Here is a 72,089-nt window from a genome sequence, read left to right as displayed (position 1 = left end):
AGCCGTGTCAACTTCGTTCTTGGGCAGAAGCGGCCGAATCTTCCGCCGAAGCCGTGGAGAGTAGTGGAAGACCGTACGCGGAATGGGCAAGAGAACAGAAGGCCGCGCTCGATAAGTTCACGGAGACCGCCGCCACGACAGCAGAGACACCGTTCGTCGACGCCAAGCTCGCGCACATGTGGGCGGCTCGACACTCGCTGACTCGGAGGTGGAAACGGCAGAGAAGGAACACAAAGCTGCCCAAGCGCATAGCCTCGCTGAACAAGCAAATCTCCGAGTACGCCGCCAAGCTCTGCCGGGAGAACTGGATGAGCACGTGCGACGGCCTGCAGGGTATGCTGTCCGCGCGCAAGACCTGGTGCCTCCTGCGTCACTTGGTCGACCCGCTAAATGGTAGGGCGGCCACGAACCGAAACCTCACCAAGGTCCTCAACGCCTACGGCGGGGACGGCAAGAGGCTCATCGAAGACCTGAAGGCGAAGTATCTTAAGACGGAGCGCGGGCAGTTCCCGCTGCCGGAGGAATACGGGGGACCCGAAAATCCGGAGCTGGACGAGCCCTTTACCACCACAGAACTACTGACGGCCATCGACGAGAGTAACAAAAAGAGCGCACCCGGCACGGACGCCATTACCTACCGACTCCTGAACAACATGAGCGACGCGGCGACGGCCGAGCTCCTGGACATAAATCAACCTGGCCTGGGAACGCTAGGAACTACCCGCGGAATGGAAGGAAGCAGAAGTGAGATTCATTCCCAAGCCGGGCAAACCGCTGACAATCGAGAACATGCGCCCGATATCGCTCACGTCTTGCGTGGGCAAGGTCATGGAACGCATGGTTCTTCGAAGACTCCAAGGGTTCCTGGACGAGAGGAACCAGATTCCGGCTACTATGTACGGGTTCCGCCAGCACCTGTGCACCCAAGACGTCCTCCTCCAGCTAAACGAACTGGTGTTCAAGAAGGCCACGAGACACTCGCCCCGCGGGATACTTGCGTTGGACCTCAAGGGGGCTTCGACAACGTGTCCCACGGAAGCATGCTCGAGAACCTCCGCAAGACGGGCTGCGGCCGTAGGACGTACGGCTACGTCGAGAACTTTCTGACCAAGCGTACGGCGACCATAAGGATGGGAGAGGAACGGTCCGACCCGATCGAGCTCGGAGACAGGGGCACTCCGCAAGAGTCGGTATTGTCGCCGCTGCTTTTCAACCTGGCCCTGCTGCCCCTGCCTAGGTTACTCCAAGACATCGAAGGCGTGGACCACGCGTTCTATGCCGATGACATTACGGTGTGGACGTCCCGAGCGGGTTCCGAAGCCTGGGTGGAAGAAACCTTGCAGAGGGCGGCGACCACCGTCCATGAGTACGCCACGACCTATGGGCTGAGCTGTGCCCCGCAGAAGTCGGAGCTGTTGATGGTGCAGCCAGGTAGACCCAAGAAGGAACCGCCACCGAACGTGATCGTCACGATCGACGGCACGAAGATCGAGCCCACACAGCAAGTCCGCATCCTGGGCCTGTTGCTGCGTGACGACGGCAAGGCCACCGCGGCAACACACAAGATCAAGACCCTCTCCGAGCAGATCTCGAGCATGATCAGAAGAGTCACCAACAGGAACCGAGGAATCAAGGAAGACGACGCCCTGAAATTGGTGCAGGCGTTCATCGTGTCCCGCATCACTTACTCTGCCCCGTACCTCCAGCTGACGAGGGCGGACCGTGAGGCCCTGGACACGGTGGTCAGAAAGGCGACCAAGCTCGCCCTGGGAGTGCCCGTCCATTCGTCCACGCAGAAACTTCTGGGCATAAGTAGGCACAACACGGTGGACGAAATGGTGGATGTCCACCTCTCTAACCAAAGGATCAGACTAAGTCAGACCGAACACGGACGGGCCGTCCTGCGCAAGGTGGGATGGAGCATCGAACCACAACCAGACACCGAGACATTACCTACCGAGTGGTGGGACGTCGTAAAGACCAAGCCCCTTCCCAGGAACATGCAGCCCGGGAAAAACGAAAGGAGGCGATCCGCAAGGGCCAGGGCGCTGTCCCGCCAGCTCGAAGAGGACCCCGACGTCCTCTACGCGGACGCGGCGCTTCCCAAGTACGGAACCAAGACTACGGCGGCGGTCACCACCATAGACACCCTGGTGACCTGCGCATCGGTCCCCACGACCCAATCGATCGAAGCAGAGGAAGTTGCCGTGGCCCTCGCGCTAACACATCCGACGGCCGGCACTATAGTAACGGACTTTAAGAAGGCGTACCCCAGCTTCCGAAAAGGGAGGGTGTCCCCCGCGGCACATGCGATATTGTCCAAGCGAAGGCCCCCGAGGCGAGCCTTAGAGCTCGTGTGGGTGCCGGCTCACTCGAAGGTGGAAGGAAACGAACTCGCCGACCATCACGCCCGAGAGTTATCCGTCCGGGCGGAGGACGAGCCGGCGCAGCTGCGCCCCGTCACGAGCTATAGAGAAATTACTGAAATGTACAGAGAGCGTAGATGCAGATTTCCCAGGCCTCACCCGCAACTGAGCCGAAAACAGCAGACCGTAATCCGAAGAATACAGGCGGGGTCGCTAGCGCATCCCACACTTCTAAACAAGATGTACCCGGACAGGTACGAGAGTACTTGCCCGTTCTGCAAGGAGAGACAAGGCACTCTGGCACACGTCCTAGCCGAGTGCGAGTCTCTTGAAATCCGCCCGCCCCCCACCCCTATTCCCACACCCGATCCCCGAGAGCGATGGTAGACCTTGTTGTCTAGCCCCGACCTGACGATCCAGCTCGCGCTGGCAGCCAGGGGCCAGGAGCTGCTAGACGCATATGGGACCCGAGAAGAGGGTTCCACTCCATCCGGTGCCTGCGTGCACTAGCCAATACCTCATTGGGCTCAATAAAAGTTGATTCTCTCTCTCTCTTGGCACGAGCTACGTGCGCTACAAACTGTCATTGTGCCCGCGGCAAGAGGTTCTATATTGTTATTTCCCGTCCTGTTCTTCTGTGGGTCGCTTGAGAAGAGCATGTGCATTCCTATAAAAAAAAATTTCATAGATTGATTAAAAAAAACATTCACCCACGGGATTCGAACCCACACCGCTGCAGCGGTCCTGTTGCGACACTCCAGACCGCTCTTAATTTCTTTATTACATGGGAAACTACCCCTTCAAAATATAACAAAATATAAAAGCACAGGCTTTCTTCAATAGCAGAACAATCACCGACATACTTTAAAAGGCAACAGTAGGTTGCCTTTTAAGTAGAGAAGGGTATTCGACCGTGAGCACAGACAAGGACCATTGTAGGTACACACCTAAGCACCGCTGCCAGGCCCCACGCTCAGTGACTATAGCCCTGAAAGGGCACTCAGTCTTGTGCGTTTTTGCCGTGAAAAATGGGGTGAGGGTCAGGGTCGTATAGGGCAGACGAGGCGTTACATCAACGATCACCTACATGAGCATGCTAATTCGCTCACGACGTTCCAGGGGAGCAACCTCGCTACTCATTGCGGAAAACATGGCTGCTCGCCTAAGCTTGACCACGCTCGATTGTGACCAGATGCCCGGATCAACGCACACGGGAAGTTGCGAAGGCGTTTACAATCTATAAAATGCAGGACTCGTGTGTAAGCATGCCGTCAATCTCGCTGTATGCAAAACAGATAAGTTATTTGGGCGGCGTGGCTGCGGTGGGTGACACAACTCTGTTTATAATCTTATTGTAACGTTTGTTTGCCTTTCTTGTTTTGCTTGTGCTCTTGCTTTTTCGTATATATTTCGTTGTTTCTTTCAATAAAATTTAGTCGTCAGTCATCGCCCGTCCTTGTCAGCTTTTCTCGTCCTGTCCCTTGCGCTGTTATAATCAAAGAAAAGAAACCGAGGCAGTATCTGATGAGGGGAGTTGGAGGAATGAAGCCGTGCCTCTTGACTTTGAGGGGATGTTGCTGGCGTCAGTAAAGTAAACGACGGAACCGCGAGAAAGTATAAAATGAAGTCTTTTGGAGAGGGCGTGAACGCGCAGTGCACGACTGGCAGGGTGTAGATCGGGGTTCATGTCGCTGAGCAATGACTCGACCCGTAAATGATCGAAAGTGGCCCGGGGAGGGAATTCCCGTGGTATGGGGGGGGGCAATAATGCAGAAGTGGGGTAGTTAAGTGCTTCAAGAATAGCGTCACCTTGGGCAGAAGTCTGCAGGCGCTCGAGTTGGGCCTGCCGATGGCACGCGACTCGTTCTTCACGGGTATTGTATATACCGATTTCGAGAAGGGTGCCGCTTGGGGCGTGGGGGGGAGGGGGGAGGGGGCTACTTCCACAGCGATGCGGTAAAGTGTACGAAGTGAGGCCACCAGGGACGAGAGCTGAGAAGGCGAGGGTTGCAAGTACGGTATTGTGTACAGTATCCGGGACGTAACGAAAGCAACGATTATGCGGGGCAGGTGATGTTCGTGCAGTCCAGTTCTTCGGTTAGAAACTCGGCGGAGGAGATGCAAGAGCTGGGTGATCTGTTTGTGGAGCGCCCGCAGAGTCGGTACCGAGCTGCCCGCATAATGTAAGGTGAGACTGAGGCTCCTGAGGGTATCAACATGTGGTATGCGTGTGCCAGAAATTTGTACCTGAGGAAGAAAGCGGTCCGGTGCCACCCCAAGCTTGTTACTGGCTACGAGGAGAGCATATTTTAGGGCAAAATAGAGAGGCCGACAGAAGTGACGTAACCTTGGATGACATCACACGCTTGGTGGAGTGTCCTCCAGTTGGCCTGGGCTGCCCTTGATTGACCAGAGTGTGATGCCATCCGCGTATATAGAGTAGGAGAGAAGGGGGATGGCATCTAATAGTGGTGGAAGCAAGGCTAAAGCAATGTTAAAAAGGGTGGGTGACAAGATGGAGCCTTGAGGCGTACCAACTGCTAGATAGAATGGGGGAGAAATAGAGCCAGGGTTAGAGAAAGAAGCGGTACGGTTAGAGAGAAAGGAGCGAATGCAGGTCTACAAAAATGTGGCGTGGGTAACACTCGAAGAATCTTCCACACATGGCAGCCCTGGCAACAGCGCCGAAATGGGAGGCAGGCAAGAGGCAAGGACAACGGGCGGTAATCCTCAGGGGTGGTTTATTATAAAAACCACCCTCGCGCTCCCGTCTTGTGCGTCGTCGACGGGTCCTGCGTTGCTTGAGCGGCCGAGTCGTTTGACTCCGGCGCTACCGGTGAACGATGTTGGTCGACGCTAGCTGCGAATGAAGTTCCTTCATCGCTTTTAGCTGAGAAGAGCCAGTTTAGCTGAGAAGAGCCTCCCCCGCGACCTTCCTGCGCGCCTCTTGTCGCCTCCCGAATGACGTCACGTCAGCCGCCCTGCCGTCCCATTGGACGGCCGGGTTTCCGCGTGACCCATGGCGTGCTTTGGCTGCTGAGCGAGGGGTACAGCGCCTTTTCTCCGGCCGCTCGAGGGTTTCCGCATTCCCCCTCTCCACAACATACATACAGTGTGCTGCACATTTATCAAATGCTTTATTAATGTCGACAGCAAGGATGCCCCAGAGCTGAGAAGAGCTACGAAAGCCGTAAACGTCGCGGGAAATACGAAGGAGGGTATCCTGAGTGGATATGTTGTGGCGGAATCCCGTTTGGGTAAAGGGGAGGTCAATGCCATACGTTCAAGCAATTTACCAGCACAAGACGTAAGCGAGATAGGGCGAAGATTTGGTTTTCCTGGTTTTGTGATCAAAATAATTTTAGAATGTTTCCAAGACCCGGCAGTTCGCCACCAAGCCAGATGTGGTTAGAGAGAGCCAGAAGGTCTGAAAGTGCGCCGTCGGGAAGGTCGCGGAGTAGTTTATAAGTTATCCGGTCTTCCACAGGTGTTGTATTGCGACGAAGGGTGTTAAGCACTCGGTGCAGTTCTATTATTGTAAATGGCTGGTCGAGGGGTGGCGGGAGGAAATCTAGGGATGGAAGCGCGGAAGCAGGGATGGGTGTACTATGTGGTATGTGGGGTACAGGAGTAAGCACAGGTCCTCAGCTAGTGCGTTAGGATGTTGCTTTGTCGACAGGAGGATGCGGGAACAGGGTGGACCGGTGAGGAAGGTTGAATGAGCGAAAGGAGGAGGGACCAAGCCCGTTGGGTGTTCATTGTGGGATTAAGAGAGTCCCCGAGATCTCACCAGTTTGAACACACTAATTGATCCGCGTAGGTCTGAGCTTCTTGTTTGAGAAGGTTTAATCGACGGCGCAGGCGACGGTTGGCTTTGTTTCGGCGCCAGCGGCGAATGAGTGAGCGGTGCGCGCGTCCCAAAGGTGCACCATATGCGAGTCGAGGAACGGGGCATCGGCTGTCGGAACGACATTTTAGTGCGTCGATCGCGATTGCTGAGAGAGAGAGAAACATCTTTAATGAACAAGTGAGGTCAGCCAGGCGGGGCGCCCGACTTGCTACACCAAATGGGGGTGAATGTGTGATGAAGATTAATGAAAACTCTCACTTACACATGAATACTCAAACACACAAACTCACACAAAAAGCACACACACAATCAGGCGATATAATCATTTGTCGGAGAGTTCATAGCTCACTGATAAGTCCAGTGCTCCAGAGGAACGTTAGGAGCACTGTTGTTGCGCGACTTGCCATGCCGGTTGTAAGCCAGGGCCCAAGGAGGTGACTCGAAGATATCTGGGCGGACGCGGGAAGGCCCAGAGAAAGCTTTGCCGTGGTACGCTCAAGTTCGTAGCGAGGACATGCGCAGAGAACGTGTTTCAGGTCAGGAGGGCACGAAGCCAAGCGTCGGGATTAGTTGGGTCAAGGGTGGGGAGCTCCTACAGTCGGAAACGATGCCAGTCGGTGAGGGCCTCGCGGGATCCTGGACGGGAGCCCGCATAAACGGTAGACGGATTTTAATAATAGAATGGACGTCGCTTCCAAGGTTTTCGTGGAGGTACGACCACGAAGGATTGCCTGTGTGGAAGAAAGGAGTCCGAAGCCACAGAAAAAGAAAGAATAACTCTATTTACATTAAACCGCTATGAGTGTACATCGTTTCCGATCATCATCGTCACTTCTCTTTCTTTCTGTCGACCCCTGCATCGTCCTCTTTATTCTGATTATTGCCCCAATGTACCGCGCAAAAAATGCAACCTCCTCCCGGCACCCCACAAAAAAAGAAGGTAGCCAACCTCCAATACCGCAAATCACAGGTCCTCCGAACGTTGGTCCACCAGGGAATAGACTATACAGGTTTTTACCCCAAAGCGCAATAACTCCGTTCCTGTCGATACCGCTAAGCCAGTCAGATGTCCAAGCTGCCAGTAGGGCTCATCTGGCACACGCCGAGAGCACCGCTGCCGTCGACGTATCCAGGATGAAATTCGCAGCCCATCTTCCACGGTCTTAAATTCTGATGAAAATTCTTCAGCGGCCTGAAAAGAGTTCTTTAGCGCCTTCCGCTCCTTCCTCGAGCTTAGTGATTTGGCAATCCTCTACTTCATGTCTGATGCATTATTGCTCCGCCAAAAACGCCCGCTGTGAACTGTTTCCGTCCACCTGGGACGTCCATTATGGGTAATGGCAGTCTCGGCATCTTTGGAGAATCTTTCGCCGTTCACTACAAATGTCCCATCTTTCCGTTTTACTTCCGCAGAACAATCACTTGTGTTTACATCCTCTGGACATTTGCTATATGGGGCTTGTAAAGATGTTACCGGGCTTGACGAGACGAATATGTTGCTTCAGGTCATCTCCGAGGACTTTTCAGGTGAAGTTGAAAGCATCTTCAGTTTGGATGTTCAGTGTGGCAAGGGAATGTGACATAGTCCCCCATTTTGCTTGTAATCGAAAATAGGGTGGGAGAGAAGTTTCTGGTGAGTTAACTCCTTCAGCAGCGTCCTGAACATCGGTTTGTTTGTAGCTCCCCTTAGTTACTGGAAAAAACTCCTTAAAGTTTGCCGATACATTCAATGTCTTCATGACCTTGCAGTGTTCACTGGTGTCAGCCTTGTTCTTTTAATCGGGGGTACAATCGGCTCAAAATGTCAATTATCTGGTCTTCGAATTCAGTGTTGGTAGTGACTTCCTCCTTGAAGTAGTCCACGTCTATAAACGGTTCCATTTTCTCATTTAACCACCTTAACGAAACTTCAGTTTTTCGTTACTGGCGCATGAACTTCCTCATCATAACACACCGACCACTGGAATTTACATTCAAGCCTAATGTCGCTTTTGCGTTGCTGCACATGCAGTTCTCGAGCTATTATCATTTCTTTGTCCCTTTTTGCCTTTAGTTTTTCAGCAGTATATTAGGCCGTGTGAAACTTCGCTCGCGGTGTCGAGGTACTGTCTCTTTCGTTGTGTGGTAAGTTGTGACACTCACCTCACCATTCGTGGAATCATTCTCTGGACCCACCGAGGGCAATCGTGAGAGGTGAGGATGCATAGTCGCGCTCTCGTCTGTCCATCCCGTCTGTCGCCTTTGGGCTGCAACACCGTGGCTCTGCCGATTGTAGCCGTCCGCCGTCCGCATCGCTCGTGTCCTTCAAGAGACCGATTGTCCGATGACTTCGAATCTTTACCGAGATCTCATTCTCCTTATGGATACCGACGCCGCCGCTTTCACTTTGTTGATACCCGTTCCGTCAGCTTGGTGGCCCCGACCTCTTCCTTCCCGGGTTTCGGCACCATAAGATGTGGAAGAAAGGAGTCCGAAGCCACAGAAAAAGAAAGAATAACTCGGCCGCTATGAATGTGCATCGTTTCCGATCATCCTCGTCTTCTTTCTCTTTCTGTCGACCCCTGCATCGTCCTCTTTATTCTGATTATTGCCCCAATGTCCCGCGCAAAAAATGCAACAGCCTGTGCCCTGGAAGAACGACAGGTCTGGGGAGGTGTGACGTTCGACCGAGTTGCCGAGGCGGGTTGGAAAGGCAGGATCATTCAGGAGACAAAAACGGCCCTGACTGATTGCAGTGGACAGGGTTTGTCCCGTTGGGCTGGCCTTACTATGCCCCCAAGGGGGATGGGGGCAATTGAAGTCCCCCAACACAAGCGTAACCTGATCCTTGGGTGGAGAGCGTGCAAAATAGGGTGAAAGAGAGGGTAGCGGTTTGTTTGGGTGATGATAGAAGTTGATTATTTTTACGATATGCCCAGAATTCGGCTCAAGTCTAATGAGGATTCCATGGGCATGGAAATGTGGGGTAGCGTAGGAAGTGAGGTCTACGGGGGTATAGAGAGGCGTTTTGCGATAAGCGTGATGACATTGAGGGTGGTTGGGTCGCCAGCAACGCATGTGTGATAGGTGTCATAGCCGGGAATTTTGGGGAGATGAAAAGCTTCTTGAAGAAGAATCAAGTCCGGCTGAGGCATTTGTGATGAAAGGAGAGCTTTGAGCGAGGAGAGTTTGCTACGGAGGCCTCAGCAGTTCCACTGCCATATAAGTGGAGGATGAAACAGCATTATAATTGATCTTCGACGTCCTAAGTGAAACTAACGTCTCGGGAGCAGGGTGGAGGGGACTGTTCTTGCTGGTTGGGGGGCGTTTACGACGGGGCCGATGGTCAAGAGGCTCCTCGATAGTGGCGAGGCGGCGATCGAAATGTGAGAAAAGGTTGACCATGAAGGCATAGAGCTAAGGGATTGTCTGTGGGGCAGTGGGTGGGAGCGGTAGGGTAGGAGAGGTGGAAGGACCATGCGGGGCGAGAGCGTTACAATAGTGGAGGGATGACGTAATTGACATGGCAAGGGGGGATGTCCAGGGTTGGTAGGGGCCTCGACGGAAGGTTGCTGGCTCACCTCCCCATGTTGTGCTGGAGTATCGCCTGTCAGGCGAACTCGAACATGCTGGGATGAACTTACCTGGCGATGAGAAGACGGAAATCGGTTGTGGCGGTGGGACCGGCCGCGGGACCCGTGTCGCTGCTGGGACTGGGGCCGTTGTCGATGTCAGGACTGGGAGCGTTGTCGTTTTCGGGACGAGGATCGGTGTCGCTAGTCTTGACGATGTGAGCATGCCGCTACCCCTGACCCTCTATAGTCGTGTCGAGGGCAGGTCGCTGGGAGCGGCGGTTAGCTAAGCATCGGTGGTAGGCGCGACGTGCCGATCCTGCGTCGGCCTCCATGCGTGTAGGGCACTTTGGCGAAGTGCTGGCGTGAGCACCTCGGCAGAGGTGGCACTTTGGAACGCAGTCATGTTCCTGATCTGCTGCCAGGCCGGTGATATCCCGGGAGCAGGTTGGGCAGAGCACGGTTGATGGAGTCAAGGGACAGACGTCCACTCGATGGCCGATGTTGTGGCAGCGGGAGCAGAATTGGGCTTTTCGTTTTTGAGGGTAGCACCTGAGGGTAACGCAGCGGTGGCGTAGAGGTAGAGCATCCGCCTCGCGTGCAGAAGGACCGTGGTTCGAATCCCGGTGCCGGACAATTCCCACCGGATTAAAAAAAAGACAAAAAGAAACGCGTATTGATGTAATTGCAGACTGGGCCTTGGGGTGCGGCCTGACCCCGGCGACCATTGCCGGTAACGCACTCCCTCACCAGAGGCCACCCTCGTGTAGTAACGGCCACAACCTCCCAAGAATACGCCAATTAACCCACGGCCCTCAGACTCCAGTGGCTGCGAAGCAACTGACCACGGCGGCGGTCAGACCTGTGACGCAGCAGAGGGTGCTAAGAATCCCTGGACCCGGACAGGCCGCCATTGGAATCTCAACCTGGTAACGTTTAACACGAGAAGCGAAGCCAGTCTAGAGTTGTTGTTCGAGGAATTAAAGGGCATTAAATGGGATATCATAGGGCTTAATGAGGTTAGGAGGACAGGTGAAGCTTTTACGGTGCTGAAAAATGGACACGTCCTATGTTACCGTGGTCTAGTGGACAGAAGAGTACTGGGAGTGGGATTTCTAGTCAATAAAAGCATAGCTGGCAACATAGAATGCATTTCGGCTGGCGTACCCGCAAATTTTCCCGCCATTTTTTCGCGGGGCTACCATGGTTGCCAGACCAGGACTGCCCTCTGTTAATTAGCTCGCATTGTCCGTAAAGGCCGCGGATCTGTCAGCCCGCTCTGGTTACAAACCCCTGCGCGTCGCGCCGCGGGCTCGGGCTCGAGCCCGGGTTTTTTTTTTCCGCTTCGTCCCCATGGTTGCCAGACCAGGACTGCCCTCCCCTTTACGGACTGCCTTTACGGGCCCCATACGTTTGTAGTACCTCCCTTGGGGACGAAGCGAAAAAAAAACAGGCCCGAGCCCGCGCGGCGAGCGCGCAGGGGTTTGTAACCAGAGCGGGCTGACAGATCCGCGGCTTTTATACGGACGATGCGAGCTAATCAACAGAGGGCAGTCCTGGTCTGGCCACCATGGTAGCCCCGCGAGAAAATGGCGGGAAAATTTGCGGGTACGCCAGCCGAAATGCTACCGCATTAACGAAAGGGCAGTAGGTCTTATAATTAGGCTCAATAGGAGGTACAAACTCAAGGTGGTACAGGGCTACGCGCCCACATCCAGCCACGACGACCAGGTAGTGGAACTCTTCTATGAAGATGTGGAATCTGCAGTATACCGTAGCTATGGGAGACTTCAATGCTAAAGTAGGCAAGAATCATGCTGGAAACAAGGCAGTTGGGAACTATGGTCTGGGCTGTAGAAATAGCAGGGGGGACCTACTAGTCGAGTTCGCAGAACGGAATAACCTATGCATCATGAATACCTTCTTCTGTAAACGGGAGAGCCGGAAGTGGACGTGGAGGAGCCCGAATGGGGAGCATAAAAATGAAATAGACCTCATATTATGCGATAACCCTGGCGTCGTGCGGGATGTGGAAGTGCTCAGGAGGGTAAGGTGTAGTGACCATCGTATGGTAAGATCTCGAATTAGGTTAGGTTTGAGGAGGAACCGCAACAAGCTAGTACGAAAGAAGCCGATTAATGAGCTAAGAGTAAGACGTAAAGTAGCAGAATTCAGGATCGCGCTTCAGAACCGATATTCAGCTCTTACCGAAGAAGCAGAGTTTATGACACAGGAAGCCAGCGACAACCTTACACGCATTATCACGGAGTGTGCAGTAGAAGTTGGGGGCGCGATGGCTAGACAGGATACTGGTAAACCTTCCCAGGAGACGAAAGATCTAATTAGGAAACGGCAAACCATGACAATCTCCACCCCAGCTGATAGAATAAAACTATCGGAACTTTCGAAGTTAATCAATAAGCGTAAGACAGCTGAAATACGGAAGTATAATATGGAGAGGGTCGAATACGCTGTAAAGAACGGAGGCAGCCTGAAAGCAGTGAAGAGGTGTCTTGGCGTGGGGAAAAATCAGATGTATACACTTAAAGACAAGCGAGGCAATGTCATCACAAATAGGGATAAAATAGTCACAATAGCCGAGGAGTTCTATAGGGATCTGTACAGTAGCCGGGACATCCAGGATAATGCCGAACGAGAAAATAGTTCAGAGGAGATAGAGATCCCACCAGTAACGACTGAAGAAGTAAGGAAGGCTATGAAAGAAATGAAAGGGGGCAAAGCACCTGGTGAGGATCAGATATCAGCAGACCTCTTCAAGGATCGCGGAGAAATTGTACTTGAAAAACTGGCAAACCTGTATACGCAATGCCTAATGACCGCAAGTGTACCGGAATCTTGGAAGAACGCGAACATCATCCTAATCCATGGTGACATGAAGGACTTGAACAATTACAGGCCGATCAGCTTACTGTCAGTTGTCTACAAGGTACTTACCAAGGTAATCGCTAACAGAATTTCTGCAACCTTAGATTTCAGTCAACCTAAACAATCAGGGTTCCGTAAAGGCTATTCAACAATGGGCCATATTCACACGATCAATCAGGTGATAGAGAAGTGTGCTGAGTATACTTAACCCCTACATATAGCCTTCATAGATTATGAGGAAGCATTTGACTCGGCCGAAACCTCGGCAGTCATTCAGGCATTACGGAACCAGGGGGTAGACGAGCATTATGTAAGAATACTAGAAGATATCTACAATGGGTCCACAGCTACCATCATCCTCCATAAGGAGAGCAGTAAAATACCTATAAGGAAGGGCGTCAGACAAGGAGACACAATCTCTCCAATGTTATTCACAGCATGTTTACAAGAAGTATTCAGAACAAGTGGGAACAGGTGGGGGTAAGGGTTAATGGAGAATACCTCAGTAACCTCAGATTTGCTGATGACGTTGTCTTGCTAAGTAACTCGGGGGACGAATTGCAAAGCATGCTTTCCGCACTGCACAAACAGAGCAGAACCGTGGGCCTGAAAATTAATATGCAGAAAGCCAAAGTAATGATCAATAACCTCGGGACAGCACAGCGGTTTGAGATAGGTGGCGAGGCAGTGGAAGTGGTAAGCGAATATATCTACTTAGGCTAAGTTGCGACCCCGGATCCCAACCATGAGGCAGAGATAATTAGAAGGATAAGAATGGGGTGGAGTAATTACGGCAGACATTCTCAGATAATGAATAGCAGCCTACCATTGTGCCTGGAGATGAATGTGTATAACAGCTGCATCTTACCGGCACTCACCTACGGGGCAGAAACTTGGAGGCTCACTAAGAGGGTTCAACTTAAATTGAGGACGACTCAGCGAGCAATGGAACGGAAGATGATAGGTGTAACATTAAGGGACAAGAAGAGAGCGGAGTGGGTCAGGGAACAAACGCGTGTTAAGGACATATTAGTAGAAACTAAGAAGAAGAAATGGACGTGGGCAGGGCATGTAATGCGAAGGCAAGATAACCGTTGGTCAATAAGGGTAACAGAGTGGATCCCTAGAGAAGGCAAGTGTGGCAGGGGGCGGCAGAAAGTTAGATGGGTAGATGAGATCAAGAAGTTTGCAGGGATAAATTGGTCGCAGTTAGCGCAGGACCGGGGTAGTTGGAGATTATTGGGAGAGGCTTTTGCCCTGCAGTGGGCGTAGATAGGCTGTTGATGATAATGATGACCTGAATTCAGTTGGATGGCAAATCACGTATCGTGGTATGGTGGAGCCCTCAAATGTAATGAGGACAGTTTCGGTACGGCCTATCATGCATGCTGAGATGATGGAAGCGCCTGTAAATGAGGTTAGCTGCGAGTTCTTCAGGCGGGGTGTTCGCTTCCGCGCCATGGATCACTCCACGGCAAGTCTGCGGGAGCAGCAATTAGGTGCCCGCGGACGGGGATGTCGGTGTCTTGAATGCGTAGTAACTGGAGTCCACGAAGCTTGACAAGCGCTGACATTCGAGAATGCATGCGGAGACAGATATGATGTTTTTGTCCGATTGCGGTTGCAGAAGGGTACCTTGAAGCTCGCTAGATGTTAGGTGGGCGGCCGCTGCGATGGCCTGGCTTACTGCGATTGGTTTGCATGCTTTCAGGGATAGATTTGAGGGTCTGAACACAACAGTCTGTAGATCGGCGCTGCGTCGACGAGATCGATAAACCGTTCTCCACCGCTCGGTATCATCTGAGGTAGGCATTGTCATCGTAGGATCGGCGGCGGGCGGGCAAAGCCGGTGCAGAGACCGTGTTAGGCCTAGCTCCGGCAAGCACTGTGACCATGGTGACGAAACGTGGGCTTTCCGAGTGTTGATGCTGGTTCAGGTGGTGACCAAGTGCTTCTAATGATGACGGAACACGAAGTCGAGTCGTGGTAGGTTCGATGCAGCACGTGTGAGATGGTTGCAGACCGAGCGATGATGATGATGATCCTTGGTTAATAGCACATACCCAAACAGGGGATCGGCCAAACATCAGGAGTATAAAAAAAGATCTTATTTATTTACATGCTCCTGAAACAAGAAATTTAGAGAGGTTGAAAATACTTTTTGAAAGACGGATCGTCGTCGTCGTCGTCTTCCGCACTTGGAGATGCAACCAGTCCGGAGACTGTGGTAGTAGACACTATATGCGACTATGCACTAGCGCATTGTTCATGCCCCGAGGTTCCTCACAATTGCGGTCACTCACGAAGCACTTCCAGAGGCTGAATATTCCAATACAAACACAAAAAGATCATAGAGCACAGAATAGTTTTTGGTCATTGGCAAGAAATGAATGCTATATGGGGTGACATCTATATGAGCTCTGTTAAAGGGACACTAAAGGGTGGCAACAAATTGGCCTGTATCAATAGATTAAGATGCCAGGAATCCAAATATGCCATTCTCGCAACTAGCAGTAGTTTAATAAGGCAGAAAATGCCAGAAACGTGAAAACGGGTACCAACGCTCTGCACGCTTTCGGGTACGTACTACGGTTTGTGACGTCACAATATTTGTGCACGGTGAGAGCTCATTGGAGAAGCATATATAAATGTTCTTCCTAAAATAAACAGTTCCGAAGTGGTTGAGCACGTGAAATAAATGTAAATCAAAGCTTTCCGTGAGCTGACACAATGGCTGCTTCCCTCACGCGTGCTCTTCACCCATCATGCTTTGTTTCGTTTTGGAAAAGAATTGGTGTGCAAATAGCGGTTCGACCCTTATCGCCTGTGAAAGGTTAGGGTACTTACTGCAGGGGGTTATCCAACCGATCCGAACTTGTGCTCCTTGCTCGCTGTGAGCCACCGTTGATAAATAATCCTTACATCGTGCGCGCATAGCTCTACCCTTGTTATGTTTGGGCCGAGCGGAGCCGCTCCATTCGGCCACGAAGACTACTCGAGACAGCTCTGTCACAGCTGCGGGAAGCGAGTGTTTTTTATGCCAGGTTGGCGCGTCGCGTGAGAGAAAAGAATATGAGATGGGCGTGATCGCCGGACGGGCTGAGTTGAAGGCTACCGCTCGAACTACGCCTAGCTGGGAGGCCACTCTTGCGCGATATTTGAAACTACGCCTGTCGCTGCTTTGTTCGCAGCCGGCGTGAAGTCTGGGTGTTCGGTGTACGCAGTCACAACGGCCGCTGGAGCGGTGAAAAGCATTTTTCGTTCAGTCGCTGACAAATAATAAAAGTGAAAGACAGCACGCCTCCAGGGTCAAAGAATCGTTCTCGGTGGTCGGCCATGGCTTGGTGACATAAAAGCTACTGTTGCCAGACCGCACCGGTGCCACGTCACCAAAAAATGAATATGTGAGCTTGGTGGTTGGAGAGGCTGTGGTGTGGGGGAGGGTATGTTCTTCTGGTGTGCGTGTAGTTATAGTGTACTAGAATTGGGTTTCTAGTACACTATAGTGTAGTGTGCGAGGAATGAGCTGCAAGTACAGCCGGTAAAAGGCTTGTCTATAACACAGCGTTCGTACTCTCAGCCCTATCCTGCCCCGCCGGAGCGGGATTTGAATAAAACTACTGCGGAATTCTGAAGTATTAGCCCTTCGCTTTTGCCTCCGACATGTTTGGAACGAGTACGTTTCGGCAGTTTTCGGATGTAGCTGGTTGAAGTTGAAATCGCTGTTATAGACAAGCGTTTTACCGGCTGTACAATCCAGCGGAGTTAGAACTGGATGGTCAGAGATCAGGCGCCGGTCCTTGCGGATGGGAGTGCCCAGGTGAGGAGATCACGGGCTGCGGCATGGGCCGCCTCATTCTCTGCAAGGCCAGCATGGCCTGGGGTCCAGATGATTGACACTTCAATGTCCTCGGGAAGGTGTTGCAGCACACGGGGAGGGCCTGGGGTGGTGCAAGGCCAGCGACACAGATGACAGGCTTGTTGGGAGTCCGTAATGATGGTCAAGTATGGTTGATGCTGGTGTGTGGTAGTGGCATGGGCTATGGCAAGCGCTCCGGCTGAGGCAACGGGCAGATTTCGATAGGTCACGGCTGTGGCGACATTCAAGTTCACGGTAACTAGGGTGGTGCGCGTGCGCTCGGGAGTTTGAGCAATGTCCGTATATCGTGTTTGGGAATCGGCGCCATAGCGTTTGTCGAGCATCTTCACCCAGGCTTCGCGATGTCCCCGATTGAAGGAAGGGTGCATGTGCTTATGTACCGAGATAATCTTCAGGCGTTGCTGAATGGACAAGGGGATGCATTGGAGTTCATGTTGAGGGGAGGGGGTGGGCCAGCCAATGTTTTGGAGAAGGCCGAGAGTGTGAGGGCTAGGCGATGGAGGTTGGACGTGTGCTGTGCTCTTAGCAGCTCACTGAGCATGTTGTGCAGGCCGAGGCGAAGCAGACGCTCAATGGAAGTGCCCCTTGGGAGTCCAAGGGCAGTTTTGCAAGTTTTCCGGATTAGAGCATCGAGCTTGTTGGATTCCTGGGGTTTTAGGTTGACAAAAGGAGTTCCATAGGTTATATGGCTGACCAGCAGCGCTTGGACCAGGCAGCAGGTGTCTTGTTCTTTGAGGCCGTGAGTGGATTCACGTATCCGTCGTATTAAGTCAATTTTTTTTTAGTTGGCCTTGCGTTGAATGTAACTTTAATTTCCATTTTGGTAGAGTGAACAAGTTGACTAATTTTGGGTTCCACCGGACATGACTAATTTTTTAACTGTGGAATACGTCAAATGTAAAGCCCCTCGACTGCTCTCGTCCACCGCCTATGCAAGTAAAAAATAACTTCAAAATTTACATTACGTCAGACGTAATTTTAATTTTTAACTTTGGGTTCCACCGGACGTAACTCAATGTCATTTTAGGCTACGTTGGATGTTCACTCCAAATGCTGGGCTGAAGTTCTGTCGGACGTAGCTTTAATTTTCATTTTGGGTTCCATCGGATGTAGCTCAAGACACCGAGACTAAAAAAAGGGTCTACTAGGGAATGCATGCAACACAGCATGCAATAGTCTACTCGTGTGATGAGATGGTGCTACTGTATTCAGTGCCTGCCATCATGACCACCACACAGAAAGGATTTTCTCTTCAAAATAAAGGATGTAATCGATCATCTTAATGAGCCCCGGTGTAAAAAAACAAAAGCTTTGCACTACCTAATAAGGGTGAGTATTATGTAAATACTTACAACACTGCCGCTCACGGTTACATTAAATCTTTGTCACATAGTAAAGCATACAGTTACTCAGCTTGTGTCTGCGTCGGCTTCACTTGTAACCCATAGCAACCTTTAGGCATTCAGTTCACGCTACCCAAGAGACCACGATACACTTGAATCTATACGAGTCTAGTGACTTAAGCAGTTAAGCAACGCGCTTCATGTGGACATATGGAATATGAACACATGGGCATTGATGCCTCCACAACCATTGTTCACACCTTGGATTGCATGTGTGGCAGTACAACAGACGACCAAAATCGGTACGCATTACCCATTAAGGGTTGAATTTGATTCGATAGTTTGAGCTGCAGGTGGACTGGGTATGATGAATTTATTTTAAAAAATGAGCTATGCTGCAAATCAAAGTTCATTCTCCCAAAAATGTCAGTGGCAAATTATTGAAGCTCAGCAGCAGTTTGCATCTGCTTTTCACAGAGCAATGCATGGGTGTGTAAATGAAACAAACGCATGTAAGGTTTAACATGTATTTACAGCACAGCACTACAGTACACCAGAGGCCAGATACATCCCTGATGAGGAAGTGCTATGTACAGTTCAATGCCCAAATGCATTGCAGTATCAAATGAGGGTTCACGTCCAGCATGACCTGCGGAGCCCTTTGCATCAGCCGTCTTGTTCTTCCATCACAGTTGCCCAGATACAAAGGCAAAGAAAACAATGACAGTGTGGCAACTGCAGAAAACACTAATATAGCGAGTGTGCACACTGGTCCAGAGACTGCACGCCAAGAACACGTTCAGACCACAGCTTCATGCATGGCAATGACTTTTGCAGAGCATGTAAAAAATAAATACTCGATTTTTATAAGCCTGCAAGAACTTTTTGCCGAAAAATTTTCTCCAGCAAGGACCACCACATGTTCACAAGTCGTGCACCTCCTCTCTGGAGCAGTGTGCAGCAACACATCCCCTAGAGCATGCACATAAAAAAAAAAGCACATGCAAAGGTGCAACACTAATGCACTTAAAACTGAAAAAAAAAATAAAGCAAAAACATAGCTCATCAGTCGCAACATTGTGAGCACACACTACAACTCGTGCACTTGTATTACGCATCAGTTTCAAATTGCATTTCCAGTGCATCCATTCTGGATGGTATCGGAAAATTCAAACCATAAAAAGAAAGAAATGGAGAAAAACAAGGCCTCGCACAAAAGACAACTTTCAACCATTGTAAACTTGAAGCATTTAAGCTTGTGAACAGACAAATGACCCGCCCAAAAGCTCCAAGTCAAAATTTCGTAGAGGCCTGTCACCACTCTCGACTCCATCAGCCATGAGAAGAGAAATAGTGCAAGGCATGTGGCACGATCAATCTAGTTGCACGAGACAACAGCCAGTACTTAGCTACCTGGAAAGGCAGACACCACACCACAAAAGACCACGCAGACGACTATGTGTTTAGGACGGCCCTGATGCAGCTTCAGCCAATGCCCGACTGCAAGGGCAAACCCAGCTGCGTTTTGTGCATCCTGAACACATAGGCTGTTCACCTTACTGGCACCCACCTCCAAAAGGCCTTGATCATGTACAGCGCAGACACATCTTTGGGGAATACAGGACACAAAAAGATGGATGAAATTACACATGCATGCATCTAAAGGAGGGCGCAAGTAGGAAGCATGAGCAGCATAAGGTTACCCTCCCAACCTGGTGTGTGTTTATGTACTACCAATTGATCAAAACTTCCGTCACAACCATGGCTGGAAGTTGTGCTTGGCCTCGTGAAGCTCACCCTAGGAAGTTTGCAAGGTGCCCCAATTAAAACAAGTTTTCAGGCACAAAACCAGGTGGTCCAAGCCCCGACGCGTACAAGAGAACTTGCAAATATACAAGAACTATCCTAACTGGTGCCGCTAAGTGGCTACACACACCCTGGTAATATTCAATGAAATTCTACAACTTCATTAGCACGCCGATTGTGTGTGGACAGCCTTCAAGACAACTGCGTCATTTGGCGGCACTTGGCCTCGCAGACATGGTGAGGGACAAATGAAACACAAACATGAAGATATAAACCACGATTCTTGCTTTTGGATTGAAATGAAATGATGGCACAGTATAGGTAGATTCAAAGTTCTATTAGAGCACTTCCCTATGGAAACACATTCGGCTTTATATATTACTGCTCAAATTTATTTTGCCCTCGACTATAGACACACTGCCTGGCTCCATGCACTGCTAGGTAGCGAGTGCTGCACGTACAGCCACAAGAGATTATGCTTGCACATGCAGTTGTGCCAGCAGTCATACTCATCTGACCTACAACCCTGGTCCTTTCATCTGAATTACCACACTCACATCTGCTTAAACAATAAACATTGCATCTAGTGATGGTTGCTATTCCAAGTAAAGCGCGATAGAGACTGGGGAAGGCAATTCTTAGGGCACAAAAAACGATGTAGTCGCCCCAGGAAGATATTTTGGCCAAAAATGGCTCCCATGTACCAAGAGCAGCAGCATGGGCTAAAACAAATTTGTATGGTTATGAAGCCAATACAATTACCAATGCCTGATAACTAGACATCCAAGACTGGACTTTAACTGTTGTGCACAATTGAAGTGGAAACATTTTGTGATTTTAAAAACATACAAATTACAAGCATTCAGCAGTCAAGTTTCATAAAATGTAGCCACATGAAATCTGCGGCAGTAATGTGCATTGCAGCATCTTTCTCTTGGCCAGCACAAGGAGGGACATAATGCTGCAAGGCACATAACTTGCATTGGCTTAAAAAAAAAAAAAAAGGCTTTCACGGCATACACACAAAGTAAAAGCCACAAGATTTAAATACCCACAGCAAACCAGGGTCGTCTTTAGGAAGAAACTGTGATAAAATGATCCTTTAAAGGGGCCATAAGCACAAAGTACAAGCTTGCTTCATTAAAGAGACTGCTTTGTCCTGATAACAATAATACCAATTCTATCGCGAACTTCAAACAAGTAATGAAGAAATTAAGGAAAACAGCAGTGGTGACCCACCAACCATGCTTTGCAATTTCTCTGCGACGTCGCAATCGTTTGTACAATTGGCGGCTGCCGACATCTGCCACTGCCAAGAGACATGACTGGGCGATTGTAGTGGGGCCTCTAGTTCCGTTTGCTCGCATCACTTGAATGCTAAGGTGCAGTTAACGCACTGATAACAATGTTTTTAGTGCTGAATTTGATAGCTCCTCAATGTTTCTTGCTTTTTTTTTGTATTAAAAAAACATCTTGAGCTGAGTGAGTTACCAAAGGCTAGTTCTTTCAAATTCAAAACAAAGCTGTACTTTGTCTTCATGCCCCCTTAGAGTATCCCCCCCCCCCTCACTAAAGAAAAGGAACAGCAAGGAAAAGGACAAGAAATATGGTGAGGCAACAGGCAACTTGAGTGACATAAGTTAATTGCTATGCTCAGCTTGCAGCGAGCAATGAGGCCTTCGTCCTGCAGTGAACATAATTAGGCTGATGAGTGAATGAATGCTTAGATTGGCCATATTGCCCGCTGAAATTTCAGTGACTGCACTCTTTTAATGTCAAATGCCTTTATTTGGGAATGGGCCAGGCCGGCCGACAAGTTTTACCGAAATTCAGGGATTCCCCGCTACAACAGCAACAGCACTAACAATGGTCTTAACAAGCTTGAATCTGGCATTTAAGAAACTGTGCTTGACATTACAAGCTTCAAGAACTTTGTAAGCACCCAAACAAACATGTGGATTGATTCAAGTAGCGGTAAGAACATTGTATTCTTACAGCTGACATTTAATGCCCCATGGGCAGTGGCCCCATTCCAGAGCGCTGCGTTACACAGCACAATGAAATGGGGCCTCTGCGGCTAAAAAGAAAATTTACTCCATTGGTATAGGATTTTTTTAAAACCATTGGCCGATAGTGTTGTGCATCCTGGTACGAGCAAGTGCTACTTTAAACGGCATAGACTGGAACACGACTACCCTATGCTGTTTAAGTCACATGCATTCACCAAACAAGGCCATCGCGTCGTAGTGTCGACCCTCGAAAGTATTGAATAAATAGGCAATGCACAAGGCCTTCATGAAATAAAAAAGCAGCAACTGCTCTTGCACAGCACTGCTGGCATAACTTATACAGCACATCTGAGAAAGTTTTTCACAAACATTCAACGTGCATTCATAAGTGATCAATGAGTAGCACTGGTAGACATCTTTTGAAACTCACAAGCTTGATTAGTCATAGAAAATATACTCTCATCCAGTAAGATTTATGCAGGCATTTCAAAATTGTTTATTACAATTAAGGTGCTGCAAATGGGGTGTAGCTTTACATGTGGGGCATAATATATCAGGGTTCCGCATTTCATATACCTTTCCATCGGCTCCTCACTGCAAACAAACTGCATACAAAGCACCAACCTTTGTTTATAATATTGTCTGCTGCATTTGTCAAACTGAAAAACAAACAGCGCAAAAACCAGAAATTAAATTAGAACTAGCCCCTAAAGGATATTGCATTTTCACAAAATGAATTCAGAATACAGTCATCACAATAGTCGCTTGAAACCATAACGAACAAATATGAGTGCTTTCGGCAATACTGAGCAATTGAGTACAAAGGCAATGCAATCAACATGAAGCCTAGCCGCGATACCCAAACACATGCAAACCCCTTTATTTTCAAACCGATACAATTCACAACTGCATCAGTCTTTCTTGAATTTTCACAGTACCTGTCATTGACAGGACCAGCTAGAAACATTTTTGTTCTGGCCTTGGTCATCTGTCCTTTCCCACAGATTTTGCAGCTATTCACGCAAGGCTCCAGATCACAGCTGCAGTAGCTTCCCAAAAAATAGCTGATGCACACCACACACACTCCCACACACACACATGCAAAAAAAAAAAAAAAAAAAAGAGGAGAGAACAACATCAAGCTTAGCAGCGATACCCGAAGACATGCAAACCCCTTTACTTTCAAACCGACACAATTCACAACTGCATCAGGCTCCTTTGAAAATTCTTAGTAGCCATCAGACAGGACCAGCTAGAGGTATTTTTGTTCTGGCCTTGGCCATCTGTCCTTTCCCACAGATTCTGAAGCTACTCATGCAAGGCTCCAGATCACAGCTGCAAAAAACAGCTGATGCATGCACAAACAAAAAGAAGAAAAGAACAACATCAAGCCTAGCAGCGATATCCAAACACATGCAAACCCCTTTATTTTCAAAACAACACAATTCACAACTGCGTCAGCCTTCCTTGAATTTTCACAGTACCCGTCAGACAGGACCAGCTAGAAGTATTTTTGTTCTGGCCTTGGTTGTCTATCCTTTCCCACTGATTCTGAAGCTACTCATGCAAGGCTCCAGATCACAGCTGCAGTAGCTTCCCAAAAAAACAGCTGATGCACACCACACACTCCCACACACACACATACACCCACACAAAAAAAAAAAAAAAAAAAAGAAAAGAAGACCCAGAGGAGAAGATGCCAAAAAAAAAGGTGAACAAGGACTGCAGGCTCGCTCGCAGAGGGTGCTTGCTGATGTGGTGACTAGGCTGGCCAGTGCCCTGCCTGGCCCTCTGGCAGAAACGTCATGCTTGTGGAATCACAGCCAGCCACTCTGCGCACGCCAACGCTGCTGGCTGGGAAACATTCGTCTGGGGACCCCCGCGGCTGGTCGCACGAGGCCTCCGAGCACTGCGTAGGGCAGAAGGCATGCACACTGATCACAAAGCTGGGCCAGCACAGAAAGCTAAACGCTGGAGACGAGAGAGCACATACTAATCATCCAATAAAGTGCGGCATCGAGCTTTCCCCGTACAGATTTCCATTGTCCCTCACAGGCAAGTCCTACTAGATACTGGCTAATATTTTGTGCACAGCACAAGGACAACAGAAGCTGCCAGGTACAACCTCGATGGAGACCGATAGAAAGAAGATACACTACATCAAATTCCAACTGCCCCTAGTCTGCTATAAGCGTGTATTTCTTGCCCTCCCCCATTTCCTCAGTAGCCAAAGAAACAACCCTACCACACTATTGAATTCTATAATGTTTAAACTCAACCCATGTTGCTTGCTACACACCACCTCATGGCTGTTTCCAATTAACATTTAGTGTTGACTACGGGGCATATATTGGACTCGTTTAAAGTCATCTTTTATCACAGAGGCATGCACAATTATTTGGGCAGATTACAATTCTTGGCTGAAGTGAAAACACAATACTCTTTTGCCCATCTGTGTTACTGTGTGACCACGGAGCAAGAACAAGACAGGAAGGGAAACGGCATTTCTTAGTGCGGCCAGATAACGTTACAAGTGCTTGACCAAGGTTAAGCTAGTGGTACCTATCCCGGGAGAAGACATTGCACAGGTGCCGCGATCGGCCTTTCACTGCGCAGCCATGGAATAAATCCGCCTCTTCCACAAAGCTACTGCTCATGCACGTGGCCCTGGCGGAGGATGCCAGAAACAGTCTGGCAGGGTTTGGCCGGTCTGCTCCACGGTGACCAGCGGTGACCCCACTGTTGTCTGCTGCTGTACAGCCCGTGTAGTGAAAGCATGCGACTGGGTTCGGCTCCCTTCGAGAAAACAAAATTTAGCACGCTTTACAAATGCAACTGTCGGGCAAACCGTAACAAGAAGGGTGAACTTTTTGTTTCTGTCGACGCACGCCAACCCCTGAACGCGAGTGAACAAATCACGGCACCGTGCATAATAAACACCCTGTTCTGCAACCCATCGCATTCACACCAGGCATTCGCACCGGCGACGACAACCTGCTGGTATGCCAAATTCCGAGATCTCTTTGTCATATTCCACTGACGACCATACGAATGCACCCAAAACCGAAAGTTGCCGTAGTACGACAGGCTCGCAAACAAAGGCAACCAATCGGACCCAACAAGATTCGGGCCGCAATGAATGTGCCTCTATTTTGTTAGTTCGTAGAGTGTGATAAGCCTCAGAAGGTCAACGAGGCTAAAGTGCCTTCGGACTATGTATGCAATTCGTATTTTGCCTAGCGTTTGATTCCGTACTCACCACAGCCGTTTTAGAAGCACTAAACAACCAGGGAATACAGGAAACCTATATAAGAATTCTAGAAGACATGTATAAGGGATGCATGGGCAGGATAACCCTCCACAAGCAAAGTGATAAGTAAGACAGGGAGATACCATCTAGCCAAAACTATTCACAGCATGTCTGGAGGGGATATTTAGAAAGCTTGACTGGGGAAAACATAGGATTAAGGATAAATGGGAAACACCCAAGCCATTTGAGGTTTGCAGACAACATAGGCTTGCTGAGTGAGACTGCAGAACACATGCAAACGATGCTTGAGAAACTAAAATCAGCAAGCTTGGCCGTGGGGGCTAAAAATAAATATAAATACGTACATCTAAAGTTATGAGGAATAAGCATGCCAAGAACGTCTTCTTCAGCTTAGGAAACGAAACGCTAGAAGAAGTAACAGAATATAACTACCTCGGACAGATGGTCAGTGCTGACCCCAACCATGAGAGAGAAATCCGGCGCAGAATAGAGATGGGCTGGGGAGCACTTGGCAAGCACTCCCAAATAATGAAAAGTAAGCTACCTCCGTCACTCAAAAGAAAAATCTGCAACCATTGCATACTGCCGGTGATGACAATGGAGCTGAGACTTAAACAACTAGAAAGCAAACTTAGGTCGGCTCAACAGGCCATGGAACAAGGAACGAGCTACCTGGATCAGTAAACGATATGATATGATATGATATGATATCATATGATGACGATGATGATGATATCATATGATATGATATGATGACGATATGACAGTTCAAATAAGGAAAAAGAAATGGACTTGGGCCGGCCATGTAGTGAGATGAACCAACAACCGGTGGACAATTAGGGTAACAGAGTGGATGTCAAGAGATGGGTCTAGGAGGGGAAGGCCATAACACAATGGAGGGATAAAATATGGAACTTTGGGGGTAAACTGTGGGCTCGAGTGGCACAGGACAGGAGCTGTTGGACAATGAGAGAGGCCTTCATCCTGCAGTGGACCTGAGCAGGCTGATTATGATGATGATTTTGGCTAGCAACACTTCGCTGACTTCGCTCAGTCGAAGCTGCATATGTGTACACTGCTAGCATACTTGTGGAAAATGTAAGGCATGTTAAAGGGACACTGAAGTGAATTTGTCAAGCTCCCGTTTTTGCTTGCACTGCGTAGACTGGCTCAAATTAGCACACTTTTCATAGTTTATCCGGTTGACGAATCAGTAATTATTTTACAAAGCCCGAAGGAAGAAAAACTACCATGCGTGGTTTGCGGCGGCCGCACCAACTAAGGCTGTGACGTTTGGAGGAGGGGGCACCGTGATTGGACGATACCCAAAGTTAGCAATCAAACAAGTTTCGGTTTCGGTTTCGGTTTTGTAAAACACAACTGATGGCGTTGTTGGATGGGCATTCTCAATATCTCAGTAATCGTCATACCGCGCTTCTGCCATGTTGTCGGCTGTAAAATGCCTAAGATAAGCCTCCCAGGACGGCTTGGAATCGTAGCAATCACTAGCCGAGGCCTACGCAGTGGATGAACGCCCTCCGCGTCCAAGCAGACGCTCAAATGCCATGCGCTTTTCCCCCATATTTGGAGCTTGCCTCACTCATGCCTGTATCGTAAGAAGCGTGTTTGCACCAGGCCAAGGGTCTGTTGATTCTGGCCTGTGCTCACTGCCCGCAAGCAGTCGGTGCTTATGGCAACAGCACGCCAACGAGAACTCGCTAGCGCGTCAGTGCCAGCCTGCACGCGTTCTGTGAACTAGTTCGTGGAGCAATGAACGTTGCGGCCCAAAAAAAGGTGAACTCAGTATAGAAAACATCGGCGGAAAATGAAAAAGTTAACTTATAAAAAAAAAGCACGTACCCGCGGGGATTCGAACTTGTGACTTGCAAAAAACTTGCGATGACATACCTAGCGCTCCAAACCACTCGGCCACAGGCGAGCGCTGCCGACATTGGAAATATAAGGCATATAATGTATAACCAGTTTACACTTTTATTTAGTTTTAGCATTCCAAGCAGCTTAGGTGACTATTTGTTGTTTTGCGCTCGTGCAGTAAGCATCCCCCAAGTTTCCACAATATCTCACGTCTAGCAATTGCATTTCTTAGACGGAAAAGTGTTCGCAGATGCGTAGTCGTGCTGCTGGCCGCTGTGCTTGTTCGCCCAGCGCAAAAAAAGTGCTTCCCGCACCCTAGTTTTACGCTGTACGGTAAAAATATCAGATGATTCTATTTCCTTAGTACCTATATTGACTTCGCTGACTCTTCTCCCGCCTTCAAGAGTCCTTATATTTTCCTACTGGCGTACCAGCCGGCGAAGCGTCGCATGTGCGCTTGTGCAGCGCTTGTGTGAAGCGACCTTGACTTGGAGCTAGATACAGTGTACAAACTAACCAAAGGCACATTCTTCCATTCACAAACGTGTCCTGGCTTCGTTTCAACTGAGCGAACGAATTGCGACGACCCGTCGGCGGCCGGCGGACGATACGCTGGGCCGACTGACTCTGTCTGAAGGCTGGGGAGCCGTGCAGTAGCGCAGCCAATTGCGAGCTCGGCTCCTCCCGACGTCACACGAAAACGACACAGAAAATGGGCGAGCGTAAAGAGAGGAGGACAGCATTTTCTAATTAATTTTTCTACTAAATAAAATCGCGTAAACGCGCCCAGAGTGGTCGAAACATGGCCTGGGGACTCCGGACTACAATTTGCGCTAGTAATCCTGCAATGTTTACATATCACTTCAGTGTCCCTTTAAGTCCAGATGAAGAGTTACTTAAGTTAATCTAGGAAACAAGGAATCAATATCAACCTAAATTTCTATCTTAAGCACAAAAAAAAGGTACCCATCTGTCCCCTCCCTTTAAGGGGGCAGATGGGTCTTTAGGGCCGAAAAACGGTAAAAAAATCGTTTTCTGGAAAATGGCATTTGCAGCATCCACGGCCATTTTTCTATCAGCCTGCAAATTTCCTCATCATAAGGCACTATATTTTACTGTAATTAGCGTTTTAAAGTGCACTCTACAGCTCAGTTCGTGCAGAATTCGATGGTGAAACGGCACTTTTCTTGCAACGCTAAGCTAGCATTTCACCCTCGGATATCTCGGCACCCAGAGCAGGTACAACTGTGATTTGTTTTGCTTTTGATACCTAAATGTGTGGAGAATACAATGTTGAAAACAAATTTTTCGAATGGAGGCTTTCGAAAATTATTACTGTGTTTAACTGACATCACCTCTGAGCCATTTCTGGCATAGCGCGGGAGGAGGGAAGTTCAGTGTGTTGTAAAATGACCAAAAATTGCTAAATAAAAAAAATTCTTCAAATTTTGTATTCTTTAGTGATTTGTCGGACCAGCCACGAGGTAATACTGTTACGTCCTGTATGGAGTGGTTATTTTGTAATTGTGACCCAAAATAATGGCAATTAACCAGTAATTATCTCAAAATATAATCAACCTGCAGAAAATCTAAATGCAGATTTGAAATCAGCACAAAAAAAACCATAATGCTGTGCAGTTTCATTAAAATTGGTTAGTAAATAAAAAACAGCTTTAAAACCAGTCTGCCCTCTAAACGAGCTAGAACATAAAAATAAGAAATGGCGTAACGACATCATTTCCACAACCTCAGATAGCCGCCCTTCGGTACTGACACTTGGGGATCTGCTGCAAAAAGAAACAAGCATTGCACGCTTGTTCAGACGTTTCTCACGTTGAAAAGGTACGTCTTCAAGCATAGTTATTCATTTCACAGCTTTGGGCTGGTTATACCATTCACATAAAAAAAAAAAATAATAAACACCAGCAACACAGCGCTGATTCCCCTTCCGCTGCAGTGGCAGCCCACTTGCACCCCTGCCATATTGCTTCTCGCTGGTGCCACCAGAGGGTGCACAGTGCAATGAAAAAGGCGGATTGTGGCCATCTTTCATCCATCACGTGCCGTTACCCTCTCCTTCGCAGCCACAGCTGCGAAGCTTAGTAAACACAGCACTGGTTTTCATTGTGACGTTATCTGGTCGTTCGCCCATGCTTGCCACAATGGGCCGTTTCCCCTCCTATATAATGTCTTGCTTTGTGCGCGTGCCACAGATTGATTTTTCGGAAATTTCACTTTGTGCCAATTTGAACCTTTTTTCTGTGTTTTTTAACTGAACATGCCCCCTGGGATAAATGTAGGATTTATGTCAGATGATGCTTCGAATATATCCAGTTGCAAGTGGGCACTTGTCCCATCATCTTAACCTCTTGTAGTGTTCTTTGCGCCTTAACTTTTAGAAGAGAATGCACCAACTTGGTCAACAATGTGTTTTAATGTAAACTAGCTGGCAGCTGCAGCTAGCCATAGCTCGTTGTTACATACTGCGGCCGTAAGATAGAAATGTAGAACAAGCGTTGGGTAAACTTTACAATTACCCCTGACATGGGCCTATATCAGGAGTAAAAATACTTGAAGGACAGTATAGTGGGCCCTGAAAACAAAAGTGGAAATAATGTCACACTGCAGGGTGTACAAGTTGTTTAGCAAGTAGGGAAAAAATGCACGTCAGACACCTTTTTCTGAAATTCAATTAAACAAGGCATCTATTGAGGGCTACACATCTGGCCCACTAAGTTTCCAACTCTAATCCCATTTCAAAAGTATGAATTATCCAGTGCTGCAAAATATGGAATGATAGGAGTGATGACATCTCCACTGAGTGAAAATTTTCTACCGCTGAGTCTCCAAAAAAGACGAAATCAGACGGGATAAAATCCAAAGTAGTGTATGGGGGATGAGAAGGCAGTAAAATTCCGAATCCGTGCAATTTTGCTGTTGCAATGGTTGATTCATGGGAAGGTGTGTCGTCTTGGGGAAAGAAAACTTTCTTGCACACCAGTCTCGGCAGCTTTCTTCTTCAGTTCTTTCAAGAAATCAACGTAACACATAATACCTGTCAGTTACTGTTATGACGTTCTGGAGTAGTCGATAAAGATTAGTTCTTCGCTGTCCCCTCCGAAAAGTAGCCACCACCTTCCTGGCCAACAAAATGGTCTTTGCTTTATTGGAACACTTTTTCCTGGTGTTGTCCACTGCTTTGACTGCTGCTTCAACGGGGGGGTGTAGTAGTGAATTCATGATTCATCCAGTCATGAATCAACAAAAAAAGTGCTGCAGCTGGCAATTAAGCATCGCCAGACACTGTCCGGAAACATCCTTTCACGTGTGCTTTCAGTCCAAAGTCAACAATCGTGGCACCCATCTGCTATTTTTACACCTCCGAACCCTCATTCACATTTTAAAAATCAACATAACAAAAATCAGGAAGGGTTGCGAGGGCGAGAGCACCTTTAGCACCCTTTGCCGACACCTGCCAGAAGTTCAGCTTTTCTTAAAAGTGCATTTACTGGAACTCCATATAAGCGAGCATCCCACAACCATAAAAATAGACAACAACTGACTGAACCGCTTCGCGCAGTTCAAAGTGCTTCTCTTGGATTTCACCAGCAGTGGACTTTTCGGTGATGCCCTTGTTGTTCCCCATACTGTTGATGGTCTGTGTAGACAGGTCCATCACTCTAGTGATCACTGACTTCTCTTTACCTTCAGTTGCGCTAATCATTAGCTTTAGCTTTTTGCAAAAACAAGTCTGCATCTTTTTCATGAAGTCACTTCACACGAGTACACTAATGCAGTTGTGCAAACTTATGCAAACAAAGGAGATGTCCTCTTTCAACTGTTATCGGCTTGGCTTGTCAAGCTAGTGAGTTACCAAAGTTGCCAGTCATACTAGTGCAATGGAAGGCATCACGGCATGTAGCGATACAGAAGTCTCATTAACGGCTTGGTCAAAACAGTATCTGTTGCACCCAATAGGCCTAGAGCCTCATGACTGATGTGCCGCCTGTTTGTGATGGTGTTGCATTCCGGAAAACTGGACTTCAATTTCCAGGCTCAAATTTACCAAATTTTATTCTCAGATCAATTGCTTTGTTTATAGAGCTTGCCTGAGAAATTTGGTGTCACTCTGAGCATTTTTTCACCTGCATTCTTTTCAGTCATTGTGCTGTTGGCCATTTTGTGAGTTATCTGTAGTCCACAATGCTGGATTTTTACCTATTGAGGTTAACTAGTGCTCTCAAATTAAAAAAAAAAAAAAAAGAAAACCTGTGCAGCGTCATAAATTACAATTCACTTTCCTCGGGCACAGCTCATCAGACCAAATAGACGTGCATGCCACGGTTAATTGAGAGCACAGCCGTAGTGCTAAATCACTGCTCTGTCCAAATGCAGGGAAAAATCACAAAATAAGCATCTTTGGAGGCACCTTCAGACACTGTGCTCCTGCTCCTCTTTTTTACATCACCAAACAGATGATCCCACAAAATAACCAATATCACCGCCAGTTTGTGCGGTACAATATATACGTGCATAAAACGGGGAAAGGCTTTGCTGGAAGTTTGCTTTCTGCTACGACAGGAAGCCCCTTTATCAATGCAAAAGCACGAAATGTCCCATTATGCAAAAATCCGGCATTGGTGTGACCGAGCGATGGTTCCAAAATGGTGGGCAACACAAACAGAATAAAATCGAAAAGAAAATTGTGTACACTGAGATCTGGGATTCAAACCCGGGGCCTACGGAATGCAAGCTGAGCACCCATCCCCTACACCACGACCAATCCTTGGTTCTAGCTAACTAAAGGTGGACCTATGCTATTTGACCAGATTTAGGGGTAATCCCCAAAGTGGAGCCAGTTTCTGCAAAGGAGATTATGCCCCGATAGGCAGTGGTCCCGGGTTCGAATCCTGGACCAGCACAATTTTTTTTGAACTGCGAAGTTTCTGAGAAAGCTGTATAGCTTTCCTCTGTGACCATATGGCTGCATTACAGGTGGAGGTCTAATTTTCCTTTGCAGGTGGACCTAGTGAATGCGTCGTGTCCTTCGACTTAAGGGGGGACGTGGCTTTCAAAATCAACTTTTTTATTTCTTTGTGGATTTTGATGAAAATTGGCACAGCAACTGGAAATGCTTCCGTGATAACACCATAAAAATTTCAAACTAATATTTTGAAAACTTTTTTATGTATTAAATTTTCTTTCTGTTCCACTTGTACCGAGCTTGAGCGGCTTATAAAACACGATAGAAAACTTGTTCGAAGTGCTTTGTATTCCCAAATGAATGGACGAGGTCGTGACAGTTTTAGAATTTTTTTTTTACAACACAATGTTTTTTGGTTTTCATTTTTTTAGAGGTTAATGTGCAATAGGCATGTTGACTGTGAACGATTATTCGAATAAAAAAATCACAAAAAACAAATCTGGAAAACCAAGAGTGTCACGACCTGAACTGTTTATCAAGGAATGTAATGCAAGAAACGAAATCAAAATAGACCCAGCGGTCACAAAAAAATCCCTGGTACAAGCGACGGAGGTGGCAAAAAAAACTGTTTTGAGAAAACGGCTTCCGAAGTTGCAACATAGGTTTCACTTATCAAAAGTCGTCATGGTTGTAGCCTTTCATGTCCTTTTGAACATGGGGCTTCTGGAATGCCTTGCCTTGAAATTGGAGTGCCTTTTACAGCCTTTTTCTTTCCAGAAAACATCATTTTCAGCTCCTCCGTGAAGAGTACATACCCCACTTTGCAGACCAAACGAAGGGGGAGATGGGTTTCAATGGGCTTTCAATGCAAAGTAGGTTAGCTGGTTGGCTGTATCGCACTGAACAGCCTCCTTTTGCAGTGTTGTCACCATGGCAACAAGTTGAGCATTTTTTTTACTTAAATTTGAACATTTTTGGCTTTTTTTTATGTTTTATCATCTTGCCTGGCACAGCAACTTAGTACTCATACGTGCAGAGGTGTTCATTGCCAAAAGTTTGCATACCACAAGGATGAAAATGAGCTACTTTGAAGCTTGGTAGAGTATTCTGCATAACTCCCAACTTCAATGCAAGAGCATATTTTTTTAACTTTTGACATTCAAGGCATCCAATATTTCTAGCAGCAAAGCCAGTATGCCCTAAGCAATGGTATCAATAATTTCCCTAAAAAATCACTGTTAAATGCTGCGACAGTAACGTACATTTTTAATGCAGAGAACATATTTTTATTCCTATATTACTAACTCAAACCTGTTTGCATGAAAATTACAAGTGCACGGGAAACGTTGCGCAATACGGGCGATATGGCTCGCGCGCATCGCAGCGCACGCTTACCGCGACATATCGAACTTTAATTGTACCTGATATGGCTGGTCAGGTCGCTTTTAAGATTAAATCTAACGTCGCAGGCATTAATTACAACTACTGGCGTTCAATCGTAACCGGTTGCCCAGTCATGTGCTGCTCCAATGCGCGTCGGCTATGCCGTGCGCGCCAGCGCGTTTGACGCGTCGACCGTTTCTTTTTCAAGGCTAGCGAGTCCACAGTCAAAACACAGCAATAACTAAGCGTGTAAACATCGCAAACCCGACTAAAAGTTCACTTCACGAACCGCTATCGCAAGCGCGCACACCGCGTCACCCTCCGGGGTCTGGCGACGGTAGAGTCACGCGCACCACGAAGCGTTCGATGACCTCCTCCTTTCGAGCCACACAACTTCCCGTAATCTGGCTCGCGATCTCAGGCATTCCCATCGCGATAACGTGCGTGTTGAATACCACAGATTGAACAGAAACTCGGCCGAGCGAAGCGGCGAAAATGAACTCAATGCGCTCGTTACGCAGCTCAGGCGGCCGCCATCTTGCGTTGCGCCCGTGACATCCAATCAGGAGGGTCGTTGTTCTGAGCCCCGACCGGAGGACCAACAGCGCTTCAGCATCTATTTCTAGCTTCGTTTGTGCGTCGCTTCTTTTCTGCCGTTTGTGCGTTTGTGAATGAACGAAGATAAAAGAGACGAGCGGAACCGGAAAGACGATCGCTCGGCCGATCTAACCATATCAAAATGGCCGCGCCCGGTGGCACCGTTGCGGAGATAGAGCGCTCCGAAAATTGCCGTTTTTTCGGCCTTTTGCGCTGATAGTTTGTCACCGCGCCTGACAAAAGTATTTTTTTATGCCACTTTGCGACGCTTTTCAGCGTAAAAACTTTGCAGACGCATAGAATAGGAAACATAGAAGCCGAATATGCGGGTTTCAAAAAAACGATGTTTTGGTCATTTTTCCGAAGTTGAAAGCCGCGTCCCCCCTTAAAGGGACACTTCAGGAATTTGCCGAGCTCCACTAGTAAGCTCTCAGAGGCACCCTTACAGGCAGCACTCATGGCCTATACTCATGAAAAGTGCAAGAGGTTGTGAGGGCAGGTGGTTTCTGGTGTTTGACACAGCACTCTTGCAATACAAGCCCATGAGAATTCCCCAAACACTGCAAACGTGAGGCGCAGCAGTACGCACTTGTTAGCCGCTCTCCAGGGCGTGGCCATGAGGGTCACCTGGCTCCCCATACATGGCGTAGCGAACCGTCCAAAGCCTGGCCGTGCGCTCAAATGCTTGGCGATCGTCGAGGTACAGCCGCCCTATCTCTGGCTCCATGCAGACAAGGCAGTAGGGGTCCGTAAGCAGAGACTGGATGCTGATCAGCACCTGCATACGCACACAGCGACCAAGGCTGCTCAAAGCAAAGCTGCATTCCACAAGTTCTGACTACATCACACCGAAAGGAAGGAGAGGTCACACGAGGCAGAGAACACATTTGAACTCGGGGTGTGCAAATACAGTAGACTACCATCACACTAAACTCGAGGGGGCTACAGAAATCTGTTCAACTTGTCAAATCAATCTAATTAAAAGTGACAATTTAGCAATTGCGAAAGTGAAGCAGTACTTTTCAGAATGACCACACTTTTTTTTGACAGATTTTACTGGTGCCAGTATCTTTGTTCTAGATGAGAGAGAAGGACTAGCAGGTGAATGGAGCACCTTGAGACAAGCCAGTGGCACAGTTGCCACCAGCACAGCTGGGCCACCAGCTGCCACCAGCACCAACTGCCACCAGCCCAGCTGGGTCCAGTGGGATGGCTCATCGGCCTTTATTAGTGCCCCAGCAAGAGATGAACGGCTCTCAGCAGATAGTGTTAGATGGTGCCGTGGGTACAGGTTTTAAAGGTTGAAAAATTTTTTTTTTACATATATGCATAGATACAGACGAGGGTCCCAAAGCCATTAGGCTGAAACGGGACCCTCGGTAGTTTATTACTAAGGTAGAATGTAATCGCAGTGATAACAAAATTGTTATTCTCAAATAATTACGGAAATAAATGCAACACTTCAAACATTAGCAATTTCAACAATTCAATTTCACAAGTCTATCAAGTGAATTTGCAATAAGTACTACCACCGTAACTACAACAAAACTACTACAGCCGAGATTCAATCCATGCACCCTGCAGTCTTCTTCTTTGTTATTTCACCACCTTCATTTTTATTTCCCTCGAGACAAAATAATTGGGAGGAAGGCATCATTGCCCCATGCAACAAACTTATGTTTGTGCCAAGATGGTTCAGGCCAAATAAATTTCTTGCATCCCCTCCATGGGGACCCAGATGACTCTGTAAGCATTGCTTGTCAAACCAAGATTTGGCCTAACTCTTTCGTTATTGTGGGAAATCACACAGTTTTGATGAGTCTAACAAAAAATTTCTCTGAGCTATACATATTGGTTAGGCACACATTGCAGTGACATAAAATGCAGGTGATTCCACGCGCTTTCCAACGACACCAGTTTTAATAATGTTTTCAGAAATAATAATTGCGAAAAAAATTATCGAATTTGACATTTTTGCCCAGGTGTCGAAGAACATAAAAAAAAACAAGTTGTGATAATAAACCACCAGTAGTAGAAAAAATTTAGAGTATACATTTTGTAGGTAAGCATTTCAAAAACCTATTCTAGAAAAAAAAAATTGAGTTGCGTGATACATATTGTCTGATATAAAAGAAAATGTAAGCCAGCGTGGTGCCTGTGCCTTGTGGTGAAGCCAAACCACTATTTCAAATTTTGCTATTTTGGATGGTTCTCTAGAAGAAATCTGATGGTCTGACATTATTAAAGGCCCCAATTAGCCTCCACGTGATGTAAAAACACCTTGTGAATAATTATGACCAGCACAATATTGAAGGCAATCAAGCAATGCGAAAAAATCTGCTTGGAGTTGAAAACAAACTCTTTGGTGGATGCTTGTTGACGTTCTGATGATCACTTCTCAGTCAGAACTTTCATTTGCGGTTTATTATCATGTTCTGACTCGCTATGGCAGCCCTACTTGCAGGAATAAGGTACGATGCGCTAGAATCATGCCCAGCAAGCTTTCACCAAGCCGCCGTCGTGCTATGAAGCGAGTTCAGCACTACGAGCCTACTACATTGCAGCGCCACCTAACAATTTCAAAAAGAAACAACTACAAGGCTGTTGGAGACTTTGTCAGAATAGATAGTTCTACTAAGCAGCGACACTAGACCTCCGGAAATACCCTCGTATGAAACCGAAACTGGCCGGTGAACAGCTGGCGCTGTTCAAGGCCAATTGGAAGCATTCTCCTCGTCTGAACTGATACCCGACGACTTGGTGTGATCTTTTGACCTTCAGCGGAAGCTGTTATCGCAGAAGTAAGGCGTAGATAAAGTGGAAGCACGAGTGGTATGCTTGCTTCGAGGAACAGTAGCGGGCAATGGAGGCGCCATGGCAAATGAGCTTGTAGTTGGGTAACTGCGTATTTGCACCAAATATGAATTTCGCAACTCAAAAACGAAACCGAAACTGCTGGGAACAGGTTGAAAACGCCAGGCACACTTGCTAGACATGCGGGGGACCATCAGAAATAAGCTTTGGCAGAATAAAGCTGCCCTTTCTCCGAACTAAAGATCACTAGTGAATAGCTGGTGCCATTTTCAAGTAATTATCACCTCTCAACGCTGTCGGATTACAAAGCTGACAACATTATTTGGTACTTGACTTGCGAGGAGCCTTTTGACAAAAAAATATTATGGTAATGCAGCCTAACCACGATCTGCAATCTTTTTTATCAAGTGCAGCAGCCACACCCCTTTCTCAAAAGCACACGCACCTCAGCTCACAAAAAACGCTATCAAAAATCTCAGTGTCGCCGGAGCGGGAAAATTTAAACTGATTTTAAAAGTGCAGTGCCTATACTAACCACTGGGCTCATTTGGTGTATGAGAAACGACTACAACATGTCGAAATACGCAATATAAATCATCGATCACCGGTGATCGATTTGAATAGGCGGGGTAACGAAAGAGTTAAGGTAAGTGCACTGTATAAATTGGAGTGGACATGTTCAAGTAGAAGTGATTTTGGCTTAGTGGTGCATACAAACCTTTTAGACCGGACACACACGCACACCCAGAAAGTGGCGGCCAATACAGCCACCCAGGTAAGCCTAATCCAAAAGTGTGGATTCAGATTCCACCTTGAGCATTGTACTCCACTTTTTTTAACATTTCAAAAGCTATAGAACATCTGCAAAAGGATGCAAACTAGAAATGCAAATTTGTAACCCTGGCTACACGATACTGATAACCTAGACAACTTTACAAGAAAAGGTAATTACTTAGAATGGGATTCAAATCGGACCTCACACTTTATTAAGGCAAGCGGAACTGCTTGTGGAAAAATGCCAGGGAGAAGCTGAATAGCAACCGTGGTATTCCAGCAAAAGAAATAGAATGCAGACAAGTACACATCACAAACTGGGCCAAATTCAGAAAACAAATGAGGAAGAGCCCCTGAGGATATGAATGCATGCATAAGGATGCACGAGACAGTGTGACGGCTCGTGCTCGCCGAAAAGACTTCGGCAAGTGGTCGGCCCCAACAAACTGTGCATGGCGCCATACTGGTACGGTGTCATCCGGCAGCACCACCCATCCCGGGAACCGGCGCTAAAAGAGACTATGGCTGGTTCTAATCTTGTACAGGGCCGTGTATGTGTGCGCACGTGTGTGCATTGAACTTCTAAGGATCGGTGACGGGACCCTTCCGAAAAACGGTCGAGTGTGCCACACGGGGGCGGTGTCACCAGGCCAGAAATGGGTCACAGTGTAAAGGGCACCTTGGTACCGTCTTGGAGACTTTGCTTGAACACCCCGATAAGAACTCCTTTTGTGACAACCTAAGTGGCTCATTATGCACCCGCCGGACACGAGGGGACAGCGGTCATTGGCGGCGTGGGAGAAGGAGTGGAAGAACGACGAAAAGTATTAAAAGAGAAGGCCGACCGGAGGGTGAGAGGGGTCGGATCCAGGCAGTCAGATCGAGGGACAGCGATCCGGGGGCGGACGAGACGAGTTACGAGATGCGTTAGGCCGAAGACGGGGGGGGGGGGGGGGGGGGGAGGCTTTGGGCCCCGGAGTCTAGCCATCACTCGAGTGCGACGTCTGACCACCCGTCTCCACACTTCGGTAAATTAAGGGGGCACCTGGGTCTTTGGGACCAAAAAATTGCTCAAAAAAGCATTTTTTAGGTATCGCTTTTCTCTTGATTTGCACAGTTTTTCAGTTTTTCCTCCAAAAATTCCGTACATGGAACTGTACTAGGAACTTAAAGCCATAGAGGCCAGATTTCAAAAAAGAAATAATTATTTTCCCATAATTCCCCACTTTTTCACCATGAGTGGTATGGCAGTGATACAAAATTCTCGAGAGGTACATCCCAGCATGTAGTGCAGCTAGGAAGATCATTTCTTTTGCACTGTGAAGCTGAATGTTTAAACCATGCGATATGGGAAGCAGATATTGCATTTTGTGTTTCAGTAGTTGTTTAATGGCATTATTTTTAATTGGTTAGCAGGAGTAGTTCAAACTTAGAAGTTAGAATTGATGTAAATGTAGTTGTTTAATGGCATTATTTTTAATTGGTTAGCAGGAGTAGTTCAAACTTAGAAGTTAGAATTGATGTAAATGGGTATGTGATTGCAAAACAAAAAAACTGCTTCCCATATTTCCTTCTCCACAACTTCTGGTGTCTATTCATGTCTTGCTGGCAATCTTTTGTTGAATAGTTTTTTCCCTATTGTTCTCAAGACAATCAAGGAATTTTTTTTAATTAACTCAGAAACTAGTTATCTCACATCAAAACTAGTCAGATATTTGAAATCTGCTAAAAAAAACTGAACAAGCCCATAAAGTTTCATAAAAATTGGTGGGAAAGCAAAAAAAAAAATAGTTTCTAAGACCAGGGTGCCCCCTTAAGCCAACCGACGTCCAGCCATCGTACGAGACTGAGTCATCGCGGCGGGCCCTTCCTTCGAGCCAGTGCCGGAGAAGCCTCATCGCTGCAAGCGCCACCTCTTCGTTCGAGCCCGAGCCACCGCGGCGTGACCGCGGCGAACGTCAGGCCCTTCATACAAGCCCGTGCCGCATCACACCGAAGCAGCCCAGCAACGCCGAGCCGTAAGCGAGATCGAGCCAGTTGATTTTATTAAATTCCATGTAATAACTTCCATGTGTCTGTGCCTCCATCTCCTCATGCCCAGTGTGGACCCAGGGTCACGTTAAGAATCCCGACCATCACAACAGCTGAAACAGATTCGGGGGCAGTTTTTGGAGCCCAAGAAGCTTGATTTGGAGCAGTTACCAATATTTAATGCGTCGTCTTAGGAGCTTAAAAAAAAAAAACAAGTTTGCAGCAAGTTTGGTGGACGAGACCACTTTTGAATCAATTTGAAATACACACAATGCTGAAACAGCCTTTAGATAAAGTTATTTTTAGCAGAGTATCACTACAAGTCGAAAGCTTTTTCGCAATCCATAAACGCCATGTACAAAGGTTTATTTTACTCTGAACATTTCTCGATTACCTGGTTAATATCATGAATATGATCTAAAGTTTAAAAACTCTTACTAAATCTGGCCTGTTCCCTTGTCTGTTGACAGTCTAAGGATGCACTTCTGTGATTGAAAATTACTTTTATGAGAATTACTCACAAAGCACAACCTGCACTACATTCTTACAAACTTCTTAATTGTACTGAGGCGGTGTGCATAGATAACATAAAGTACCGTTAAAAAAATCAATTAAAAAAAACGCTGCAATTGTGAGGAGGTTTTTATTTTTTTTTTTTGCCATTTCAATGCCGAAATTATTATTTTTGTAACTCCAAACAGCATTGTAAACCCGAGTGTAGAGCCGCGGCAAAAGTTGCGCAAAGCACGGAGACATTCACGATGCACATTCACCACCACCGTAAATTGAATAACGTTGTTATGTTTAGCCACCCCACTTTTAGCATTAAATTTCACATCAGATGCAAACTTATCATTTGCTGCGTGCAATAGTAACCAGTCCTGCTATTGGGCGAAGCCCGAACATGTCGTGGCGATGCAGCATGGGCCGCAACATGCGTTCAACCGTTCTATTCCCGAGGCTTGCGAGAGCGTTGTCAAGCACAGCTATATTAACTCGGCATTTTATAACATCGCAATGAGCGCGCACGCATGCACGCTGCACGCATGCACACACACAACCGAAACAAGGCAAAAAGTTTAGCCTGGGAAATCTCAGACCCACCTTCCTGACCTCCTTCCTGTATGGGAGAACTAATAACAAATTTTGCTCTGATGCAGCTGCCCAAATTTCTTGAAGTGAGGAAGCAGATTGTATCCTGGCATCAACTACTGACGCAAACATTTCCTACTCTAGTGACGTACAGTTACTACTACCCCAGGCAGTACACAGCTGATTGCAAACTATTTACGGGAAGGACAGATCACCACATCATACGGTCATGCCCCCTTGAACACACTACATGTACAAGATGAGATCATACCTCCATTCCTCTTCCTCTAAATATAACTATTTGCAAGCAGTGGAAGACTGCACTGCTCACTTTAGACCCGGGCATCCAGGTCTGTCCAGATGGCCACGAACACTGCTGAGACCCAAAGGCTCCTGGACACTATCCAAGGAGGCAGCAGTCTAAACACTCCTGCTCCTACCCCTCCTACCCCATCTGGGCATCATTATTAGTTTACTACTACTACTACTTCATTCAAAAACTCAAACTACTTCCCCATGCTTTCCTGTCCATGTACAGTCATTCCCTGTCCATGTACAGTCATGATACAAGTGAACAGATGAGATGCAAAATTTGTTATTTAAATGGAAATTTCATTGTGGTTTTTGAAAACTGTCCCAAAACACTTGAAAAGCAGCGCAAACCCCTACTTAGTACCTGCACCACTGACAGCATAACATAAACCTCTCAACCTTCATTTAAAAAAAAAAAAAAAAGAGTGCTACACAATTCCATCGCATTTAATTATATACCGAACCTACCAAGGTTGTACTTTTTTTTTTTCACCAGCACATAAAGAGTGCATTAGAGGGGGAGAAATGAAGCCAAAGAAACCATATCAGCTGCTGTGAAGGAGCCATCATGAGTAAATGATGGCTCCTTCACTTCATTCATTTAGACTGAATACGGATTAACTGTGGCCTGACGAAGCGGGCCTCACCTTGTCGAAAGGCTACCAGCCACATCATTAATACCACCAAACAATGGCACCCATCTACAATTTTGTTTACAGCTATACGAGGTGCAGTGGGGTCACATATTCGGTGAAGCTATAGGGTGTGGATTCATAAAAAGTTTCAGATAGCTGGCATTATGCTAACCTCCTCATAAATAAATTTTCAAGCCCAGCTAAACTGAGAAAAAGTTTTATTGAAGAGAAAGAAAGCCCGAAAAATGGTTCGTTATAACAAAAACATTGTTTTATTAACTTCTGTGGCTAGCTGACGAGGAATTGGAAATATTTCGCTGAAGTGAGTTTCGTTGAACCGGCATTTGTTGTAGAGGGATTCAGCTGCATATATGTGTAATCTTTTGTTGGTTTGGAGAAGGGGAACCTTTTTAAACACCTGGGTTTTCAGTGTTCACAGCTTGTGCTGGACTAAAAAAAAATTGAGAAAGGAGTATTGCAACAATAAAAAAACTTGACCAACATTGTCATGCTGAAATGCAAGTTCCTTTGCATGCTTTCAGTGCAGATAGGCTCTTTATTTAGTCGAAATACCTCCAAGCATCAAAAAAAAAAAAAAAAAAAGGGACCGGCTAGACCAATTTATGGCTGGTATGATCAGGTTCGTCGCTCACAACACGATCAGCTGTGTGTGTAACTTTTTTCGCACCTGTGCCATGACTGATGAAAGTTCATAATTGCTCTATGCAAACAGCTTCCCATTTCAGCTTAAACATGAGGTACAGAACAGCGCTGATTATGAACAAGGTTGTTGCAGTTTGGCAGTAAACTGATAGGAGAGGAACCTGGACTGTCGAAGCTGAGGTATCCTCTGCATTGTTCCATGCCTCAAGTTCCTTTGTGTTTATGAATATGTTGCTTATTCAAAGTTTCGAATGTTCACCCACCTTCTAGTCCAAGCCCGACAGTAAACCATAGGCAAAAGGATGGATCCCAACGCCCGCAGTAATTCAGATGCACTGTTTGAGAAGTAAAAAAGTAAAAAGTAGAAGCGAACCTTTGATATGGTGAGGGCTAAACTCCAATTATGGTGAATGGAGTCTATTCCAATATCTCCATGACGGCTTATATTAGGATGGAAGATTTTGGTCAGGAACTTCACAATGGGAGGCTTCATGGGATACCTGCAAGCAAATAATGACACGTGTAAGAAATAAACACCATTTTTGCTCGACTTCACTACAGATTCCCTTTTGAAATAAACAAAAACTAAAACCTGCTTAGCTTCACGACACATGCCTTTTTAGAACAGGAAAAAAAAAAGCATACTACTGTGAATCGCAGCTTATTTTCACAGAAGGCATGCAATGCTGCAATGCACACTTTGTGAAGGCTGATTCCTTACTATGCTGGTTCCTTTTGAAAAGAGGAAAAGCAATTTTCTTAAGAATCAGGTTTCATGCTCCTTCTTCAAGGAGTCATGAACGGCCCAGGAGTTGTATTAAAAAAAATTGTGGCATTTCAGAAAAACCACTTTCCCGGTGCGTGTGACCAAAAAAAGAAAAAAAAAAAGATGAAAGCAAAGCCACTCGCATTAGGCAAGACGTGTCTGATGAGTGGAGCTGGTAATGCTGCTGTGCAGTGCAGCCTTTATGAGCCTTTCCTGCCCGTTTCCTGAGTGTAGGTGGCACGAACAGCTCCACTGCAAACAATGTTCTTTATTCTATTGGTTTTATTTAGATCTTAACTGCTAAGCTGGGTAGAACAAAAGAATTTTGAGACGTAATGCTTCTCACAAACCTCAAGGAAACTTCTTTCAATCCATAGGAACTGGACTTTGATGCGTGGCCTCAGACAATGCAAAGTTACCACTTTTTTTTTTTTCCCTTAGATAAAATAAAGATTAGCTACCTTTTGAGACTTTGCAAAGTAATCTGTCTGTTTCATTTGGTGACATTCTCAGAAGTTGCACACAGGAGCCAAATCGGATTTTGGATTTTGTCTTTCAAACATTCCAGGTTTCCTTCCAAGAAAATATTACTTGGCAGCGCTGAAGGGGTCCCCACTTCACTTACACTGTGAAGAAAGCTGTCGCGGAAGCGACGCAGAGCGAGAGCCAGAGAGCCAATGGCCAGATTGCTGCGCTGATCAGCACCAGTTGCACAAACCCACAGGGCGACCTAGCTCATGCCCGCATGTCCGTGCGAGCCGCTTCTTTCAGTAATCATCCCCAACGCAACCCCCCCCCCCTTCCCTTCCCATCACCAAGGTGTGTAGGCCCAGCTCAAAGAAAAATGGGATGCTGTGGTCGATCAAAGTAAATGCACCCATGCAGGATAAACAACATAGGGGGTCAGAGGCAGCAATTCTACTGCGACGTTCCCGCAAAGCACGTGTAGGGCATCAGCCGAAGTAAAAAAGTACTTGTGGAGCTGACACCACTGCGACTATCTCGTCACGCACCTTGAGTCCGCCCACAGAATTAAGGATACAGGAAGCAGGATACAATGTTTATCACAATGCCAAATAAAATTATTTTGAGCAACGAGACATATTGAACCTCAAAGATGATGTTTTGTGTGCCTGACAATTGCATCATGTAGTTGATAGACACTGACAGCATCAGGCTCATAAGGTGGATATCCGTCCACTGGCCCACATTTCAAGCAATGTAGTAGAGCTCTGCCAGTCACTCTCTCACTGTGGTGACCTCACAAGAGTTCAAAGTCACAAAAAGAAAGAAAGGTTCCACCCAGACTGTGTTGGCCATAGCCGATTCGACCGCACTCCCACAGTGCGTACGAGATGGCGATGTTCCCAGACATGAGAAAGATGACTCCCCAGGGCATCTCGCTGTATACTTCATTTGACTAGAAGATGCAGTTATTAGGCTGAAGTTGTTGAAGAGATGCAAGGGGGAGAGAACTTGAGAGCCGATTGCCTGATCACTACGCTGATCAGAGAACCAACTGCAAAAGCCTTCAAACAAGCTGTGTCCATGGAAGCTGCTGCTTTCATTTATCATCCACAACACAAGCAGGGTCCAGCCCAATGTAGTTCAAGTAATATCCTATACCAAGAACCACAAGAGGGTTCGTAGCAGTCTCGAAGGAAAAAATTCAAGGGTTCTCAAGGACTTTCCAGGCTCAACATGGTAGTTTCAAGGGCCTCAAGCAATGTGTTTAGTAGCGTGGACAGAAAATAGCCTCTTCAACAACAATATCACTCATATTATCGTAAACAAAAACAAGAAATTTGTGCAAAATGACTTGAAACCCTTTTAATTTACCTTCAATCACACATAACCAGAATCACACACACACCAGGAAGTATCTCAAGAAAGTGTTTTTTCAGCAAGAAAGTTTTTCATCAATACCACAAACAATTGCTTGAACTTCCTGCATCTTTTCTTTTGCAGCTTTTCAAAGACTGATTTTGCAATGCATGTGACATAATTAGCTGCCTAAGCATTTTTAGCATAACTGTCCGCAGCTGCCACCTGGTCAGCAACTGCTTTTTCTAGTTTCCTTCTCTGGTATCTGTTGCTCTCAACTTCCTCTTAGAAAAAAGCTTCTCTTCGAATGCTTTTACTGTTGAGCTTCCGGCTTTGCCATTTAACAATGCCACACATTCAGTAAAATAAGCTAAGTGTAGCCTAGCATACAAATTTAAGAACATTTTAGGGCCCTTAAAAATTTAAATGTATTCACGGCCTTAAACATAGCATTTCCGAAATTAAGCATTTTCAAGAACCACCACGAACACTGCTTATTAATAACATTAGTACTAACGGATTTCAAAAGAGTGCGGTATTTCTAGCTTTTCCCAGGCTCTCTGTAATTCTGTGGAATGTAGCACTGTGCTGGCTCAGGGCAGTGACAGGAGTGATCCTGCGTAGTTCTAGGTAAGCGCATTGATGAAAAATATGGTGGTGACACCGGTGGTGCATGCGACAAAGTTCTCTTACTATAACCACCACAGCCGAGTACTTGTTGCCTTTAATGAGAACCAAAACCAACGTATGCTATGCTGAGCACTTGGGTTGACTGTCGGGCCTCCTGTGCTTCACTCTCACAAGAAAACCACCCACCCCCATTCACACCTGCACCATTCACACCTGCCGCTACAGCTGCCGAGATACTACCCATTGCCGAATCAATCCTGTTGCAACCTCACCCCACTGACTACTACACAGACCGCAAAGGAGCCCTCCAAGGCTTTGCCACCAACTCCCTATCCATGCACATGTATCACAAGCTGACGTCCTACATGGCAGTCCACAGCCATCCATCTGCACGTCTCTCTCAACTGGGTCCCAAGACACCAGGGAAGGAATGAAAGGGCTCATGCCAGCACAACGAGCATGCGTGGTCTTGGGGAAATATGTATGCTAATATTCCCATTAAAAAAAGGATAAATGATAATATTATTTACAGTAGGAAATGCCACAGCAATTAGCACTGTAGGACATACAAATTAAGATGTGCTCGTGTTGACAGAATACAGACACTGGAAGGACAAGGCTTACGCATTGCTGGGAGTGCACGAAAAAGCTAAGCAACGCAGGGACATTTTTCCACGATGCATAAGCGCAGCGATGACACAGCTTCAATTGTATGTCTGCAGTTATGTTTTGGTAAGCATAGGCTGGCACCCTATACCACCTGATATGGGAGTGCCAACGAGCCCCCACTCCTGCCCCTAATGCGAACCCCAAACTATGAGCCATGGGTGGAGCAGTTGACCAGCTCCGTGCCCTCAAGCCAGTGACGATAGGTAGAGTGGGCCCGGATGGCCAGCCAGCACCACGGCATCTTGGACTAAGGATGCCTCTCGCAGGGTGGAGGCCCTAACATCCTCCTGCTCTCAAGTCAATAAAATGTTTGTCTCTATCTTTTGCTGAGAACTTTAACAACCATGACGCTCTGCGAGAGTTTAATGAAAGGTTCATCAGAGGTTGGCGAAAACAGCAGAGCACACTTTTGCCTTGTTTGGGGGAGTGTCATGCTTTTTGGGGACCAGAAACCGGTGATGCCTTGGAGAAGAGCTGAGGTTTTACACGAAGGAGCAGCATGCAAAGGGACTGCAAGTGTCTTGTGAAGATATTCAGGTGAAAGCCCAACAGTTAGTCCAAAAAGAGGGGATCAGACGTTCCACATTCAAAGCAAGCCGAGGCGGGGTCTAAAGGACTTTCACTTGGTCGTCGACTGACCATCTGCCAGTGGCTCTTAGCAGAATACAAAGTGGCTGGTGGAGCCCCAGACGAGAAAGACTGCATCCTCCAAACGCCTGTCTACTTTGGCATGCCAAGCCACACCACAGTAACGGCCAAAGGAGCGAAAGACATGTGCTTGCTGACAACAGGACATGAACCATACATGCTTCACAGTGATGCTGTGCTGTACAGCTGACAACACTCTCCGAACATTGCGTTTTGCTGGAAGATCATCCTCAAGAATGAAGTCTTTCCCAAAGAAAGACCATTCCAGCCAACAAAAATGTTACATGAACGAGGAGATGGTAAAGGAATAGTTGGAGATTGCCTGGACAAAGTGACCAGGAGCGGAATCGGAGCCAATAAACCCGTTGGTTCTGGACTCATTCAGGGGTCACATTTGCTCGGGTGTGTTGCTCGGGTGTGAAAAAGACTGCTCAGAAAGCAGGCACAGATCCAGTTGTCATTCCTGGTGGTATGGCATCTCCGCTACAGCCACTGGATGTCGCTGTGAACAAACCTTTTAAGAACACCACTGGGGCGCTGCAAGAAGGCTCTTCTCAGCGACGCCGCTATGTGGATGAAGGCTGCATAGGAAGACCTGACCACGGATATTATCCAGCCCAAGTAGCATAAAAGTGCTGCAGTTCAAATGCATTAGATGATACTCAGGACAATTTTCCCTGTTCTTTTAAACGTATAGGTCAACCTGTAATCGAAATTTCTCTTTTCAGCAAGTTCAATCTGTTGCGCACTAATTAAGTTGTGCAGTCACAATGCAAGGCGCTTAGGGTAATGGAAATGAGCTGCTTTGGGTCCAACTAAGCAGTGCCAAACAGCGCAAAAAGCTCTGCGGAGGCCCCATGGCAAGCAGCCTGGCAATGACTGATATACAACAAATGACTTCCATTTCTGCTCTGCGTGCCTACAGCACCCCCTTCCCCCCACACACACAAGAAAAAAGAAAAAAAAAAACAAGTTATTATTTTTTTCCTGAGAACTCCCCTTCTTGAATATATTTCCAGTATACTTTAAGAAAACATTTTCAAAAGTTTAACTTTTTCGCAACTGAGGATAAATGGCCGGTTTTGAGTGCTTCCAGAAAACTTTTTTTTCTCTTGAGCTACCGGACACATTTACAATTGCTATGCATTAAACTATAACTTAAGATTTCCATTTCGAACATATAAGAGCAGCTTTGTGAAATATGTAATTACTAAGAGATTATTGGTCAACAAAACAAAAAACAATGTGCGAGAAAAGTATACACAAAACACAAATAGGCGTTTTGACTGAGCTTAAAAATTATTTTAGGAATTCTAAGATATACAAAATGTTTATACGTTCCTATGCTATGATTCAACATATATATATTAATGCGGCACACCAAGTTCTTACACCTTTAACGGCTACCAACGTTATTAGGCCTACCAACCTTAAGGCCTACCAACCTTACCTACCAACCTTATCAGGCCTACCAACCTTAAGGGCCTGATGGCTGTGCCACTCCGCGAAGCCAGAAAGTCAGTCGGCCTCTCAAAAATATTCATCCATGCATACCTGTTTGCGTTCTGACACAAAATCATTATCACTTTAGCAATAAAGAACAAGAAAAAAATTAGCGCTCTCAACAAGCATCGCGCGTCACTCCGCAGCGCTAATTTTACACGAGCACCAGGCTATCTTGAAGGTGATAACATGATAAGGCACGGTGCATTTAGCAAAATATCCCCGCTGCACGTTGTCCAGACCCTACACATGAAAGTAATACCACAGTCGTCATATATTAGGCACATTTTGTTTATAAATACAGCGCGAAGTCAAAAACGAACCTTCCCTGGCAGCACCTGCCGAAGTCTGAGGCTGTTGAATGGGAGCCATCAGAACTAAAACCTGAAGAATCCATATCGTTGCTGAAGTCATCACTGTTGCTGGGGTAAAAAAAATCAGCAACAGCACTGGCCGAAGTCCCTGAAACCGCAGTCCGCCTCTGCAGAGTGTGCAGTGAAACAGGACGCCATTTTTGCCCAACTCGCGGCTATCTTAGGTTAAAATTTCACTCGCAACACCGTCTACCCATGCGAAATGTAAACAAACAGATACGAAACTGAAAAAGGGGTTTTCAATGACCACGCCAGATGGTGTCAGCTGTCCGAAAAGCACCGTTTTTATTTTTTGCGGGAAGTTTGAAAGTTCTCGTTCCCCCGTGAACGATGGCCTATGGCGTGATCACAGAAGAGTTAAAGGGGCCCTGCAGACAAAATACAAGTTTGTTTTATTAAAAAGATCGGATGCTTTATTCACTGAAAAATTAATCATTTTAAGTTAAAATCTTGATATTCCGGCCAAATCATGTGTTTCGTGACGTCTGCCATGACATCACATGGTCGGGCGAAATTCAAGTGCGCTGTTCTGTTTGTTCATATTTGCACCTGGTTTGTTTTTGTTACGGCAGGTAGTAATCGTTTCGTGAAACACGACAAAGAGGGTCATGTAAGACAAATGTCACTTACGTGAATCAGCCAGTGTCGTCTGAGACAACCCCAAAGCACTGCACTGCTGTGCAGCAATAGCAAGTATAGCGTGCGCAGTACCGACAGCAGTATACACTGGTACTTCTATGATTACATGTACTTTTATTACTTCCATTGTTTCATCCCACCATTCGTAATGCTATAAAATGAATATGCATTACCGATCAGCGAAAATAGCTTGTTCTGCAAGCTTATACCTTTCCTAACTTGCGTTTGCTTTTGCCAGCCTCAACCAATCACATGGCTGTGCATACGACATCATATGTTCTAGTGCAGGAAATGAGCTAGTGAGCCACATTCCCACTCCCTTTTCAGAGCACTTTAGGGGCTTGCCTTGCCAGCTTAGCTTGCTCGCTGTAATGCTTCGATGTCAAGCGACTGCCGGAATCAGGCAGCACAGCAAGATAACGGACCCAAGAAGAGCTTGACGATGTACCATAACAGCGTCCCACAGAGGGTTCGAAAACTAAGCAGTTTGTATGGTCATAACTGTTTGAAACTCCTGAACCGCTGCCGCTTGACATGCATCTCCCCGTTGTTTAGCACAAAGAAAACTGCAGGAACATTTGAGGCAAAATCTGTGTATATAACCGCCAGCCCCCCCGTCCATTTAGTTCAGAACACCCATTGGGTTGGTTTTTTAAGAGAAAAAAATGGCCAGCAAGTAGGTACAAGAAGAACAGAACGCCCGCTCGCACTGTTCGAGGCAGGGGGCACGCGAGTGAAGGCGGGAAGTTTGAATAGCATTGGACAAACCTCCGTTCTATTCATCAATCAAAAGAGGAGTGAGACAGGGCGGCAAAAAGCGTGATGGGTGGTAGCAGTGAGCGGATAATGGCGCCACAGTCCATTATGGCGAATCACTGCTCTGCACTTCTGAAAGCTTTCACGTTGAGTGGAACGGCGTTACTTTTTTTTCCTAATTATGTAACTTATTTGAGTGAAGTTTATGTTAAAAGTGGTGTCAGTATGATTCTAATGAGGCAACCTTTCGAATGAACCAAACATGTTTTGTCTGCATGGCCCCTTTTAGATAATCGAAAACTTCCAGAATGAATTCATTTTTCTTTGTATTCTTTTAAATTTTAAAACTATGACAGAAATGACCTACTCTGTGACTTTTTTTTTTAAACTTTAAAACACAGCAACAAACATTCCTACTTTATGATTTTGAGTCCAAAAGATGCCAATTTTTTGTCACCGACACTCTATGTATCCTTATGATAACACCTGAATAAAGTCTAGGAGGCAAGATACTTCGAAACTGTGCCAGAAAAAATAAATGCTGAGAAGTGCATCAAGAACATACTTGCAGCTTTATGTCACCATCATTGACAAAATTTATTCAGTGAGAGCTCCCCAAAAACCTCTTGCCAACAACAAGACCTACAGACAAGATCCATCGGAAGCGAGAGCCAACAAGAGGTGCAGCTGATGGCTTGATGCATCAATGCTTCAGTCTTGGTATTCTGCTGTCATAAGAGGAAACAGAGCCCCTAGCAGAAACCCCTACCCCATGCCAGCGGAAACAGCGGTCACTTCTCGTATGTCGGTGCCTGGCTGCCTGTCATGAGATACCCATGGAGCTTCTCACTACACCACACCGCCAGGCGTGCTGTCAACAGAGGAGACAGTGCCCTAGAGCCACATAACCCAGAGCAACCCCATCCATACTTCCTTTGCCCAAGGACCTTGCACTCCAAGTACACAACCAAATCGGCACAAACAATTCTCCCACATCGCAAGCTTTCCGTCAGTGGTGAAAGCCGGAAACTAAGCTCACCAAAGAGAGAGAGAAAGAGAGCACAAAACCCTTCCCACATCAAAGAGAAGCACTACCCAGTAAGAGCACACTGGTCCACTATTCCACGCCCCATTACCTATGGAATAGCCCTGCACCGCTCTGCACTTAAAAGTTAAAATATAATTTGTTTGTATTTGGCACAATGTTTTACTGGATAAGGTAATCCTGAATAACATGTCCTGCAGAGCATCGCAGTGCATTACTAGCATAATATTTCCACCAAATGGACATGGAAAAAAAAAAAAAACAGAGCGGCAGGGAGCGAGGATCAGCTCTAAAAAAATTCAGCAATGAAAGAGTTAAAAGCCAAGTTCTTAAAATTCGATTTGTCTGGCATACCTGAGCTACAAAGTGTAGTTGTTGGGTGCCGCTAAGGGCTTAGCATGGTGTAAAAGTATTCTGTGCCGTTCCAACGTTTTTTCCAAGGCTACTGCTAAATACCTTGACTGGATAATTCTTGCAGTTATTATAGCTTTCAGGCACCATAAAAAGATACCTGGAATGTCACTAAAAGAAATAATTCCTTTTCTAAAAATTGCAAAAGGTAGGTAAAAAAAGTTACTGCCCTTCCACTCTGAAAACGGATGACCTGCGAAGTTGCACGCTTTCCACGGAGTGCTTAAAACAAAATGTTTGTTTGCAATTTACGACTGAGCATACTTCTTAGCCAATTATCTGAATAAAAATTTGGAAAGACCCGATTTATCCTAGCAGACAAACGTAGAGCTGTTTCTTTCCCTCCCATGTCGTAGGCATCTGTGTACTGTTTCTGCAATACACCAACCTAATCCACTCTACCACCGAGGACACTGGACCGGTTGCATTGGGCTGTGTGACGTCCACGTTTAAACCTCCCGCCAACACAACGGGCATGTCATCAGTAAGGGCATGAAACCTTTCACTGCGCGTGCCCTCCTCCCCCCCCTCCCAACCTGCGCACACATAAACCAGCCACCGCCATGAGCGGGTGCTTAAAAGTTAAAGACACTGTCAAACATGCCGCTCTGAAATCCCTTTAAGCTGAACAAGTGATATTGGCCCACGTCAGCATTCCAAGAGGGCAATTGCTGTTCATCCGGGAGGGATTCACTGCTAATCGACGAACTGGAACATGAGGCGGCAGCGGTGGCGGCAGCGGCTTTCCGTTGTTTTCGCACCCATTCGCGCTTTTGTTCCAGACAACGCATCTACAATTGCCTCTATTCTTCCTCCAAACGGACAAAATGCATCTGTCCCATTACGAGTTGAAGCCTGGAAGGCCTCGAGCGTTATTTTACGGGGCAAACATCTAGCTGTCCATTTCCTTTCCCTTACGTGGGCATCTTATTGCCTGTGTGACACACCAACCCAGACCCAAACCGCTCAATTACGGGGGACAGCTGACAAAGTGCATTGAGCCACGAGACCCCCACGTTTAAATCTCCCACCACCACAACCGGTATGTCATCAGTAGCGACATTAAGCCCTGCTGTACGTGCATGCCCCCTCCCCCACCCCCCAACACGTGCACGCCTAAACCAGAAACCGGGGATGGGCACATAATTAGGCATGAAATACACCGGCGAAGGGAGAGAGAAAGACTCATACCTGCCAGGTTCGCCGGGACGGCATTAGGGAGATCGAAGCGGGAATTGGTAGCAACAGAGTGGAATATTATAGATGCCTTTTTATTTTTTCTACAACAGAGCAGGAACCGAACTATGTCGTTCAAACAACTAAATAGCTACACCACTGGTCACTTGGCTAAAGTTTCACCGTAGCTGACGATGCCGTTGTCAGGATGTCCTGCGAGTATATTCTTGAGCGTAACAATGGTCGCCCCTGGCACACTTCGCCAAAAAAACTTGACCGAGGGTGACCGACTGATTGTAGGGTTTTAACGCGCCGACGCAACGCAGGCGATGAGGTGCGCCGTAGTGGAGGGCTCCGGATTAATTTTGACCCCCTGGAGATCTTTAACGTGCGCCGAAATCTCGTACACACGGGCGTTTTTGCTTTTCGCCTCCATCAGAAAAGCGGCCGCCGCGGCCGGGAATCGAACCCGCGACCTCGTGCTCAGCAGTGCAACGCCTTAGCCACTGAGCCACCGCGGCGGGTCTTGACCGAGGGTGGTAAGACATAGATGCTCCAAAATGGGTGCGATTTTTTTTCCATGCTTAACTGCTTGTCTCATTCAGTGTTGCAGTACAGCTGAACCTCGTTATAAGAGACACTGATGTAAGAGACAAATGGGTATAAGAGACACTATTGACTTACATGGTTGGCTGCCCTATCTTTCCCATTAAATTGACCTCTTTTATAACAGACATCGGATGTAGAAGATTGGTTATAAGGGACAAGTCATCCTTGAACTTTAATCGTGCTCAGCAGTGCAACGCCTTAGCCACTGAGCCACCGCGGCGGGTCTTGACCGAGGGTGGTAAGACATAGATGCTCCAAAATGGGTGCGATTTTTTTTCCATGCTTAACTGCTTGTCTTATTCAGTGTTGCAGTACAGATGAACCTCGTTATAAGAGACACTGATGTAAGAGACAAATGGGTATAAGAGACACTATTGACTTACATGGTTGGCTGCCCTATCTTTCCCATTAAATTGACCTCTTTTATAACAGACATCGGATGTAGAAGATTGGTTATAAGGGACAAGTCATCCTTGAACTTTAATCGTGCTCAGCAGTGCAACGCCTTAGCCACTGAGCCACCGCGGCGGGTCTTGACCGAGGGTGGTAAGACATAGATGCTCCAAAATGGGTGCGATTTTTTTTCCATGCTTAACTGCTTGTCTTATTCAGTGTTGCAGTACAGATGAACCTCGTTATAAGAGACACTGATGTAAGAGACAAATGGGTATAAGAGACACTATTGACTTACATGGTTGGCTGCCCTATCTTTCCCATTAAATTGACCTCTTTTATAACAGACATCGGATGTAGAAGATTGGTTATAAGGGACAAGTCATCCTTGAACTTTAATCGTGCTCAGCAGTGCAACGCCTTAGCCACTGAGCCACCGCGGCGGGTCTTGACCGAGGGTGGTAAGACATAGATGCTCCAAAATGGGTGCGATTTTTTTTCCATGCTTAACTGCTTGTCTTATTCAGTGTTGCAGTACAGATGAACCTCGTTATAAGAGACACTGATGTAAGAGACAAATGGGTATAAGAGACACTATTGACTTACATGGTTGGCTGCCCTATCTTTCCCATTAAATTGACCTCTTTTATAACAGACATCGGATGTAGAAGATTGGTTATAAGGGACAAGTCATCCTTGAACTTTAATCGTGCTCAGCAGTGCAACGCCTTAGCCACTGAGCCACCGCGGCGGGTCTTGACCGAGGGTGGTAAGACATAGATGCTCCAAAATGGGTGCGATTTTTTTTCCATGCTTAACTGCTTGTCTTATTCAGTGTTGCAGTACAGATGAACCTCGTTATAAGAGACACTGATGTAAGAGACAAATGGGTATAAGAGACACTATTGACTTACATGGTTGGCTGCCCTATCTTTCCCATTAAATTGACCTCTTTTATAACAGACATCGGATGTAGAAGATTGGTTATAAGGGACAAGTCATCCTTGAACTTTAATCGTGCTCAGCAGTGCAACGCCTTAGCCACTGAGCCACCGCGGCGGGTCTTGACCGAGGGTGGTAAGACATAGATGCTCCAAAATGGGTGCGATTTTTTTTCCATGCTTAACTGCTTGTCTTATTCAGTGTTGCAGTACAGATGAACCTCGTTATAAGAGACACTGATGTAAGAGACAAATGGGTATAAGAGACACTATTGACTTACATGGTTGGCTGCCCTATCTTTCCCATTAAATTGACCTCTTTTATAACAGACATCGGATGTAGAAGATTGGTTATAAGGGACAAGTCATCCTTGAACTTTAATCGTGCTCAGCAGTGCAACGCCTTAGCCACTGAGCCACCGCGGCGGGTCTTGACCGAGGGTGGTAAGACATAGATGCTCCAAAATGGGTGCGATTTTTTTTCCATGCTTAACTGCTTGTCTTATTCAGTGTTGCAGTACAGATGAACCTCGTTATAAGAGACACTGATGTAAGAGACAAATGGGTATAAGAGACACTATTGACTTACATGGTTGGCTGCCCTATCTTTCCCATTAAATTGACCTCTTTTATAACAGACATCGGATGTAGAAGATTGGTTATAAGGGACAAGTCATCCTTGAACTTTAATCAATAATCTCGCTTGTAACAGACATTTGAACTTCAGACGCACTGCCACCAGTCGCTAATTGCAGTTGCTTCCATCCTGGAAGCACAGGTGAATGACAGACGCCTGCAGTCACTATTTATTATAACTTCAGCAAACACACAGTGGTTCAGTCAGCTATGAAATGACGATGAGAAGCCCTGCCAATGGAAATGCAACATACAGAAGTGGTTGAAGCCTACTGCCATCTATTGGATGGAGTGCGATCGCACATGCGGGTTCTCCCACTCGCATAGCTCCCAATTAAGAAGCATCGCAGATGTTGAGTCCTGCAAGCATAATGAATAGCCTGAGCCCACAGCGGAAGAAGCTGTGCGCTCTGCCTATTCATCAGGCTTGTGAACTCAACATGTACGATTCATCTTCCACAAATGAGGAAAGAAAAAAAAGCTTGCAGAATCAGTTGTAAAATACAGTGTAAATACAGTCATGAAGCAAACAAGATTCGGAACTGTTTCATAAATTCTGGGGGCTGAACATAAATTAGAATGGATCTTTTGCAACATGCTGTAGCGTTCTTTTGAGCTTATTTTAGTCATATGGTGCCCACATTGAACTAGGGTCTGATTAGTAAGTGAAAAAATGGTTCCCTGCTTATAAGAGACATCTGATATAAGAGACAGAAACTGCTCCCCGGTACGTGTCTCTTATAAAGGGGTTCAACTGTAGTACTGACCGGTTCAACCTGTCCGCATCGCCAACTACACTTTTTAAGCTCTTCACTGATAACGATGTCAATTGGTGTAAGATTGGATTGGATTGCTAGGTAGCTTCAGCGCAATGTGTCCAGACAAAGAGAAAGATTTGGCCAAACACGAGTCCGTTTTCGGGAGATTTTCATTTCGACCGTACAATCGTACAAAACAGTCAAAACTCGGAAGTCCCCCAGACAAATCAGGAAACCTGGCAGGTATAAAGACTTTATATGCGCCCAGACTAAAACCTGTTATTATTCTTTCACCAGAAGAACTACGACCAGCCGGTCAACGTCGCTCGGAATGGCTTTGAAGCTAAAGAAGAGTAACGTGCTCACACCGGCGTTCCTATGAGGTAAGTTGCTTTCAACCGGCAGGGACCCGCAGCTAGTGGGCAAGATGGAATTTGAGGCGGCAACGGCCACAGCTACATTCTCGGTAGCGGTGGTGGAGGCAGCTTTCGGGCGTTTTTACACCCATTTGCGCTGCTGTTGATTCTCTGCAATCATCTGATAACGGCGCTACGGCCCCTGTCAGACGACTGCGCAACTTGTGAAAGAGGTATCTGTGCTGGCTAGGGGAATAACCATTGTTATAACCGTTTTGATAGAGGGGTTGGCGGTGACGAAGAGGAGCCCCGGAGCGGCGCCGAGTAAATCAGCTTCCCCGGAATGAAAACTGCGGGGGTTAGACATATACTGCTTCGCAGTAAAAGAAAACTTTGCACTGATCAAGACCATGTACCACAGGCCAGTTCTTATAGAATGAGCCAAGAGGTTTTTGAAGTTTGTGAGAAGCAAAACGTCCAAAAAATTTCTTTCTATAACTCCATTTTGCCCTCATCTATGAAATTTAAATGCAGCTAACAGGATCAAAAACTTGTGTCGCCAGAAACGTAGAGGCAAAGTACCCTTTTTGTCACAAACACCTTGATTTGTTTTTGTAACTAAAATTGGAGATGGCAGGGCAACACTTCTGGGACATTTGATATCAAAATGAATGACCCTGAAGCATTAAAGGGGCCCGAAATGCTTAAATAACGTGCCGGAGCTACGTCCAAGCTCCAAGGGGCTTGCCGGGGAATAATCTCAGCAAAGGGAAGTGGTGCTCACGCGCTGGGTATCTGCAGGAAGAGCAAGAAGCGGCCGCCTTCGTAGGGGCTGTCGGGCGGCCCAGCAATGGCGGCCTGCCAGTGGGCGCACAGTGGGTCCAGGGGCACAGCCTCGATGCCCTCGGGGGGCTCGGTCTGGAGCAGGCGCAGCTCCTGCTGCAGCCGCACCGTGCGCCACGAGCCCTCGGGGCCCCCCCACTCCAGGCTCTTGGCCCCGCCCCGGGACCCCCGCGGGCTTTCGCGGAGCTCCTGCAGGCAACGGCGGCACGGGGCGCTGGCCACCCTGCAAAGGCACCACAGCCGACACTCCGGAAGGAATCGCAGCAACGTCGGGTCTCCCGCAAGTGGGGCATGCTTCCATTTCGAGACCATTAGGCACACTTGGACGCCTAGGCACACGGCAAAATCTGGCTAAACTTACAGAAAGATCCCCCACAATACCTTTAGCAATTTCCAAGCCACCTTGCTTCCCTCACGCAGCTTGCAATAATTAGATAATTGCAAGAACATTAAGGATAACTTCCCACATGCCACACACACACAAAAAAAAAAGCGTTACCTAAATGAGTTACACATTGTCGCTTCCCCCAGCACCTGACAGATGCGTGCGTGTGAGCACATTACTCTGACTGCCTCTTATAAAGAGCCAAGTCACACCTCATTAACTGTTCTCAACTTATTGAGTTTCATGATCTCTTTATTCAAGGCTATCGTGGAAACAGATCTCGCGATATTTTCTATGCATCTGGTAAAATCTCCCAGATTGAGATTTGCTGCGGCAGGCACTTCTAAAATCAAAACACCATTTCATACTTCTCTGAATCAAACCAGTTGAAAGACCAGCCAGCACGCCTTACTTCACTTTTACCTAAAGATCACACAGACTTGGTTTGGCCGGGAGGAATAATGAAGGGGAGGAACACGAGACAAGAAGCCCATCTCGCGTTCCTCCCCTTGTCCTTCGTGCATTGAAATTTTTTTGATAAATTATTACAAACTCACCAAAGCCATAAAAAACTACTGCATGGAGACTGGGCTTGGTTAACAACTCAGTAGCCAAAAAAATAAAAAAGAACAGTACAGCCCATTGCTGCATAACAGCAAATACATTTGGCAAACAAATTTCCACTAAGCCTAGAATGAGACTCTAGAAACAAAGCATGAATTATCACGGCAAGAGCCTGAAATTCAAGATTACCCATGCACACATAAAAGTGCAATTTTTATCAACTTTCTACACACCGATGAGTAAAGTGCGCAGTACCAACAGCTATTACCAAAGAACTAAAACAGCACCATCAAAGTATAATCTGTAGCTTGTTTAATTGGTTGATTGATTGAGTGACTGATTGGTTGTGGGGTTCAACGTGTTGAAGCTACACCTATGAAGCACGCCGAAGCGGACAGCTCTTGATTAATTTTGACCAACCGGGGATCTTTAATGTGCACCAAAATCTCCACACACGGGCGTTTTTGCTTTTCACCTCCAAATATCTGTTTGACGCTTTCTCAGCTCATCAGCGTATGATAGGATAACAACGACATGGCGCCATGAAAGTAACTGCATGGCAGAAATGGAGAAAAGAAAAACCTTTGTGGAAGCAAAGTTCAGGACTAAAGCAAATAATCATTTCTGTGGACAAGGAAGTTGACAGGCAATGGAACACACAATATTTGAAAAGCTGAGCTTCCAACTAACCCGCTATAATGCCGTCAGAGGATTACACATACCAAGTGTGTTATTAATGACTTGCAAAGTATCAGGCTAGTCTATGATAGTATCATAGCTGTCAAGGAAGTGTCCCGTAGGCAGCAAACCTTGCTTTTTCCATGCATGTCATGCGCGGCAAACATGAAGACCAAAAAATGTTGACCGTAGTTCAACACTGTCCTACACACCTGTTGCAAACACCCTCCTCTTTAAGCGTACATAACTATTAGTTTGCAGAGCCATCCGCAGGTGCGATCCCTAGCCCTTCTAATGCCCCAGTGTATGTGAATGATGGCGATGGGGGTTTGGGGAACAGCATGCTTCCGCTTGTACAGAGGCACACAAAGTGATCGCAGCTTCAGCCTACCAATTAATGATCAAGGGATATCAACCCAGACCGAATAACGTACCAACAGACAGTAGCAGCACGGTTGCAGGAATAAACGACTTTTAACCGAGGGGACTTGCACGGCTTTGCATCAGCTTTGAGCCAGAGTCCGTCTACCCCCCCACCCACTTGAAGATAGTAAGCAGCGACACGTACAGCCGGCTGTACAGGCTCCGCCAGCAGGCGACTCGGTGAGGAGGCTTGAAGAGGGGCCAGCGATGCTTGATGAACAAGGCCCAGTGGTCTTGACTAATCTCAGACTCCAGGATCTGACGCCAGCGACGGCACACCTGGCTGCAGTGCCACAGGGACAGGTCATCCAGCTTGCGGAAGATGATGGACAGCACTGCACACAGTTGGGACCGCACAGTGAGACACAATGACAACCGGTGGACAGCCAGGGTGACAGAGTGGTTACCATGAGACAGGTCCAGAAGAAGGGTAAGGCTGCTAACCTGACGAAGGGTCGAAATAAGTAAACTCAGAGGCAAACAATAGATTTGGGAAGTGCGGGACAAGAGCAGGTGGAGGTCAATGGGAGAGGCCTTCATCCTGCAGTGGACCTACCTCATTGGCACTATACTAGCACGCACCTTTTTTTTTGCTAAAAGTAGCCTTCAAATTCGTGTGCGCGTAACAATCAGGCTCAAAACCAAAATCGGCCTCAAAGCAGCCAGCAGCATTGTCATGGATGACAATGTCATGGATGACTCCTCTCAAAACCCAACTAAATTCATTCCAAAATAATCCGTAAAAATCAGATGACCAAATTTTAGTGCACCCATTCCTTAATAGGTATACTTTAACCAGCTATTGCACATATTTCTGTTGCTGTGATTAGCCAGTCGTTTCAGTCGTTATGGCACCAAAGAGGTACCACTATGAAGCGTCCATCAAGCGCAAGGTAACTTTACTTGGTAACAGCAAGGGAAACTGAGCAACATCATGCAACTGGGCATCCTGGAGACCAAAGTGCACAGTTACATAAACAAAGCAGAGTCATATTTTCATGCAAGGCTTCGACGGCTGTCAGAGCGGGAGTTTTCAAAAACTTGAAGAAGACTCCCAGGTGAAATTCATAAATTAGCAGTGATTGAACCAACAGCTTGTCACATCTGGAATTATGATGGTCACACTTGAAATTGCAAATACTTTCAAGGTTCCCCGCTCCTGTTCTAGTGCCAGCACGAGCTGGATAAGCAAGTTAATGAAGCACAAGGAATTCCTGCTGTGACAGCAGCAAACGTCAAATAAAATGTCTTCGGCCAGGCACATGGTTTCATGTCTTACATCTGCATAGTAGAATCAACGTCAAATTACTATTATTATTTTAAATTTTCCTACCTAAACATATCTCAGTGTTACAATTAGGGGCACGTTGAATCGTGCACGTGCAGTAAGTAGGTCATTGATGACGATGATTAATTAACGACTGCTCCCTACCACCGTCACTTAGCTTCATTTACTTGTACTTTTTTTTTTTTCGTCTACCTCCAGTACTGTCTCTTTCTAGTTTATCTGCTCTGGGGCAAAATTCTTAGTCTTGTCCATCTCCTGTCCATTTAAAGTGTCCATTTCGAGCGAGCTTGAAAGCAGAAGACCCAGATGTGATGTAGAATAAGCACGGTAGGGCGCTGGTTTCTGTGCGCGTTATTGGTGAAAGGCCTCTCAAGTGCAAATACACCACGATTGAAATGAATGTGAAATGGGCATTTCAAAAATGGTCACAATTCATAATTCTGCCTCTGGAGCCATTTGCTAAAAGTGTACAAAGCAGGTCATTTTGTAAAGACGGGCAGCAGTTTACTAGGCAAAGTGCCATTAGCAGGATGAATTTAACCCAGAACACCTTTCATGGGCTTCTTCATGCAGTAGGATGTTGAGATCTAGTGAAACTAAATTTGCAAAAAAGTGGAGCATCACTACGAGTGAAAGGAAAGGTCCAACATGTGCAAGCCCTACGAGAAGAAGCAACAGTGCCACCCTGGCTGGCGTGAGGGCATAAAGTGCACAGCAAGTTTATGCGCTCAGCACTGCCACGAAGCAGCACCCTTGAAGTTTACCTGCTCTTAAAAACATCCCTATAATAAATATCTTCAAAAATTTATCCCAAGCATGTAAAGTCGTCTCCTCCAAGTAATTTACCAGACATTGCCAGAAGGGCTCAGGCTCTGAAATCCCATTACCCCCCAGCACTAATCCTCTTACCATGCAAGAAATTGAACACATGCAAAAATGTTCATACAAGACAAAGCGCACAAAACCTGCCTTCTAGTGGAAGCTGGGCAAGGACACCATCTGGCATGGACTCCTGGGGCCTCGGGCTGCTAAGCGCAGAGATGCACTCAGCCAGCCGATCAGTCTTCTGGCATGACATAACAAGTCGGGGCCGCTCGACGCTGTGGTTCACCATCTCGTAAAAGTCAGCCGGCTCATCATTGCCGGAGTCTTCAGAGTCACTCTTCTGCAAAGGTGATGACGGTGATTGTGTTTTATGGCACATAGGCATGTTGGCTAAACACCAGGCTGGGTGCATGCATGCAGATAACACATGCAGGCGTAGAAGGCCAATTACAAACTAAAACGAAAATTGAAAAGAATGGGAGTTTGTCAAAGTTATAAAAAAACTTGCGCACAATCACGACGTTTCCACCTTTTTTTAAGAGCCCGCAGCGCTGCTCTAACTAATGATGGGCAGGCTGGGGTTATGCGCAGTAACAAATCATTCAATCTCAGAAAACAGTTCAATGAAGCCCATGCACCATACTGCGCCATTTGAACATTCTACTAAAACCTGGACAACAAATAGTCATGTTGGTCGCGAGTTCGATTCCCGGCCGCCGCGGCCGCTTTTCTGATGGAGGCGAAGAGCAAAAACGCCCGTGTGTACGAGATTTCGCCGCCTGTTAAAGATCCTCAGGTGGTCAAAATTAATCCGGAGCCCTCCACTACGTCGCGCCTCTTCGCCTGCGTTGCGTCGGTGCGTTAAACCCTGCAATCAATCAATCAATCAATAGTTGCTCCCCACATCTTGTCACGACTGGTTTTTGTGTACCTGGAAAAAGATGTGAATTTGTTGCGTGTGTGTGCCTTATCCCAGTTAGCTACTTTTACTCCTCTGTTTTTACCTAAACAGGTTTTATTACATGTAGTTTGCTCTCAGTGTGCCCCATTTTTCTTGCCATTTCCGTCAAAACAAAGCAACCTGCCTGCATCCACAGAGCTTTCAAGGGCAGCCATGGTACCATTTCGGTGATACCCCACTTCATTATGCGAAATACCACAGTGGCAGCCAGAGACCCAGCACACTGCAACTTCAAGACATTATGTGGGCTGGCATGATTCGTGCCTCGGATGAGCTGAGCTTTTCCATGCAAAAAGGCCAAGAACGAGCTTAGCCCGTTCACGAAACTTTCAGTTACCTTAGAATGCCACGAATGAGCTAAGCTCTGATCGATTGATTGTGGGGTTTAATGTGCCCTCGCTACACAGGCGATGAGGCACGCCGTAGTGGAGGGCTCCGGATTAATTTTGACCACCTGGGAACCTTTAACATACGTCAAAATCTCGAACACAGGCGTTTTTGGTTTTTCGCCTCCATCAGAAAAGCAGCTGCCGCGGCGGGTAATCGAACCCGCATCCAAACGAGCTAAGCTCACTTGAGTAATTCGCGCATTCGCAGTAGACGGCAGCACCCACTCCGTGCACCAGTGTGAGCAAGAGCAAGCACTGGTAACTGGAATTTCACAAAATGGTGCTGCTCACAGGTGATTCTCCGCCTGCTTCGTTACAGAAAATAAAGGCCGTTTTGAGTGATGATTTGACTGATTATGAAAAGGACGAGTTCAGTTCCACGACTGAGAGCGACAGTGTGTTGACACCACTGCAATGGCGCTAAATCAATACTAACACTGCCTAGATCGCTTCGACGCCCACCTTGCTCTCAGTTTTTGTTCCAATTTCAAATAAACTGTTAAAACACCATCTAAGAGTTATTTTTGAAAGGATTCTCAAATAAAATAAGGTTGGCCAGTTTTGGTCATCATTTGGGACAACAACTGGGGATGGAAGGGGTTAACTGCGCTCTATTCTCCCATCCAGTGGTATCCATTATTTGTGCGGTTCGTGTGCCTCCTAAAATATGTTCCGCCCAAGTATACTCGGCTCCTCTCATTTCTGTTAACAGCAGCCATCTCTAGCTTGTCCTCTAATCAATGGTGTGCTTTCTTTCAAGCTCGTTCATTTTGTGTCTTTCCATAAATGAGCACCCAGCACCCCACTAACTGATCCTACAGCCTGCTGAAGACAGTTCATTGCGAACTTGTTCATCCAGCCAGCTACCGGCTACGGGTGCTGAGCTTCCCAAACTTTTCCGTTAAATTTTCAATGTGCCACGAGTCTCAGGTACTGCCCCTCTTCCCTTACATTACAACCTGCACTGCTCCAGCTGTAAAACCAGCACTGTGCACCAAGCCACTCACCCAGGCCTGGTCTCCACCCTCCAGCTCGTAGAGCACATCTGGGTATAAGAAAGCATGGCAGGTGCAGCACAGTGGATGACCAAAAGACGGTCCGTAGAACCCATTGCAGGCGTGGCACACTGCTTGCTGCAGAAGAGGAAGGAGCAGTCAACCACTAGGTGGCCACACCGGCTGTCTACAGTCAAGCAGCACAATTGGGCCTCCCGCAGTGAGTGCACAAACTATAATCTCTCGAATCAAGTGCTAATCCCAAAATCAGTCACTAATAATGGCAAAATGAACACAAGTACTATTTATGCCAGCAATTAGAAAAGTATACACCGTCTTCAGGCAACGTGTAGCAGAGCTTGCCACCAAGCTGGAGTCTTGAACTTTGATAGGAATAGGCTACGGTTATGTCCTCGTGCGACCCATCTCCAGTAATACCTCATTTTAGTTTTGGCACATGCCAAAAAACTGCGGATGGTATAATCTATTCTGTAGCCCTCGGCTGAGCATCATTTACAGCCTATTACAACATGGAAAACAACTTCCATTTTTTTTACTGGCCCTGACAAAGTCACTACAAGTATCATGCAATGTCTGTAAGATACGGTTATCAGCATGAGACAATAGAGCTCTTCAATTTGTGCTGAACTAGAGCAGCCCTTGTATGTGTCACAGGGGCATATCAATAACTACTGAGCCTAAAGACCCCGAACTTTTTGTGGCAAATGAATACTTAAACTCAACAACGGCTCCCTCCATAGTTAGTGAATTCTCTGTGACATGAATGTATATCCCAGTAAAACGGCCAGAGTGAAGGACTAGTGCATGACGGCCAGGAACTTTTGAATGATTAATGGCTTTTGAAAAGTTGGGTGACAGCTGGGTCAATGCTCATTAATACGTTTGTTAGACAGCTATCGCTATGAACACCCAATGCCACTAAAATTGACCATAGAATCCAACAAAGGTGCGCCATTATCACACAACCATCCCAAAGGGCCAATGAGAAGCCTTTCTCCCTCAGCCACCCAGACAACCCCTGTGAGCACTTTAATGGCACAAGCGTCACATAGTTTGAGGATCACAGCCGATCCCCATTGAGGTTGATGGGCATTTGTTTCAGAAGCAATTAAAATGACCTGACAAAAAGCGTATACTCATACTCACATGGGTACTGTCACACACACAGTTAAATTACCATATAAGCAATTTTCCTTTAATGTTTCACTAGTTGTTTGCCACTAAAAATTTTAGCAAAATCGGCTTAATGGTAACGTAGCATATCATAGCAGCGGTGCCATACTCCTGTGAGAGCCATTTCAACAGCCACTGAACTTTCAAATGAGTGCTGTCACACGGCTATAATCAACGCCAGTTAACTTTGACAGACCTCAAACTCAAGGACCATTACAGAGCCACCTGAAGCACGCTCACAACCACAGTTTATGACTGATCAAGCCATGCTTCTCAAGGGACTGTGGAGATGGCAATGTATCCCAGGTATTACACTTCTGTCCCAAAGGCAGTTCGATCAATGGCCCAGATGAAATTGAACTTTTCAGTGGTGAACAACCACTGAAATGTTCAATGACGGCAGGCTCAATAATAACTGACATCGGCTGGGTGACATGGATATTACTCACCAATGTGACAACTGTATTTGTTCTACTTGGCGTTTGGCACACGCTTTACCACTGATGGCATAGAAACATTGGATACTACTTCAAATGCATTAGGATTTTTTTTCCTCAAAACCGCATGGTGAATTTGTTACTACGACAGTATGCGACCAGTGTCACAGGGGCTATATTTCAATGACTACTGCGCTGCTGCCCGTGGGACAGCACAGAGGTTTCGAATTCGTGAAAATAACTCGCCAAGCGCCAATAAGAGCTGCTGCGTGTCAGTGATCATTTTTTACTGTGGCACAAAACAGCCCAAGTCATCTAGCCTAGTAATTCGTTAAGGCACAAACTAGTTGTGGTGAAAGAGCGCGACGCCGAGTTGACGGCGTCTACAAGCTCCATATACTTAACATTCGATTTACAATCGCTTAACTTACAAACAGTAGCAGCAAAACCACTGTTCGAATATCTAAGCACTAGGTGTGACCCTCGCTCAGATCGTCGAAACCGCTTTTCGGGTTACGGAACGTAATCAGCGCTTGCCTGGTTCAACGTGAGCACGGCAATGTAAAGCGGTGCTCAAATAGAACTTTTTTTTTTTTCATGTTTAGCTCGGAAGCAAACTTACACGTGCATCAGCAATCGTTCATACGGTTCGCTAGTGCATTCCAAAATTACAATTTATCACTTAAAAGGCAATACGCTGTCTCAGCTCGAATCGGCTTACGAAATTTAGACGGCAAAAAACAAAAACAAAAAATGCCATTAAAACAGTTATTCGTGCCAGCCCCATGATATAAGACTATACAAACATGCCCTGCCTGTTGATGACAACGCATAACATGAGCTTTGTTTCGAAGTAAAGAGAATCGGGCAACGCCGAACTGCGAACGCTGTGCCGCTACGCACGCAGTCAAACTCGCAGCACAGCGCTGGAAAATGTACGACATCAAGCCATCACCAACCTTGAATTGGAATACGTTATGTCCGTTTCGAATTACTTCCTCCGGTCGACCATCAGCCGGTCGTCTGACAGATACCGTGCTGCGCTGTAGATTGCAGTTCACGGCAGCCATTCCTACGCCATGCGCTGCCGTCCAGGCGTGGATATTTAACTCCAACGACTGATCAACACTGCATAGCCGTTCTGACGGCACGAAAAAGCTGAAAGCTCGCACGCTGCTCACGTCCTCAACAGCGTAACCATCCAAGGGAGGCAAAGCAGAGCGAAGCAGAGGCAGATAGACGCGCTGTTGCGTTCGCCCAGCGTCCTGCGGAGACGAGAACACACGGGCACGCCAGGCCCTCGCGAAGTCAGTGGGGGTTGTCAGGCCAGTCCGAGCTTTGGCACGGTGCTGGCACGAGGTGGCGCATGCGGCCGGCGTGGCGCGGTGCCAGTGGTGGACCACGGCCTGGTGGACCGGGGCTCGCTTCACGTGCTCCAACCCCGGCCGCAGCGCCCGACAACAATGCGTTTTCGAATCACTGTAGCGCGTCCCGACACGACAAGGAGATGACAAAAGAAGCAGCTTTCTTAGAGCTGCGACTCATAGGGAAAAAAATAGTAACTAATGTTAATTTTAACTGCGAGCTCGCACGCTGCTCTAATTATGCGAAAAAGTGTTTTTCTGCAGGTTTCGACCTGAATGACTGCCGTGAAAATCTCCCAAATGCTTGTATGTACACTAGAGGCACCGCCGGCGCCAGAGATAAACTAGTGTAGGAAAAACCAACAGCAAATCATAACAGGCGCCAAGGCGCGTTCGCGTTGAAACGAAACTGTACACGCCCACGAGTTGAGCGATATTTGCCAAGGGGGAAAGTATGCTGCCTACACGAACGACGCAGATAACATTCATGCAGGCAAATTCTCTTCTATTACCAGTATTACCAGAGTCCCTCAATGTTTTGAAGGACTGGTATTACTTATGGCAGGGGTGTCGGAACCAGTGTTGCGGAGTTAACACTCCGGAATCGGAATGACTCTGGATTTATTCCGCTTTTTCGTGACCCCGGAATGGAATGGGAATGGGATGGAGACAACGCTTACAGAAGTGGAATGGGAATGACTACGCCACTTTTGCCGCCCGAATGGAATGGGAATAGAATGCGCTGAATTTTTAAACGAGCTCTGCCGATTTTCAGATGGAATATTGAGCCAAGCTGGCGCTTGAACCAGCGCAGTTTGCATACATTTTATTTGTAGTAACTTTGTTTCTGAGAGGTGTTATATAGGTGGGGAAATCCACACGGCAGGGGGGGTGGGGGGGGGGGGGGGGAAGAGGAGGGGAAGGGGTTACTGAAGGCATGCTAACGACTGAGGATATTTTCTTGCCGGTAGTTTTGTGTCCTGTGGGGATGGGTACGAGGAAGCCACAGGAGGATGTGAGGGACATTCCTGGGCAGCCGTGTGCACTAACGGGTTACCTAGCTGTGACCCTCTCGATGTGCGCCAGGGTTTAAACCAAATGAATGTATAACAAAAATCAAGCGCTACAATTTGCTCCAAAACCATCCACTAAGGGCTCGTAGCATGTATTGTTGACAGTGTTGCACGAGTCTCAGAGACACACGCAGAAAAATGGGCCAACTTGTGCCAGAGTATTGAGAGCGGTTTTAAATAATGCACTGTATTGAACAAGTAGAGCCAAGTGAATGCCAAGACAATCAACAAGCAAAATGAGGTTAATGAGAAAGAAGTGGCGGCTTTCATATAACGAATGCCAAACTACACTCTTTCGCGAAGCTACCCTACTATCACTCGCACTGTTACAATAGTAATTTTCTTCAGTGCTGTGCACAGCGCTAAGTATAACGAGTGCGTGTAGATGTGAGCAAGGTATGGACGACGTGCCTGTGACTTAGCTACTGCAGTGTATTACCACTGGTGTGATGATATGCATAGTGCATATCCAGGTAACATGTGACTTGCTGTGCGAGACGAAACAAGCAGACAGCAATGTATTCTTCCTCTTTTGGTCAGCAAGTACTAGTGTTTGCCGTGGCCATGTTAGCAATTGTTGATAAATATTTCTTGGGGTTGACTGACGTATAAGTTCTTAATGATGCAGAGAGGAGCGATGCGTTTCAGTCTCTTGCAGTGAAGGAACCGGAGGTAGCGTCGTACTCGCAGCATTTCAAAGTTGTGGCCTGACGGTGAGTCCGCATGGGTCTGGTAGCGGAGATCGAAAGATTCGTGTTGGAGAGGCTGGAGATGAGCAGGTAGAACTACAGACTATAAGGTGGCAAGACCATGCACTGCCTCGTTACCTCCCCACCTCCCTGGGCTCCCACCTGCTCCAGCGTCCAGGTGATGCCACTGCCCCCTGCATATGCACATATTGTCACTCCGCGTGTGTGTCTTTTACAGACAGGGTAGCCTGGCCCCCCACTCAAGGGGCACCTGAAGACTGCTGGTGATCCCAAGACAGCTCCGGGAAAGCTAGGTTCATTTGCAGAAGACAACATGCTTAAGAAAATTTACAGCATCTTTCCGAGAGGGGAACCATGGGGTAGATGCGACGCATCGGGGGTTGCCGTTGCGTTATTCAAATCATCGGACGATGTCATCGGAGCGCCGGCAACAGAACGACTGAGCGGAGCGGCGCACTTACCGCGTTTTTATGCAGCGGAATGAGTGAGAGCAGCGCATAGCAGCGCATAGCAGCGCATAGCAGCGCATGCGCATGTGTTAACTGAGCGCAAGCGCGAGCGCAAGCTGCGCGCTAATGCACAGCTGGCACGCCGACGGGAGCGAGCTGACCGCGCTGACGCACAGATGGCACTGCGGTGAGAGCGGCGGAGCGCACAGCTGCCGCGCCAAGGATGCGGACTACGCCGCGACGACGCGGGACAAGGCGAGCGCATCTAAAACAGATGATTCAGTCGAAATGCCGGTGGTGCTGGTCACTAATTATTTTTCTCCTTATGCAGGCCCCCAATTCTAAAACAATAATGATTTCGACGTTCCCCATCTTCAGCAGATATATAGTTCAAAGGCCGCATTTGACAAGCATTTGACAAGCTAATCTTCCATCTCATGACGCATTTGACAAGCTAATCTTCCATCTCAAATATTCGATGCCTGCATTATCAATCAAAAGATGGATTGTTTTCCCTTTAATATTGGTCTCATACTATCATGAGACTAGCCAGGTTTCCTGGACGGTATGACCATAATCCCTCTAAGCTAACCAGCTCAGATTTCATAGGAAACCCTGGTTCCCTTAGCGGCTTGCACCAATCGCATAATTACTCACGCTCTAACAGGTTGTGAGCAGATATATCCGTAGTGCGGCTATATATTATGAAATATGAATGCATCCGTATCATACCACCGGAATTTTCCTAATGTACTGGCATAGCAAACAATCGGAAACAATCGGTACAAAATTAAAACAAATGATCTGTTGTGCATACACATACTCTAATAATATAACACAGATAGTTCAATTTCAAATTCCTCAAATATTAAACCGTAACATCAAAAATTCATTACACTGACCTCACAAGTACATTTTAATGCATAGCATAACTTATTTTTTCAACTTATTTGTGTATTTAACTCTTTTTCTTTGTCAATATTCATCGTGTAAGCTTTCATTTGGTAGCATGAACGTGCATGTCTGGTAGTATGTTCGCGGTTAGAAGGCATGTATATAAATGTGCAAGAAGCGTGTATTGGTTTTGCTAATTTTCATTTTTTTCATATATGTATATGTACACTGTTGTTTCGCATTGATAAATAAAAAGGTATGCAAGTGCTACCATTGCCTCGTGTAGAGGGTGCACTCACTGTGAAGTCACTAACACAGGGTTCGTACAGGCTTCAAAAGCAAAAATTCAAGAGTTTTCAAGGACTTTCAAGGACCACAAAACACATTTTCAAGGTCCCCATCTAATGTTTTATCTGGGATTATTTATAACTTTTCCAACACAATGCAAAAGTTTTTTATTGCGCAATACCTAAGCACATTAGTGCACATTTAGATAGGTGCTAACGGGTTCGTAAATGCTCCCCCAGCTTCATTTTTTAATTTCATGGCTGGTATTTAGAGGTTTTTCTTTTTTCTTTATTTCAAAACTTGGTTAATGTTGCATGCATCTCCTGCTTAGTCAGCAAGAGTATCAGCTGAAATTAAATCGAGCAAGTGTTGCTTCAAGGCAGGATGAACTATGTACACGTCCACCATTTTCACGTAAAAGCAAACGTAGATGGAGCGTATGAGGAACAGCAAACATGCAATGAGCAAGCGTCCATAGACTAGATGGAAGATGCAAGATAGAGAACAGAAGCTGGCTTTCACTGGATGTATCGTGATATAGATTGGATTGACAAGTGCCTGCTCCTAATGTTGCCTTGTAATAATGAAAATCTACCAAACTTGTAATTTCGCGCAATACACTGAAACTGGATTGTTACAATATTTTTTTACATTTGTTAACACCTAAAATCCACGATCAACACTTTAAATTCTTGTGAAAAGACAGGGCCATTGATTCTCTCCGGAAGAATCAAGGGTTTTCAAGGACCATTTAAAAATTCCAGGACTTTCCAGGCCTTGAAATTGACACTTCAAGAATTTTCAAGGTTTTCAAGGACCTGTGCGAACCCTGTAACAGGACTTTTAAAGCGAAGCTTTCTATTCCCCACTGATGTAGTGGTTCCTTGCGAAAACCCACTGCAGGAGAGCCACCTTTGCACAATGTGTTTTGCGAAGGCACATCAAACACCTCAAAAGTGCGAAGGCACAAATGCTTCCCTGTTCGGAATCGAACCCAAGTTCCTCGCTTTATCAAGGCGACGTCTATCAGACTGCGCCATTTCAACACGGTCGGAGCAGTCTGGATTTTGGACTTTCACTTTAACTCACGTAACATGGCAGACAGCTTCGCGTTTTAACATTTAGATTTTTTAATTTTTTTACTGAGCTTCCCACAATCTGTGATGTTGAATGAATAGTTATTTGGTTTGACTTGGTTTTATGTGGGTGGGGTGCTAGTGATTACTTATGTATGTGTACTAGTCATTGGAGCGCCACTGCACAGCCCGTGGAGAAGTACACAAAGAAAATAAATAATCATAATAATATCTCAATAACACTAATAATAATTATGATGATGATTATTATGATTATTTATTTATTTATTCCAGGTTCCTACAGCGCCCGTAGGGCATTATTGTAGGGGGGTTAATTTCAAACCGTATACAGTACGTAAATGTGTCAGTGTGAGACAAAAAGCAATGAAACACTTAATTGAACAGCAATACATGAGTAAAATATCAGGAAAAAAATTATACTGCATGCTCGATAGCCTCAGCAAAATTAGTGGCAAGAAACACTTCATTTGGGTATGCAATGGTAGCATATTCTTCGCTTCCCCAGGTGAAAAATAGTTCCGATGCCACTGACTTTTATGGCCAGAACTGATAGGTTCTTGATTTGCCATTTTTTACAGAGCTTGGCCGAGTGTGAACAACAAAGACGAATCACTTGCAGTAAGCAGATGGCTGTAGGCGCCGGCAACACATGTGGAGGCACATGCTTGCTCATGTGAAACCATGGTCGCTCCACCCGCCAATCGCAGCTTGAGAAACTAGCACAGAATTTACTTCACTAGCACCAAAAAGCCAGACTGTTGGTTGGTGATGATGATGATGCCCTCAACTAGCTTGCAGTGCAAGTTTGACGCAAGGAGGGATCGGTCAGAGCTAAAACGTTTACTGCGCTCCAGTTGGAGCGGATAACTAACATTTGACTTGTAGAGCAGAAAAGAAAACAGGAAAATGAAATTCAAGGAGCTGGAGCATAATGATACCCCAAATACTCCATCCTTAGCAAATCAAGCAGTCTGTTACAGAAGAACCATGAATGAACACACAAATACCCTCTTTTACAAACCTCAAAAGAGAGACT

General features: G+C 46.6%; 1 protein-coding gene across 2 annotated transcripts; it reads right to left on the bottom strand.

The window, feature by feature from the left end:
* Positions 1-18,389: 18,389 nt before the first annotated feature.
* LOC144155509 (uncharacterized) lies at positions 18,390-66,693 on the bottom strand. Of its 2 annotated transcripts, XM_077687006.1 has the most exons (8): positions 66,138-66,687; positions 63,560-63,685; positions 61,347-61,542; positions 59,235-59,424; positions 56,981-57,262; positions 42,436-42,562; positions 34,331-34,519; positions 18,390-23,600 (listed from the first exon to the last, which is right to left on the bottom strand). In XM_077687006.1, the coding sequence occupies exons 1-7, from the start codon at positions 66,246-66,248 to the stop codon at positions 34,334-34,336; spliced, it is 1,218 nt and encodes a 405-aa protein (XP_077543132.1). In that variant the 5' UTR covers positions 66,249-66,687; the 3' UTR covers positions 18,390-23,600; positions 34,331-34,333. The 2 variants fall into 2 exon arrangements, with proteins under 2 accessions (XP_077543132.1, XP_077543131.1); XM_077687005.1 differs by lacking the exon at positions 63,560-63,685 and having other exon boundaries at positions 66,138-66,693.
* Between the last annotated feature and the right edge of the window lie 5,396 nt (positions 66,694-72,089).

Source organism: Haemaphysalis longicornis, unplaced genomic scaffold (genome assembly GCF_048455015.1).
Source record: "Haemaphysalis longicornis isolate Haplotype H1 unplaced genomic scaffold, Haemaphysalis longicornis Haplotype H1 scaffold_1, whole genome shotgun sequence".
Classification (NCBI taxonomy): domain Eukaryota; kingdom Metazoa; phylum Arthropoda; class Arachnida; order Ixodida; family Ixodidae; genus Haemaphysalis; species Haemaphysalis longicornis.
Note: the sequence above shows the minus strand (reverse complement) of the source record. Positions and strands in the feature narration are given on the sequence as shown.

Bases quoted from the DNA above. Each gene is read 5' to 3' on its own strand.
- LOC144155509 (XM_077687006.1), bottom strand. From the start codon at position 66,248: ATGGCTGCCGTGAACTGCAATCTACAGCGCAGCACGGTATCTGTCAGA. The intron at 59,425-61,346 runs GCAGGTTTTGTG...AACTGTGTGCAG, and splicing joins TGCCCAGCTTCCACTAGAAG to TGCTGTCCATCATCTTCCGC. The intron at 42,563-56,980 runs GTGAGCACCACT...ATTTGCTTGCAG, and splicing joins TTCCTGCAGATACCCAGCGC to GTATCCCATGAAGCCTCCCA.